We start from the raw sequence: 72089 nt of genomic DNA, 5'->3' as shown, positions 1-72089 counted from the left end.
TAGGTATCTTAATATTTTTGGTGCGATGGTAAATGGGATTGTTTTTTCAGTTTCTCTTTCTGTGAGTTCATCATTGGTGTACAAGAATGCCGTCGATTTCTTGACGTTAATTTTGTATCCTGCTACTTTGTCAAATTCATTTATTAAGTCTAGTAGATTTTTGATGGAGTCTTTAGGGTTTTCTATGTATAATATCATGTCATCTGCAAATAACGACAGTTTCACTTTCCAATTTGGATCCCTTTTATTTTTTCTTCATGTCTGACTGCTGTGGCTAAGACTTCCAGTACAATGTTAAATAAGAGTGGCGAAAGTAGACATCCCTGTCTTGTTTCTGTTCTTAATGGAAATGTTTTTAGTTTCTGTCCATTGAGTATGATGTTGGCTGTAGGTCTTTCATATATGGCCTTTATTATGTCGAGATATGATCCCTCTATTCCTACATTGCTGAGCGTTTTTATCAGAAATGGATGCTGGATTTTGTTGAATGCTTTTTCAGCATCTATTGATATAATCATGTGGTTTTTATTCTTCATTTTATTTATGTGGTGTATCATGTTTATTGATTTGCGAATATTGTACCAGCCTTGCATCCCTGGAATGAATTCCACTTGGTCATGGTGAATAATATTTTTGATGTATTTCTGGATCCGATTTGCTAATATTTTGTTCAGGATTTTGGCGTCTATGTTCATCAGGAATATTGGCCTGCAGTTTTCTTCCTTCATAGTGTCTTTTTCTGGTTTTGGAATTAGGATTATCCTGGCCTCATAGAATGTGTTTGGAAGTCTTCCTTCTTCTTGAATTTTTTGAAATAGTTTGAGGAAATGGGTGTTAGTTCTTTTTTGAACGTTCAGTAAAACTTCCCCGTGAAGCCATCTGGGCCTGGGCTTTTGTTTGCTGGGAGAGTCTTGATTACCTCTTCAATTTCCTTAGTTGTTATTGTTCTGTTCAAGTTTTCTATCTCTTCCGGGTCTAGTTTTGGGAGACTGTGTGTTTCTAGAAATTTGTCCATTTCGCTTAGATTGTCGAATTTGTTGCCATATAGTTGTTCATAGTAGTTGTTAATTATCTTTTGTATTTCCGTGGTGTTGGTTGTTACTTCTCCTCTTTCATTTCTGATTTTGTGTATTTGGGTTCTCTTTCTTTGTTTCTTGGTGAGTCTAGCTAAGGGTCTGTCAATCTTGTTTATCTTTTCAAAAAACCAGCTCTTTGTTTCATTGATCCTTTGAATTGTTTATTTGGTCTCTATGTCATTTATTTCTGCTCTGATCTTTACTGTTTCCTTCGTTCTACTTGCTCTGGGGTTTTCTTTTTGTTTGCTTTCTAATTCTTTAAGTTGTGAGGTTAGATAGTCAATTAGAAATTTTTTTTTGTTTTTTGAGGTAGGCCTGTAGTGCTATGAACTTTCCTCTCAGAACTGCTTTTGCTGCATCCCATAGATTTTGTGTTTTTGTGTGTTCATTTTCATTGGTTTCCAGGAAGTTTTTAATTTCTTCCTTGATCTCCTCGGTGACCCATTCATTGTTTAATAACATGCTATTTAGCCTCCATATGTTGAAATGTCTTTGCATGTTCTTGTTGCAATTGATTTCTAGTTTCATGCCATTGTGATCTGAGAAGATGCTTGATATGATTTCAATCTTCTTGAACTTGTAGTGATTTAGTTTGTGTCCTACCATGTGGTCTATCTTTGAGACTGTCCCATGTGCACTTGAGAAGAATGTGTATTCTGTAGTTTTGGGGTGTAATTCTCTGTAGATATCTATTAAATCCATTTGGTCTAGTGCTTCATTTAGAGTCTCTGTTTTCTTGCTAATTTTTTGCCTAGAGGATCTATCCAGTGCTGTCAATGGGGTGTTGAAGTCCCCTACTATGATTGTATTGTTGTCGATTTCTCCTTGGAAGTCCTCCAGAAGATTTTTAATATATTTTGGTGCTCCTATATTGGGTGCATATATGTTTATCAAGGTTATATCTTCCTGTTGGATAGATCCTTTCAATATTATATAGTGGCCTTCTTTGTCTCTAGTTATGGTCTTCATTTTGAAATCTATTTTATCAGATATGAGAATTGGTACCCCAGCTTTTTTTTGCTTTCCATTTGCTTGGAAAAATTTTTTCCATCCCTTCACTTTCAACCTATATGAGTCTTTTGTTGAGAGGTGGGTCTCTTGTAAACAACATATAGATGAGTCATGCTTTCTTATCCAATCAGCTACTCTGTGTCTTTTTATGGGAGCATTCAATCCATTTACGTTTAAGGTGATTATTGATATGTACTTATTTATTGCCATTTTTGTTTAGTGTGGTTCTATTTTTCTTCCCATTTCTCCTGCTAATTACAGCAGTCCTTTTAACATTTCTTGCAGTGCTGGTTTGGTGCTAATGTATTCCCTTAGCCTTTTTTTGTCTGGAAGCTATTTATTTGATCTTCTATTTTGAATGATAGCCTTGCTGGGTAGAGTAGTCTTGGATTCAGATTCTTGTTTTTCATGACTTTGATTACTTCATGCCATTCTCTTCTGGCCTGTAGTGTTTCTTGTGAGAAGTCAGCTGAGAGCCTTATGGGGTTCCCTTTGTAGGTAACCTGTTGCTTATCTCTTGCTGCTTTTAGGATTCTCTCTTTGTCTTTAATTTGCGGCATTTTAATTACTATGTGTCTTGGTGTGGGCCTGTTTGGGTTCTTGTTACTTGGGGCTCTCTGTGCTTCTTGAACTTGAATGCCTTCTTCCTTCACCAAATTAGGGACGTTTTCTGTCACTATTTTTTTGAATATATTCTCTATCCCTTGCTCATTTTCTTCTTCTTCGGGGACTCCTATGATGCAAATATTATTACGTTTCCAATTGTCCCATAGTTCTCTTAAGCTGTCTTCCTGTTTTTTAATAGTTTTTTACTTTTGTTTTTCTGATTGGTTGATTTTTTCTACCCTGTCTTCTAATTCACTGATCTGGTCCTCAGCTTCCTCTACTCTACTTTTTAAACCTTCCAATGTGTTTTTCATTTCTGATATGTCATTTTTTATCTCTTCTTGATGGTTTTTAATTTCCAATTGGCTTATTTTCAGTGTCTCTATGTCCTTACTCATGCTGTTCAGCTTCCTCCAGATCATGGCTCTGAACTCTAGCTCTGTTAACATGCCTAATTGCTCCACATTGATCTCATCTTTGGTGGAGGTCTCTCGCTCTTTCATTTGGCTTCTGTTTCTGTGTTTCACCATTTTGGCTATCACTGTGGGCTTTGGAGCCTGTCAAGTTTTCCCTGTGGGTTTTGGTGTTCTGCTGTTTGTGGCTCCCTCTCCTGTGTTTAGATGAGCGAGGGAGGACCCACGTTAAACACCACTGTCAAGTCTTACTTTCCTGGTTAAAGTTGCCAGCCCAGGAAAGGTACTGTTATCCTCTAGCTTTTTGCCTGGAGCTAGTAGTCGAGGTTACTTGTTGAGATTTGGGTTGTCAGTTGATTGAAAAGCTCCCTCAGGTGCTCATCACAAGGGGATTTCCCGATGGTGGGGCAGATGCTCGTTGTTAATGAGCTTCAATTAGCACTTCAATGGCCCACAGGGTGGGGTTGGATCTCCGAGGGAGGGTCTGCTGCCTCTCCTCAGAGCCCTGGGAAGGAGCAATATGCCCACCCCTGAGTGGCTGCACTCAGCAAAAGCTCTGAGTGCCCTCCAAATCCCGAGTGTCCCGACACAGTTCCAGTCCAGTCTGCCCTCCCTCTGCCGGAGCCCAAGGTGAGTGGCTGTGGCTGTTTCAGCCTCTGTCCAGGCTCTGCGCTGTGGAGCCACTTGGGAGTGTAACCCGAGGGCGCTGCTCCCAGCTAAGGCCGCTGCTCCCAGCTAAGGCCGCTACCAGCTGCTGACCATGGGCTCCCAGCCCCCGTCTCGCGCCTTTGCAAGCCTACCAGGATGGAGTCAGTGTCCCTCGTTGTATGGTCCTTGCAAGCTGCTTTTCTGTTGCTTTTTCCCATCAATTTGTCTGTGTTATAGTTGTAATTCCAGTTTGGTTCTGGGAGATGGTCTGTGTAGCTTCCGTTTACTCCGCCACCATTTTTCAACACTCCTCCAGAGGCTTCTACCAGGTCTCCTTCAATCTTTTTGGGGACGTCTTGGTGTTTCCCAGTTGCTCATTGGAAACCCAAGTGGGATCTTCAGGGCCCTGGAACTCAGGGGGCACTTCCACTCAGATCTATAGGGGTCTAATGGCCGGATCTGGAGAGGCTGCCCATCCCAGGCATCTAGTCCTTAGTGTAGCAAAACACCAGGGATCTCACTGGGGCCTCCAAATGTATAATGTGTCAGTGAGATAACCAGGAGCCAAATTGTAAAGAAGCGCTTTATTCTTGCTGGCCAGCTGCAGAGGGCATAGTCTCCCCTCAGATCAGCAGCCCTAGTTCTGATAGTTTGTCGTTGTTGTTGTTAGTCTTCACCCTGGGACATTTTCCCATTTACTTTTAGATAAAATGGAAGGGATGGATGGAGGGAGGGAGGGAGAGAGAGAGAGAGAAACATCAATGTGAGTGAGAAACATGGATCATACTGGGGCAAGGGATCAAACCTGCAACCCACAGTGCCCTTGACCGGGAATCAAACCTGTGACCCTTTGGCCTGTATCCATGTTTAGAAATATACGCATATAAGTTCTTTGGTTAATCTCTTCCAATCCTTCCCACCCTCTTCCCCTCTGAGATCTGTCAGTCTGTTCCACACATAGTTCTGAGTATTTTTCCATGAATTTTTATTATACAAGATAATGTCATTTGCAAATAGATAAAGTTTCACTTCTTTCTTTCTGATTTAGATGCATTTTATTTAATTTTCTTGCCTAATTGCCTTAGCTAGAACCTCCAGTACAATGGTGAATGGAAGTGCCAAAAATTGGGCATCCTTGTCTTGTTTGTTATCCCTCCTAGAAGAAGCCTTTTTCTCTAGCTGGCTCTGCCTCTCTCTCTATTCATTCACCATTGAGTATAATGTTAGATGGGGGGATTTTGTAGATGCCATTTATCAGGTTGAGGAAGTTCCCTTAAATTTCTAGTTTGTTAAATATTAGCTTGTTGATATGTTAGATTACACTGATTACTTTTTGAATATAGAACCAACCTTGCATCCTTGCAATAAATCCTACTTGGTTATAGTATATTATTATATTTTTATATCGCTGAATTATATTTTCTAACTGTATTAGTTTCCTATGGCTGCATTAATGAATTACCACAAAATGAGTGGCTTAAAAGAACATAAATATATTCCCTCACAGTTCTGGAGGCCAGAAGTCTAAAGTCAATACTGTGGGGCAAAAATCAAAGTATCATCTGGGCCCCAATCTCTCCAGAAGCTGTAGAAAAATCCATTTCTTTCTTCTAGCTTCTAGTGCCTGGTGGCATTCTGTGACTTGTGGCTGCATCACTCTAATCTTCCAGTCTAACATTTTCAGATTTCTTTGTTTCATCTTCACATTGCCTTCCCTGCTTTTGTATGTGTGTGTCAAATCTCCCTCTTCCTCTGTCTTGTAAGGGTATGTGTGATTTCATTTCGAGCCCACTTGGATAATCCAGAATGATATCTCCATCTCAAGATCTTTAATTTAATCACATCTGGTTCCTGGGAAAGTGGGAGGAATGGCCCAGCCCCAAAGCCAGTCACTGACACCAGCTGAGTCTCCCCAGGCTTTTCCCCTCCCAGCCTATGCCTCAGGGTGGAGTAATAGGTTTCCCTAGACTGCTGCCACTTGGAGGGTGTTGCTACACCCAGAAGAGTTGACTACTGTAGTATCAGAGGGTGACCCAGCACAGGTATTTTAGCTGCTGCTCCTTTAAATCTCTCCACAAGCCACAAACCAAAGACTACTCAGGTGACTCCAGTCTGCACCACTGCCCTCTCTGCCAGAGCTCAGTGTGAGTGGCTGTGACTGAAATTTTGCTTGCTGGCCCTCCTAGAGGAAGCGTTTATCTCTAGTTGGCTCTGCCTCTTCTTGGCGGACAGAAAGCCCACTGCTTTTCACAGTCAAATGCTAAGTGGGCACCTCCCCTGGGCTCTGGTGTTCTAGTCTGGGAAGCCCAGCCTGGGGTCCAGGCTTCATGCTTCTCCGGGGGAACCTCCCACAGCCTTGCTATCTCTCCCCAACCTCAGCTACCACCCATGGGAGTGAGGCAAGCCCCCTTAATGTCTTCACCTCCCTACCAGTCTCATGCTCTATGTATTTTCCATTACTGTTTACATTCAATATTATTCTGTATTAGTTTCAGGTATACACCACAGTGGTTAGAAAATCATATAGTTTACAAAGTGATCTCCTAATATTTCTAGTACCCATCTGACACCATACATAGTTATAATATTATTGGCTATATTCTCTATGCTGTACTTTACATCCCCATGACTATTAAATTCTTATTTGATCTATATGAGCAGAAGTGATTTAGGTCTGTGGAACAAAGTCACCAAACAGAGAGTCACAATATCTTGATAAATGTGCAGATTGAAACCAGTGTGCAGACCCAGATCCCCTTGTAAGAAGGATGGGGACATGTTTCCTTGAGGAAGGACTCTGCTACACTGTGAACAATTTGTACTGTTAATCTTTCTCCCCACATTCCCCAAAGGAATATACAGTCATTAATCAGAGTGCCCTTGCAGTGAGAAGAGAAAAATACTTAGACATTTAGGGATTAGTGAACACTAATTATGAACTGACATTAATTCCTGGATACTCAAAACTTTACTGGGAGTCTACAACAGATAGAGTAGTGACTTATGGAGGTCAAGTGATCACCGGAAATTTAGCACAGATTGATGTTTCTGTAGTTTAGTGGGTCCGCAAACCCTATGGTTATTCCCCCCTGATCCAAAAATGATAGTGGGAACAGTCATACTCAGCTATTGGCAGCATCGCTACATTGGTTCCCTGACTTGTATAGTGAGGGATATTATGGTAGAAAAGGCTAAGTGGAAACCATTTTATTGTCTCTACTTACAAAAGTAGTAAACTAAAAGGAATACAACATTCCTGGATAGATTGCCAACCTTGGTGCAGCATCAAACATTTAAAAAATGTAAAAGTAGTTCCTACAACATTTTCATTCAGTTTGTGTTTGGCTAGTACAAAAGTCAGATGAATCTTGGATAATGACAGTAGTTTTTTTGTAAGTTTAATCAGGTGTTAATTTCAGCTGCTATTAGAGCTGTGGTTTTATTGTTTGAGCAAATTAATACATCCCCTAGACCTGGTATGCAGCTAGTGATCTGGAAAATGCTTTTTTTCTCTATAGTTGTAAGTAAGAACCACCAGTAGCAGTTTATTTTTAGCCGGTAAGTCTAGCAATACACCTTCACTATCCTAACTGAGGAATTTTATCAACTCATGAGGCCTATATCATAATTTAGTCACAGGGACCTCCATTGTCTTTCTCCTCCCCTGGATATCATGCTGGTCCATTAAATTGACCATAATGTCCTGATTGGGCCTATTTAACAAGAAGTAACACCTACACTAGATACTTTAGTAAAAATGTGCTAAAATGTGAACAAGAAATCCTACAAAAATTCAGCCACCTCGCACTTCAGTGAAACTTCTAGTGGCCAGTGGTCTAGGGCACGTCAAGATATCCCTTCCATAATAAAGAATATATTCTTACATCTAGTTCTTCTTACCACTAAAAAAGAGATACAAACCCTTGTGGGCCTCTTTGGATTTTGGAGGCAGTATGCACCTTATTGGGTATGCTACTCTTACCCATGCATGAGTGACTAGTTTTGAGAGAGGCCTAGAAAACATGAAGGTCTTGAAACAGGTTCAGGCTACCATGAACACTGTTCTATAATTTGTGTTATTTTATCCAACATATATGATATTGTTTAAATAGTCAGTGGTACATAGAGATGCTGTTTGGAGCTTTGGAGACCCCTACAGGTGATTCGCACACTCTTAGGATTTGGGGGCAAAATCATGTCATCTGTGGAGAATTACTCTCCTTTTGAGAAACAAAATTTGGGGTTGCTACTGGGCCTTAGTAGAGACTGAACACTCAACAATGAGACAGTAATTAACCATATGACATAAATTGCCCATCATGAACTGAGTGTTGTGTAACTCAAGCCATAAGTACATAAAATTGGCTGTGTACAACAGCACTTTATTATTAAGTGGAAGTGTTATATGTGAGATAAAGCTCAAGCAGGTTCTTAAGGTACAAGTAAATTGCATGAAGAAGTGGTGCAAATGCCCATAACTCATATTGTTGTTACTTTACCTTAACTGTCTCAATCTGCACCTGTTATCCCATGGGGAGTTCCCTATGACAAGCTGGCTGAGGAAGCAAAAATTCTATTCTACTTTACATATGGTTTGAGACAAAAGTGGACAGCTGTAGCACTACCTGCCTATATGGGGGCAGCCCTAATGGAGGAGTACAATGAGAGGAAATCATCCCAATGCACAGAACTGTCAGCAGTGCATTTTGCCTAGATTGGAGGGATAGCCACAGGTCAAAGTCTATAGAAATTTATGAGCTGTGACCAATGGTGTGACTAGGTGGTCTAGAACTTGGAAGGGACACATTAGAAAATCAGAGATGAGGCCTGGGGAAGAGATATGTGGATAGAAATCTCCAAATCACATAATGTGAAGGTATTGGTGTCCTGTGTGAATATTCACCAAAGGGTGACTTTAACAGAGGGGGATTTCATTACTCAGGTGGATAGGATGGCTTACTCTGTAGATATCAGACTCCATCACCAGCCATGCCTCTCATTTCCCAATGGGCTTATGAGCAAGTGGCCATGATGGTAGGGAGGGAGGTTATTGATGAGTTTTTCAATGCATCAATTTTGCAAGGCTGAACTACATTTCCAAGAATTCCACATGTTGTATGTTTACAGTTAGGGTGGGCAACAAGAGAGATTCTCCAAAGATTTTAGAAGGTGTAAGGGAGGCAGTAGGCATGTTATAACATAAACACATGATTGCGTATCTATTCACTTAAGATGAAGCAACAGCTGAGCCAATTATGTGCATTACAGCTCCAGGACAAAGGGCCCTGACTTCAGCAAGATACTATCATCACCAAACTCAGAGACACTGAGAATGGACATGGGCATCAGTCCACCCTTTTGGCTTATAGATTACATTCATGGTATTCCAGCCTTCTCATGATACTTCCTTTCTTCCTGCCCTGTGACCTTTGACCACTTGCATCAGATGTAGAGATAGCATTGCAGAGACTGCTAGCCCCCATAATTGTGTAAGTCAAATCTCTATGATAAATATCTATTCATTTATCTATTGCCTATCTATTAATTGTCTATATTTCATCTAGTACTACTTCCCATGTTAAACTCAGAATGATACAGAAGTTGTTCGGAGGCTAGGTCCTTTCCTCTGTGCAGTGTCCTTCTGGACTGTTTCTGAGCCTGCCTGTACCTCTTATCCCCAGTGACCACATACACTGGGTATATTATTCATGTTTTTTTTTTTAATTCTGTATTTTATGATGCTTTAACATCTTGGTGCCTTGCTGGCCACAGGTGGGGAGATTGCCCCTCCCAAAGCAAGGTAATTTCTCTCAACGGCATCTGACTCCCTTGTGAGAATTTTATTCACATGCACACCAACCAGTCCAGAGCCCATCCTACTAAACTCTTTTATGGAGCTCTCACAGGTTAAGCCACTATCTATCTTCCCCAATACTACTTCAGAACAGGTACAAGGCAACTAGCAAAAGACCTCGCAACCAGGAGCACCTTGACCTTATTCAAATTAGCCAATTCTAATCTGTTTACCCTTCTCTGTTCTGCCTTCTCCACAGAAATCTCAATAAAAACTTGCACTAATGCATTCCCCTTACTCCTTTTGCCTCTGGATCAACTCTTGTACATCTCCATGTGGCCCTGTATAACATGCTATGTACCCTTCTCTTGAGAACTATAAGTCATACACTTTTCTATCAAAAGCAGTCGTCTCTGTGTCTGTCAAGTTACCATCATACCAGATGCTTTATAAAAAAGTTGGACAAAATTGTGGTAAAAATGGAAGGAAATATACCCAGAAAGGAAGTCTTTCTGACACTACAAATGGTGCTATCTACTAAGCATATTTTATTCACCAACTTTCCAGTCACATGTGAAGATAGTGACATACCTGGTAAGTTCTCTAACTAGCTCATGACAAATGTCTCTCCATTAGAAATGTCAATGTTTGGGGGAAAAGTTGACTTTATCAAAAATTCTTAGAAATACATTTTCAACATAAACATTTTATTTATATGAAAATCACCAGTGATTGCAATTAAGTTGTCAAAATCATACTGAAAATACTGTCTTCAGATGAACACTCAATCTTTACATATTTCAGTCTCCATGGTTACTGTGGCAGAACTTGCATCTGATTGTTGCATTGATGATGTCATCCATGACAAAGTAATTAGCATGAGAAGAGATGTCCCTTTGAGTTCAGTATCTACTCAACACAGTGTGTAGGAAAGATGTTTTTAAGGAGACTATGCTTTCTTCCTTTGTTTTCACCATTGGAAGTTAAAACCAAGTTTTATAATTCAGGGATGAATGATTTATTTCTTGAAGTCCAGATTAAGAATATTTCACCTTCAGATGTTTTCATACAAAAGGTTTCCTTAGAGCCATGTGAAATGTACACTGCAGCAGAATTAAATAATGTCAATCAGGCTGGAGAAGATGAGTGTACCTTTGGAACAAGAACATTTTTGCAGTCAAGGGAACAACGCCAGTATTTGTATCACTTTCAAATCAAGCAGGAATTTTCAGAGAAATCTGGTGCCATGGTAGAAATGGGAAAACTGGATATAACATGGAAAAAAGATCTTGGTGAAATGGCAATGCTACAAACAATCCAACTTGAAAGAGAGGCTCCAGATTATGGAAACATGGACATATCTTTGGAGACAATTCCAGATACTGTAACTCTAGAAGAGCCTTTTAATATTACCTGTAAGCTAACAAACCACAGTGATAGGAAGATGATACTGGTTTTGAAGACGCGTGATACAGATTCAGTTCGTTGGTGTGGAAGTTCAAGAAGGCATCTTGGAGAGCTGCCTCCAAGTTCATCTCTCTGCTTTACCCTGACACTACTGACCTTAAAAACGGGCCTACAATGCATCTCTAGATTAAAAATAACAGACAAATTATTAAGGAAAACATATGTCTGTAATGAGGTTGCAAAAGTCTATGTAATACCTTCCACTGATAAAATGAAAAGATGAATAAAAATTCCAGTGTTGTGCTTTCCAGGGAGTTTAACAGAAAAGTTATTCATACTTTTGCCAGCAGCAATATTATAAAATAATAGCAAATGTACAGGCAGATTAGTTTCATTTACTTGCCTTTGAGAATAAAACATTTGTTGATTTCAAAAACCAACAATCTGTTGATTTTTATTTTATATGGACTACTTTCTAACTCTACACTTGTATACTTTTTATATTTACAACTTCATTAAGATCATTACAGGTGGCCATTTGATTCTTTTTCTTTTTTAGAATCAGACCACCATTTAAAAATGATTATACCTGCTTTCCAGAAATCCCTAATAGCATTTGACACTTCTTGTTTCAGTAAAGCTGATATTAAAGGAATATAATATCTTATAAGTACAATGATAATTTAATTAAAATAATTATTATGGTTTACTTGGTAAGATTTCAATTTACCCAGTTTTATTCATTTTTACTCTCTTTTATTAAGTCAACAGAAAAGTATCAAAGACAGTGCTTAATATAATTCAGGAAAGTCCTCATTGTTTAAACTTGTTCACATTTACTAGTTATTTTGTTTTCTAATAATAAATAATATTCTAAATTATTGGGTTTATAGCCTTGCATTTATGCAACATACTGAACTGGCTTTTTTCAATTTATCTTGGAAAAGTTCTGTGAACTGTGCAGTGGTTTATTTTCATCAGTTCTTATTCTTGCATGGATACTTGCAAATACTACTTGTATTACACAGGTGGTTATTTATTTTTTTAAATTTTATTTTATTGAATTTATTGGATGATATTGGTTAATAAAATTATATATAAGTTTCAGGTATATCATCTGTATATTGCATTGTGTGTTCAACACCCCAAGTCAAGTCTCCTTCCAGCTCCATTTATCCCTGCTTTACCCTCTTTTACCTCCCCCTACCCCACTTTCCTCTAGTAATTACCATACTGTTATCTGTGTAGCCCTTCACCTTTTTCACCCAGCCCCCAACACCCTTCCCCTCTGACAGTTATCAGTCTGTTCTCTGTATCTATGAGTCTCTTTCTATTTTATTTGTTTATTTTGTTCATTAAATTCAGCATATAAGTAAAATCATATGGCACTTGTCTTTCTCTGACTGACTTATTTTATTTAACATAATATTCTCCAGGTCCATCCATGCTTTCATAAAAAGTAAAATTTCCTTTTTTATGGCAAAGTAGTATTTCATTGTATAAATTTTTTTTTTATTTACTTATCTACTAATGGTTACTTTGTTTGCTTCCAAATCTTGGCTAATATATATAATGCTACAGTGAACATAGGGGTGCATATATTCTTTCAAATTAGTGTTTCGGGTTTTTTTGGATATATTCCCAGAAGTGAAATTGCTGGTTCATAAGGCAGTTCCATTTTTAATATTTTGAGAAAACTCCATACTGTTTTTCACAGTGGCCACACCAATCTGCATTCACACCAACAGTGCATATGGGTTCCCTTTTCTCCACATCCTTGCCAACACTTTTTGTTTGTTGATTTATTGATGGTAGTCATTCTGACAGGTGTGAGGTGATATCTCATTGTGGTTTTAATTTGAATTTCTCTGATGATTAGTGATTGTTGAGCATTTATTCATATTGGATCCAGCAATAAACAGTCACACAACATGATCAAGTGGGATTTATTCCATGGATGCAAGGTTGGTACAATATCCACAAATCAATAAACATGATACACTGCATAAACAAAATGAAGGATAAAAACCATGTGATAATATCAATAGATGCAGAAAAATAATTTGATAAATCCAGAACCCATTTGTGATAAAAAAAAACTCTCAGCAAAGTGGGAATACAGGGAACAGACTTCAATATAATAAAGGCCATATTTGACAACTCACAGCCAACATCATACTCAATGGGCAAAAACTGCAAGTGTTTCCCTTAAGATTAGGAATAAGACAAGGATGTCTGTTTCCACCACTCTTATTCTACATAGTACTGTAAGTCTTAACCACAGCAATCAGACAAGAAGAAATAAAAGGCATTCAAATTTAAATGGTAGAAGTAAAACTGTCATTATCTGCAGATGACATGATGCTGTATATAGAGAACCCTAAAGATTCCACCAAAAATCTACTAGAACTGATAAATGAATTCAGTAAAGTAGCAGGATACAAAATAAATATTCAGAAATTAGTTGCATTTTTATACACCAAAAATAAACTATCAGAAAGGGAAACTAAGAGAACAATCCCATTTACAATTGCTTCAAAAAAATATCTAGGAGTAAATTTAACCAAGGATGTAAAAAACAACAACCCTATACAGTACTCAAAGGATTAAACAGGTGGTTCTTAACAATTAGCCTAACATGTTATTTCCCTTTTATTCCAAACCAAAATCAGCCTTCTTTTTTATAAACTTATATTTTGACACTTGTTTTCTCAGATAGATTTAGTAGGGTTATAAATTTTGAAATGGGGTCTGGAACTGTAAGACAAAATTTTCATCTAACCAGTGAGTGGAAGAACAAAGATTTGCTCCCACCTCTGTCTTTCACAAAAAACTGATCTCCTAATCACAGTTGAGGCTAGTATGATTATGAGGTGTGTAAGAGAACATTTTTAGTGCTGTATTTAAAAAATTTTTATTCTCCAATCTTTTATTCACATATTGATTTTTCCTTGGAAAAATATATCCATCTCAGACATTAGCTAATCAATGACTTTTGAGAATATAAGATCCATATTTCAAAGATTATATTTTCCTTAAGTCTCCACATTGTTTTTCTTTTAATGTGTAAGCACTAGTTTCTTAGTGTAGAAACAAGTCATGAATGTATTGTCCATAGAAATAACTGAAATTATAAGCTCACTCCATTTGCTTCTTTAGGCCCAGAAGTGGTGCCAGATCCTCTGCTATTATTAGCTCTGGGTTACTGTTTTATCTTCCTCCAACTTTCTTGACTCTGACCACATCTGTGTAAATAATTATTTTACTAACTTTGATCCCATTATCTCTTTTCTGTTGGAGATATGACTTATCAACATAAGCAGACATACTTATACATGTACATACTCATACTACATATATGCCACACACAAGTACTTACCCCATAAACTCCTTAGACATACTTTGACATTGAATTTAATGACATATAATCATGAAAGAACATTTTTTTACCCATGGGGTATAAACATTTTTGGAATCCTTGAGGAAAAAGTGTTAAATCAAAAGCAAGTAATGAAGTGAAAATCAGGGTGAAAAGTAGGAGCTAGGTAACATATCATGGATTTCAGTTTATGCCATGTTTGTATGTAGACTTAACTTAGTGAATGGTCATATTTAGGAGAAATAATCTCATAGTTAAATACACATTCCTATTTCTCCTCTCACCCATGTTTGGTTGCAGATATGTGAGAGAAATTACAATTGAATCAGTTTTGATACTTCTGCCTCATTCAGGCAATAAACAAAAGAGGTTTCACTAGGCCAGTGGTGGCATGAATGTAGAAGTAGTAACAGAGAGAATACTATTTATGGAATTAAATCAGGAGGACTTCAAGAACACACTTTCTTTTTTTTATTAATTTATTTTTGTTGCAGATTTTCTCCTTTTCCCCCCGTTGACACCTTCCTCCTGATCCCCTCCCCCCGCCAAATCCCCAGCATTGTTGTCTGTGTCCACTGGTTACACATACATGCATATAAGTTCTGTGGTTTACCTCATCTCTCCCCCTCACCTCCTCTTCTGTGGTTTGTCGGTCTGTACCCTACTTCTATTTCTCTGGGACTATTTTCTTCAAGAACACACTTTCATGAACAAGTGTAATACCTGGGGCTTGTCACTTATGTGTCTTTTCTTCTTGTTCACAGACTGTATTATTCTTGAGAATGGTTGTGGGTAACTTTTTAAAATTACACTAGGTAAGTGCTGACATTCCCCTTTCTTTTATTTTATTTTGTTTAAGATTCTTGTGTGGGTGACTGAATGGATAACAGAACACTTGTCTGACCTAAAGAACAAGGGAAAATGAGTACATAGCTGAAGGTGGGTGTCAGGAAAAACAATATCACAGAATGGTTAAGAAAATATATCAGAGTGGTGCATACATGGATTCTAAAAGATTTCTCTTTTAGTACAGTCTCTAACACATAAATGCTGTTTGATCTGGACATGCTTACTTAACTCTTTTAGCTTTTATTTCTTACTGCTAAAATAGTGATAGAATTAGCTCTAATATTTATTGTGACTTCATTGCATACATGGCCCTTTATGTGATTACAATTTAATTTTTACAACAATCTTATGAGATAGGGTAGACAATATGATGAGTGATATAGTTTTGGTGCTTCTAACATGGTATTTAATTTCAATTGATTGGAAAGTCCTTTGTCTAAAATTTTACATAGAATATTTTAAGAGTCTTCCAATCATTTCTCTAGAACTTTGTGGTTATATATATATATATATATATATATATATATATATATATTCCTAGGAGAGCAAATGAGAATATATGGTAGAAGGTGTTATCTCTCTGTCTGAGACATAGTTCATCTAAAAGGTTTGCTGAGTTTTTAAGCAGCCATAGAAGAGGCAGGAAGCAATCTGGTGGGATGCCTATCTTATTGATCTAGTGCTTAATTTGTCAGTATTTGACTTACTCAAAGATAATACATGACTCTGAACCTCTGTGTCACTAATATTTTTCTATGGCATTTGAAATGTTAAAGGAGTGGTCCTTGTAACTCAAAGGAATGATTTTCACTGACCGCCAGGTTCACTGGAATCAACTATCATGAGAGGGAGCTATTGGGCCATGGAAAGTGAGTGTGAGAGTCATGATTCTTATTTTCTGTTGAAGGGAGTAGGAGTTCTCACTAACCTCAATTCTAGATGATGGCTTGGTAAATGGTATATAAATTCACCATAGTTTAAGACTAAATCTATTATTATGTTCATTATCACAGTGATCCTCAAGGTTTCCTTATTATACTTGACTCAGCTACAAGTTGCTACCTGGGCAAAGGTTCAGAGAAATCATCTTGTGTCTAGGCTACTATATTGACTGGGGAGGAACAGCATGAAGGTCCATTAAAAATTTTAAATTAGATAAACATATGATCCAGTATTCTAATTTTGTATATTTATTTAAAGATAATATGCCCTGGCCGGTTTGGCTAAGGGGTTAGAGCATCAGCCTGCGGTCCACAGAGACCCGGGTTCGGTTCCCGCTAAGGGCATGTACCTTGGCTGCAGTTTGTCCCCGGCCCTGGTTGGGTCGTGTGGGTGGCGGCCACTCGATGTGTCCCTTTCACATCGATGTTTCTCTCTCTTCCTCTCTCTCCTTCCCACTCTATCTGAGTAAAAAATGGAAAAATGTCCTCGGGTGAGGATAAAAAAAAAAAAAAAAAAGATAATAAATACACTAAGGCATAACTTCACACTCAAAATGCCAACAGCATTCAAGACTCAACTATAACTAATCATCAGAGAGATGCAAATTAAAACAACAATGAGGTATCACCTCACACCCGTCACAATGGCCGCCATCAACAAATCATCAAACAACAAGTGTTGGCGAGGGTGTGGAGAAAAGGGGACTCTAGTGCACTGCTGGTGGGAATGCAGACTGGTGCAGCCACTATGGAAAACAATATGGTGTTACCTCAAAAAATTAAAAATTGAACTTCCATTTGACCCAGTGATCCCACTTCTAGGAATATATCCTAAGAAGCCTGAAACACCAACCAGAAAGAATGCATGTACCCCCATGTTTGTAGCAGCACTATTTACAATAGCTAAGATCTGGAAACAGCCCAAGTGTCCATCAGTAGACGAATGGATAAAAAAGCAGTGGTACATATACACAATGGAGTACTACACAGCTGTAAGAAAGAAATACCTCTTATCCTTTGAGACGACATGGAGGGACCTGGAAAGTATCATCCTAAGTGAAACAAGCCAAACAGAGAAAGATAAGTATCATATGATCTCACTTATTTGTGGAATATAATGAACATAACAGTCTGAGGAAGGGGGTAGTCCCAGAGACGCGGAAATGGAATACAGACTGACAATCCTCTAAATAGGGGGGTGATGGGGAAGAGATAAACCACATAACTTATATGCATGTATGCATGAACAGTGGACATGGACAACAAACTGGGGAAAGGGCAGGGAGGGAGGGGGAGGGGGGAATCAGTGGGGGGAAAAGGAGAAACATCTGTAACAAAAATTAATTAATAAAAAAAAAGAAAAAGAAAAAATAAAACTAAAACCAAAGAAGATCAAAATTACATGTAATTTCAACAATGAAACTTAACATTTTTTTATATATTCTTTTGATATTTTTTTCTGTCAGTATGTGTCAATAGTCTTTGATTTTTTGGTTATTTAATGTTTACAAAATTAAGAAGAGGCTGTGTATGAAGATTTATAACCACTTTTTTCACTAATAGTACAGTGAGAACAGGTCTCCTTACTGTTAAATATTATTTCAAAACTAATTTTTTGTGGGTACATATTTTCACACTCTATATATTTAATCTTTTATCATTCATAATTAAATAGTTGTATTATCTCAAAGAACTCAAGTTATGTAAATAAAATTTCAGGAAATATCACTGTCATTTTTTTAGTTAGTGTGTATTTGATACTTATTAACAAATTACTCTCAACTCATTGCAAAAATGCCTATCCTACCCCCCCTCATAAGTTGTTATTTTTAAATACTATTTAGTTGTAACTTTTAACTTAACACTTTTTGATTAGTAGAAAGTTTAACATAGTTTGGAGTTTGATATTCATTAGTATTTCTCATTTTTTGAATTATGTTGATGAGGTGTGCCCATTTTCTCTTTTAATGTTGGAGTTCTGTGTATGCAGTGGAGGATTAAGTATTTGTCATATATGTTGCAAATGTTTTTCTCAAGTTATCATTTTGCTCTTTTATTGTGTTATATTGCTTGTGATACTGACGTTTTTCATTCTTTCATATAGGCATATCAAAGTCCTTTTAAAGCATATTTATTCATTTATTTGTATACTTAGAAAAGTTTTTCTCCACAGAGACCAGATATTTAGTTTCCTTTTTATTTATCATTATTTTATCTTTTACACATATGTATGTATGAGTGTGTGTGTGTGTGTGTGTAGGATATATATCCTATTAGTTCTGTTTCTCTGGAGAATCCTGACAAATACATGTACTAAAAATCATGTACTAAAAATCTCCTCTGCTTTATTTTTTAAAGTTTATTGTATATTCATTTACACTTAAATATATAATCTGTCTAGAATTAATATACCATTTTGTCTTTTTAAACTGCATATTAAAGCTGGCCCATGTGGCTCAGTGGACTGAGTATTGTCCCATGGACTGAGAGGTCCTGGTTCAATTCCCAGTCAGGGCACATGCCCAGGCTGCAGGTTCAATCCCTGGTAGAGAGCGATGTATTTCTCTCACATCGATGCTTCTTTCTCACTCTCTATCTAAAAAATCAATTAAAAATATTTAAAAAAATATCTTGAATAACAACATTTAAAAATAAATTAATTAAATAAGTAAATAAACTGCATATTAATTTGGCAAATATTCAGATGATATGGCTGATGGTATCTTTGCTATGATTTGTAACCTTTATAAATATCGAAAATGCTTCACTATTAAAACCTGGGTTTTGTCTATTTGTTTGAAAGAATAATTTTTTAAAATTCTATCAAAGGAATATTATTGGATTGTAAAATTACTGAATCACTGTTGGGTATTCATTTTTTTTAAATTTTTATTTATTTATTTTTTATTGATTAATTTTTGTTACAGATGTTTCTCCTTTTTCCCCCACTGATTCCCCCCTCCCCCTCCCTCCCTGCCCCTTCCCCAGATTGTTGTCCATGTCCACTGTTCATGCATACATGCATATAAGTTCTGTGGTTCATCCCTCCCCACCTCCCCCCTCTTTAGGGGATTGTCAATCTGTACCCCACTTCCGTGTCTCTGGGACTACCCCATTCCTCAAACTGTTATGTTCATTAGAATCCACAAATAAGTGAGATCATATGAAACTTGTCTTTCTCTGTTTGGCTTGTTTCACTTAGGATGATACTTTCAAGGTCCCTCCATGTCATCTCAAAGGATAAGAGATCTTTCTTTCTTACTGCTGCATAGTACTCCATTGTGTATATGTACCACAGCTTTTTGATCCATTCGTCTACTGATGGACAGTTGGGCTGTTTCCAGATCTTAGCTATTGTAAATAATGCTGCTATGAACATGGGAGTACATATACTTTCTGATTGGTGTTTTATGCTTCTTAGGGTATATTCCTAGAAGTGGGATCACTGGGTCAAATGGAAGTTCAATTTTTAATTTTTTGAGGTAACACCATATTGTTTTCCATAGTGGCTGCACCAGTCTGCATTCCCACCAGCAGTGTACTAGAGTCCCCTTTTCTCCACACCCTCGCCAACACTTGTTGTTTGATGATTTGTTGATGGTGGCCATTCTGACAGGTGTGAGGTGATACCTCATTGTTGTTTTGATTTGCATCTCTCTGATGATTAGTGATGATGAGTATTTCTTCATCTGCCTCTTAGCCATTTGTATGTCCTGTTTGGAGAGGTGTCTATTTAGTTCCTCTGCCGATTTTTAAATTAGATTCTTTGTCTTCCTTTTGTGGAGTTGTATGAGCACTCTATATGTATTGGAAATTAACCCCTTATCTGATATATCATTGGCAATTATGCTCTCCCATACAGTGGGTAGCCTTTTCGTTTTGATGATTTTATCTTTCGCTGTGCAGAAGCTTTTGAGTTTGATGTAGTCCCATGTGTTCATATTCTCTTTTGTTTCTATTGCCTTAGGTGATGTGTCAGTAAATTTATGCTGCGTATGATGTCTGAAATTCTGTTGCTCACAGTCTCTTCTAGGATTTTTATAGATTCATGAGTTACATTTAAGTCTTTTATCCATTTTGAGTTTATTCTGGTGTAGGGTGTAAGTTGGTGGTCTAGTTTCATTTTTCTGCAAGTAGCTGTCCAATTTTCTCAGCACCATTTATTAAAGAGGCTGTCCTTACTCCACTGTATGCTTTTGCCACCTTTGTCAAATATTAATTGAGCATATTGCCTTGGGTCCATTTCTGGGTTCTCTATTCTGTTCCACTTATCTATATACCTGTTCTTGTGCCAGTACCAGGCTGTTTTGTTTTTTTTTTATCCTCACTCGAGGACATTTTTCCATTTTTTGTTCGGGTAGAGTGGGAGGGAGAGAGAGGAACAGAGAGAGAGAGAAACATCGATGTGAAAGGAACACATCGAGTGGCTGCCATCTGCACAACCGACCAGGGCTGGGGACAAACTGCAACAGAGGTACGTGCCCTTAGCGGGAACTGAACCCGGGTCTCTCAGGACCGCAGGCCGACGCTCCAACCGCTGAGCCAAACCGGCCAGGGCAGGCTGTTTTGATTATAGTGGCATTATAGTATAACCTGAAATCTGGTATTGTGATCCCTCCAACTTTGTTCTTCCTTTTCAAGATTGCTATGGCTATTCGAGGCCTTTTTTGGTTCCATATGAACTTTTGAAGTAATTGTTCTAATTCTGTGAATTATGCCATTGGTATTTTGATGGGGATTGTGTTGAATCTATATATTGCTTTGGGTAATATGGACATTTTAATGATGTTAATTCTCCCAATCCATGAACAGGGTATGTGCTTCCACTTTTTTATATCTTGCTCTATTTCTTTTTCAATGACCTGTAGTTTTCTGCGAATAGGTCCTTTATTTCTTTGGTTAAGTTTATTCCTAGGTATCTTAATTTTTTTGCCGCAATGGTAAATGGGATTTTTTGCTTAGTTTCTCTTTCTGTGAGTTCATCGTCGGTGTATAAGAATGTCATCGATTTCTTGACGTTAATATTGTATCCTGCTCCTTTTCCAAATTCATTTATCAAGTCTAGTAAACTTTTGGTGGAGTCTTTGGGGTTTTCTATGTACAGTATCATGTCATCTGCAAATAATGACAGTTTCACTTCCTCCTTTCCAATTTGGATCCCTTTTATTTTTTCTTCCTGTCTGATTTCTGTGGCTAAGATTTCCAGTACTATGTTAAATAGGAGTGGCGAAAGTGGGCATCCTTGCCTTGTTCCTGTTCTTAAGGGAAATGCTTTTAGTTTTTGCCCATTGAGTATGATGTTGGCTGTAGGTCTTTCATATATGGCCTTTATTATGTCTAGATATGATCCCTCTATTCCCACACTGCTGAGCATTTTTATCAGAAATGGATGCTGGATTTTGTTGAAGGCTTTTTCGGCATCTATTGATATTATCATGTGGTTTTTATTCTTCATTTTATTGATGCGGTGTATCACATTTATGGATTCACGAATATTGTACCAGCCTTGCATCCCTGGGATGAATCCCACTTGGTCATGGTGGATAATTTTTTTGGTGTATTGCTGGATTCGATTTGCTAGTATTTTGTTCCGGATTTTGGCATCTATGTTCATCAGGGATATTGGCCTGTAGTTTTCTTTCTTTGTTGTGTCTTTTTCTGGTTTTGGAATTAGAATTATGCTGGCTTCATAAAACGAATTTGGAAGTCTTCCTTCTTCTTGAATTTTTTGAAATAGTTTGAGGAGAATGGGTGTTAGTTGTTCTTTGAATGTTCGGTAAAACTCCCTCGTGAAGCCATCCGGGCCTGGGCTTTTGTTTGCTGGGAGAGTCTTGATTACATCTTCAATTTATTCTGTTGATATTGGTCTGTTCAAGTTTTCTGTCTCTTCCTGATCCAGTTTTGGGAGACTGTGTGTTTCTAGAAATTTGTCCATTTCGCTTAGATTTTCGAATTTGTTGCCATATAATTGTTCATAGTAGTTGTTAACAATCTTTTGTATTTCTGTGGTGTCAGTTATTATCTCTCCTCTTTCATTTCTGATTTTATGTATTTGGGCTCTCTCTCTTTGTTTCTTGGTGAGTCTAGCTAAGGGTCCATCAATCTTGTTTATCTTTTCGAAAAACCAGCTCTTTGTTTTATTGATCCTCTGAATTGTTTTTTTGGTCTCTATGTCATTTATTTCTGCTCTGATCTTTACTATTTCCTTCCTTCCTTCTTGCTCTGGGGTTTTCTTTTTGTTTGCTCTCTAGTTCTTTAAGTTGTGAGATTAGATAGTCCATTAGAGATTTTTCTTGTTTTTTGAGGTTAGCCTGTAGTGCTATGAACTTCCCTCTCAGAACTGCTTTTGCTGCATCCCATACATTTTGTGTTGTTGTGTCTTCATTTTCATTGGTTTCCAGGAAGTTTTTAATTTCTTCCTTGATCTCCTCAGTGACCCATTCATTGTTTAATAACATGCTATTTAGCTTCCATGTGTTCAAATGTTTTTGTATGTTCTTCTTGCAATTGATTTCTAGTTTCATGCCATTGTGGTCTGAGAAGATGCTTGATATAATTTCAATCTTCTTGAACTTGTAAAGACTTAGTTTGTGCCCTAACATGTGGTCTATCTTTGAGAATGTCCCATGTGCACTTGAGAAGAATGTGAATTCTGCAGTTTTGGGGTGTAATTCTTTGTAGATATCTATTAAATCCATTTGGTCTAGTGCTTCATTTAGAATCTCTGTTTTCTTGCTAATTTTTTGTCTAGAGGATCTATCCAGTGATGTCAGCGGGGTGTTGAAGTCCCCTGCTATGATTGTATTGCTATCGATTTCTCCTTTGACGTCCTCCAAAAGTTTTTTAATATATTTGGTGCTCCTATATTGGGTGTATATATGTTTATCAAGGTTATATCTTCCTGTTGGATAGATCCTTTCAATATTACGTAGTGGCCTTCTTTGTCTCTAGTTATGGCCTTCATTCTGAAGTCTAATTTATCAGATATAATTATTGCTACCCCAGCTTTTTTTTCTTTTCCGTTTGCTTGAAAGATTTTTGTCCATCCCTTCACTTTCAATCTATGTGAGTCTTTTGTTGTGAGGTGCGTCTCTTGTAATCAACATATAGATGAGTCATGCTTTCTTATCCAATCAGCTACTCTGTGTCTTTTTATGGGAGCATTCAATCCATTTATATTCAAGGTGATTATTGATATGTACTTATTTATTGCCATTTTTGTTTAGTGTGGTTCTATTTTCCTTCCCATTTCTCCTGGTAATTACGGCAGTCCTTTTAACATTTCTTGCAGTGCTGGTTTGGTGCTAATGTATTCCCTTAGCCTTTTTTGTCTGAGAAGCTCTTTATTTGACCTTCTATTTTGAATGATAGCCTTGCTGGGTAGAGTAGTCTTGGATTCAGATTCTTGTTTTTCATGACCTTGATTACTTCGTGCCATTCCCTTCTAGCCTGTAGTGTTTCTTGTGAAAAGTCAGCTGAGAGCCTTATGGGGTTTCCTTTGTAGGTAACCTGTTGCTTATCTCTTGCTGCTTTTAGGATTCTCTCTTTGTCTTTAATTTTTGGCAGTTTGATTAGTATGTGTCTTGGTGTGGGCCTCTTTGGGTTCTTATTACTTGGGGCTCTCTGAGCTTCTTGAGCTTGAATGCCTTCTTCCTTCACCAAATTAGGGAAGTTTTCTGTCACTATTTCTTTGAATATATTCTCTAGCCCTCGCTTACTTTCTTCTTCTTCAGGGACTCCTATGATGTGAATATTATTCCGTTTCCAGTTCTCCCACAGTTCTCTTAAGCTGTCTTCCTGTTTTTTAATCGTTTTTTTCCTTTTTGTTTTCTGATTGGTTGATTTCTTCTAGCCTGTCTTCTAATTCACTGATCCGGTCCTCAGCTTCCCCTACTCTGCTTTTTAGACCTTCCAATGTGTTTTTCATTTCTTATACATCATTCTTTATTTATTCCTGTTGGTTTTTCATTTACAACTGGTTTATTTTCAACATTTCTATGTCTTTACTCATGGTGCTCATGTCCTTACAGATGCTGTTGAGCTTCCGCAACATCATGGCTCTAAATTCTAGTTCTGTTAACTTGCTTATCTGCACCTCATTTATTTCATCTTCCGTAGAGGTCTTTTGTTCTTTTATTTGGCTTTTGTTTCTGTTTCTCACCATTTTGGCTATCACAGTGGGCTTTGGAGTCTGCCAAATTTTCCCAGTGGGTATTGGTGTTCTGCTGTTTGTGGCTCCCTCTCCTGGGTTTGGATGCCCAAGGGAGGACCCACTTTAAACACCACCGTCAAGTCTTAGCTTTTCTGGTTAGTGTTGCATGCCCAGGGAATGGTGGTTATCCTCTAGCTTTTTTTTGCCTGGCGGCTATTAGTAGAGGTCACCTGCAGACCCTTGGTTTCTGAGTTGCCTGAAAAACTCCCTCGGGTACTCAGTGTAAGAGGATTTCCTGAGAGTGAGGCAGGTGTTCCTTGTTAATGGGCCTCAATTAGCATTTCAATGGCCACCAGGTGGGGTTGAATCTCTGAGGGAGGGGCCGCTGCCTCTCCCCAGGGCCCTGAGAAGAAGTAAAATGACCACAGTCCTGCGTGGCTGCACTCAGCAAAAGCTCTTAGCACCCTCCAAAACCCGAGTGTCCCCACACAGTTCCAGTCCAGTCTGCCTTCCCTCTGCCAGAGCCCAAGGTGAGTGGCTGCTGCCAATTTAGCCTCTGTCCAGACTCTGCGTCCTGGAGCCGCCTGAGACTTTTAACCCGAGGGCACTGCTTCCAGCCAAGGGCGTCTGCGGCTGTGGCCCCAGCTGAGGGAGGTTGTATTCAGCAGAAGCCCCAGGACTGAGCCGAGGTAGTGGGACACTGCAGAGGTGGCAGTAGCATCCAGCACAGTCCCCTGGTCCCCGCGAGTCCACGTGGCGCCTGCCGAGGGCTTAGCACGCAGAGTTCGCGGGACTCAGCCTTGGTAGCAGCGTCCTGCCGAGTCCCCTGGTGCCCGCGAGTTTATGCGGCTCCAGCCGAGAGCTTAGCAGGCTACAGAGTTCCTAGGGCCCATGCAGGGTGGCAAGGGAGGCGGTAGCAGTAACTTCCCGCCGAGTTCCCTGGTCCCGCCGAGTCCCCTGGTGCCCGGGTATTCAATTTTTTAAAATAACATTGTTGTCTCTATTGAAAGTATAGCAATGGTCTCATGATTTCCATTTACCTACCTGTAGTAAATTACATTAATACATTTCTCAAAGTTAAATGGCAAAAAAAAAAAAAAGACTCAACTATCATAGGATGGTGCACATTACCCATAAGAAACATACCTGGAGCATGGAGTTCAGGTGATCTAGAAGATTATTTCACTGAGCCCCAAAAAACACCTTCAACATAAAGCCATGATAATAAGTTTGGGAGTCATAGGAAATCTACCAAATACACAGAGACAAAATGGAGAGGAAAAGAAATAGGCCCTAAAAAAAAGAACAAAAAAAATTCCCAGAAAATTTTTAAATGAAATGGGAGCAATCAGAATATCAGATGCAGAGTTTTAAAAATTGTTATAAGAATGCTCAAGGAACTTAGAGGAAGAATGGATATTCATCAATGAGAAGATAAATAAAGAGATAGTAAGCATTGAAGAGGATATGGAATCCATAAAAATGAACCAGTCAGAAATGAAGATTACAATATCAGAAATGAAAAATACACTAGAAGGAATCAACAGAAGGCTAGATAAAGCAGAGGATCAAATCAGCAATTTAGAAGACAAGATAACAGTAAGCACCCAAGCACAGTATCAAAAAGAAAAGATAATTTTAAAAACTGAGGAAAGTCTAAGGGATCTCTGGTTCAACATCAAATGTAACAACATTTATATCATAGGGTTACCAGAAGGAGAAGAGAGTGAGCAAGGGATAGAGCACCTGTTTGAAGAAATAATGGCTGACAATTTCCCTAATCTGGTGAAGGAAAAAGTCAAACAAGTTCAGGAAGCACAGAGAGTCCCAATCAAGATGGACCCAAAGAGACCAACACTGAGAAACATGATAATTAAAATGGCAAAGATTAAAGACAAAGAGAGAATCTTAAAGGCAGCAAGAGAGAGACAGTTAGTTACCTAAAAGAGAGTTCCCATAGGCTGTCAGCTGATTTCTCAACAGAAACACTTCAGGCCAGAAAAGATTGGCATAAAATACTCAAAGTGATGAAAAGCAAGGACCTGCAACCAAGACTAATTTATCGACCAAGGCTATAATTTAAAATTGAAGGTGAGCCTGGCCAGTGTGGCTCAGTGGTTGAGTGACAACCCATGCACCAAGAGGTTGCTGGTTCGATTCCCAGTCAGGGCACATGCCCAGGTTGTGGACCCAATCCCCAGAGGAGGGCATGCAGGAGGCGGCCAATTGATGTTCTCTCTTATCGATGTTTCTCTCTCTCTCCTTCTCCTTTCCTTTCTTTCTAAAAACAATAAAGAAAAAAATTATTTTTTTAAAATATTGAAGGTGAAATGAAGAGATTCCCAGACAAAACAAACAAACAAACAAACAAACAAACAAACAAACAAAACCCAAAAGGCTGAAAGAGTTCATTACCACCAAACTAGTGTTACAAGAAATGTTAAAGGAACTGCTTTAAGAAGAAGAAGAAAACAAATGAAAATGAACACATAACAATCCCAAATCTATGGAATACAGCAAAAGCAGTCTTAAAAAGAAGTTCATAGCATTACAGGCCTATCTCAAGAAACAAGAAATATCTCAAATAAACAATTTAACCTAATACTTCAAGGAACTAGAAAAATAACAACAAAAAAGCCCACAGTAAGTAGAAGGAAGGAAATGATGAAGATCACAGCAGAAATAAACAAAAATAGTCTGAAAAACAATATAAATGGGCAATAAAACCAAGAGCTGTCTTTTAAATAAAGATAAATAAGACTAATCAATCTTTAACCAGACACATTAAGAAAAAAAGAGAGAGGTCCAAAATAAATAGAATTAGAAGTGAAAGGGAAGCAACACCTGACACAAGGGAAATAGAAAGGATTATAAAAAATATTATTAACAAGTATATGCCAACAAATTGGACAATCTAGAAGAAATGGTTAAATTCCTAGAAATATTCAATCTCCTAAAATTGAATCAAGAAGAAATGGAATATCTGAATAGATTAATTATAATAGATTGATTAATGCCCTGTACGGTTTTGCTCAATGGTTAGAGCATTGGCCTGCAGTCTGGAGAGACCGAGGTTGTACCCGCTAAGGGCATGTACCTCTGTTGCAGTTTGTCCCTGGCCCTGGTTGGGTCGTGTGGGTGGCGACCACTCGATGTGTCCCTTTCACGTCCATGTTTCTCTCTCTCTCCCCCTTCCACTCTATCTGAACAAAATATCGAAAAATGTCCTCGGGTGAGGATAAAAAAATAGATTGATTAATGAAATTGAAGCAGTAATTAAGAAAACCTCAACAAACAAAAGTACTGGACAAGATGGCTTCACAGGTAAATTTTAGCAAATATTCAAAGAAGAATGAATACCTATCCTTCTCAAAGTATTCCAAAAAATTGAGAGGAGTGAAGACTACCAAGCTCACTTTATAAGGCTAACATTATCCTAATCTTAAAACAAGGCAAAAATACTACAAAGAAAGAAAATTGTAGGCCAATTTCTCCAATAACAATAGATGCAAAAATCCTCAACAAAATTTTAGCCAACTGAATCCAGCAATTCATTAAAAAGATCATAAACCATGATCAAGTGGAATTTATTCTTGGGACACAAAGTTGGAACATTATCTACAAATCAATTAACATGATACACCACATAAACAAAAAGAAAGATAAAAGTCATATGATCATATCAATAGATGCAGCAAAAGCTTTTAACAAAATCCAGCATCAATTCAGGATAAAAACTCTCAGCAAAGTAGGAATAGAGGAAACCTAACTCAATGTAATAAAGGCCATATATGATCAACACACAGGTAACCTCACACTCAGTGGGGAATAACTAAAAGCATTTCCCTTAAGATCAGGAACAAGACAGGGATGTCCACTTTTACCACTCTTGTTCAACATAGTATTGGAAGTCCTAGTCACAGCAATCAGACAAGAAGAAGTAAAAGATATCTGAATTAGAAAGAAAGAAGTCAAACTGTCATTATTTGAGGATGATATAGTAGTGTATTTAGGGAACCCTAAGGATTCCACCAAAAAGCTAGTAGAACTGGTAAATTAATTCAGTAAAGTAGCAGAATAAAAAATAAATATCTAGAAATCAGTTACAGTTTTATACACCAATAATGAACTATCAGGAAAAGAAACTAAGAAAGCAATGCCATTTACAATTGCATCAGAAAATAAAATACCTAGGAATAAATTTAACACAGGAGGTAAAAGATCTGCACTGTGAAAATTATTAGACACTGAAGAAATAAGTTGAAGAAGATATAAATAAATGGAAGCATATACCATGATCATGAATAGGAAGAATTAATATTGTTAAAATCTCCATAGTACTCAAAGCAATCTATAAATTAAATGCAATTCTTATCAAACTACCAATTACATGTTTCACAGAACTAGAACAGATAATAAAAAAAATTATATGAAGCAACAGAAGACACTGAATGGCTACAGCAATTTTAAAAAAGAAGAACAAAGTCAGAGGAGTCATGCTACCTGATATTACAAGGCCATAGTAATTAAAACAGCATCAGACTGGCATGAAAACAGACATATAGACCAATGGAACAGAATAGAGAGCCCAGACATAAATTTACACCTATATGGTCAACTAATATTTTACAAAAATGGGAAAAGCATACAATGCAGTAAAAGTCTGTTCAACAATGGTTCTGGGAAAATTGGACAGATAAATTAAAAAAACAATTAAACGACCCACTTCTAACACTATACACAAAAATAAAATGAATTAAACACTTAAATTTAAGACCCCCAAATCATAAAACTCCTAGAAGAAAATATAGGCAGTAAAATCTGGACCTTTTTTTAGTAATATTTTTTCTGATATATATCCTCAAACAAGGGAAACAAAATAAAAAATAAACAAATGCAACTACATCAAACTGAAAAGTGTTTGAATAGCAAAAAAAAACTGTAGAAAATGAAAAGACAACTACTGGATGGGAACACATAATGGCCAATGATAAGGGGATACTATTCAAAATTTATAAAAAATCATTCAACTTGTCTTCTAACTCACTGATTCAGTCCTCAGCTTTTTCTAATCTACTATTGAATCCTTCAAGGATAATTTTTATTTCAGCTATGTCATTCTTTATTTCCACTTTATTTTTATTCATAGCTTTTACCTCTTTTTTCATGGTGATGTAATTCCCACTGAGTTCTTTATAATTCTCACCAAGTAGCTTGTAATTCTCACTAAGTTTTTTGAGCACCTTTAAAACCATTACTTTGAACAATGTACACTACATAAATACAAAGGATTGTAAGAAAATACTATGAACAATTATATGCCAACAAATTGGACAACCTATGAGAGATGGACAAATTCTTAGAATCATACAAACTTACAAAACTCAATCAGGAAAAGTCAGAAAATCTGAATAGACCAATGACAACTAAGGAAATTGAAGCAGTAATCAATAAACTCACAGCAAACAAAAGCCCTGGTCTGGATGGCTTCACAGGGAGTATTACCAAACATTTAAAGGAGAACTAACACCTGTTCTCAAACTATTTCAAAAAAAATTTCAAGAGAGCCCTGGCAAGTTTGGCTCAGCGGTTAGAGCATCGGCCTGCAGTCTGGAGAGACCCGGGTTCGGTTCCCGCTAAGGGCACGTACTTCGGTTGCAGTTTGTCCCCGGCCCTGGTTGGTCGTGCGGGTGGCAGCCACTCGATGTGTCCCTTCACGTCGATGTTTCTCTCTCTCTCTCCCTTCCTCTCTCTCCCTCCCACTCTATCTGTACAAAAAAATGGAAAAATATCCTTGGGTGAGGATAAAAAAAAAAAAATTCAAGAGAAAGGAAGACTTCCAAGCTCTTTTTATGAGGTCAGCATAATCCTAAATCCAAAACCAGATAAAGACACTACAAAGAAAAAAACTACAGGCCAATATCCATGATGAATATAGATGCCAAAATTCTCAACAAATTATTAGCAAATTGAATCCAGGAATCTAGTAAAAAAAATTATTCCCCATGACCAATTGGAATTTATACCAGGGATATAAGGCTGGCACATTATTTGCAAATTTATAAATGTACTACACCAGATAAAGAAAATGAATAATAAAAATCATATGATCATATCAGTACATGCTGAAAAACATTAAACAAGATCCAGCACCCACTTTTGATAAAAATCTCAGCAAAGTGGGAACGTAATAAAGGCCATATATGAGAAACCCACAACCAACATGATACTCAGTGGGATAAACTAAAAGCATTCCCCTTAAGAACAGGAAGAAGACAGGGATGTCTGCTTTTCCACTCTTCTTCAACATTGTACTGGAAGTCATAACCACAGCAATCAGAGAAGAAGAAACAATAAAAGGCACCCAAATTCAAAAGCAGAAAGTAAAACTGTCATTATTTGTAGCTGACATGATATTGTACATAGAAAACCCTAAAGACTCTACCAAAAAACTACTAGACTTAATAAATTAATTTGGCAAAGTAGCAGGATACAAAATTAACATCCAGATATTGATAGCATTTTTATACACCAATAATGAACATGCAGAAAGAGAAACTTAAAAAAAATCCCATTTACCATTGCAAGAAAAAATTAAGATACCTAGGAATAAACTTAACCAAGAAAGTAAAAGACTTGTTGTTCTCAGAAAACTATAGGACATGGAAAAGAGAAATAGAGGAAGATATAGAAAAGTGGAAGCATATACTATGTGAATGGATTGGAAGAAATGTCCATGCTACCCAAAGTGGCCTATAGATTCAATGCAATCCCTATTAAAATATTAATGTCATATTTCACAGGTCTAGAACAAAAACTCCAAAAGTTTATATGGAATCAAAAAAGATCCTGAATAGCCACAGCAATCTTGAAGAAGAAGAACAAAGTTGGAGAGATCGCAATTCCAGATATCAGGTTATACTACAAAGACACTGGGATCAAAACAGCCTGGTACTGGCACAAGAACAGGCATATAGATCAATGGAACAGAACAGAGAACCCAGAAATTGACCCAAGCGATTATGCTCAATTGATTTTTGACAAAGGAGGCATGAACATACAATGAAGTAAAGACAGTCTCTTCAATAAATGATGTTGGGAAAATTGGACAGGTACATGCAAAAAAAAAAAAAAGAAACTAGACCACCAACTTACACCATACACAAGAATAAATTTTAAAAAATGGATAAAATATTTAAACCATGAAAGCATTAAAATTCTAGAAGAAAATGTAGGCAGCAAAATTGCAGACATTACATGTAGCAGAATTTTCATCAATACATCTCCTAGGGCAAGAGAAACAAAGGAAATTTTTAATAAATAGGACTACATCAAATTAAAAAGCTTCTGCACAGCAAAAGAAACCAGCATAAAAATGAAAAGGGAACTCACTGTATGGGAGAACATATTTGCCAATGATACATCAGATAAGGGGTTAATTTCCAAGATATATAAAGTACTCATACAGCTCAACAAGAGGAAGACAAACAATTTAATTTAAAAATGGGCAGGGGACCTGACTAGACACTTTTTCCAACTGGACATACAAATGGCCAAAGGACATATGAAAAAATGCTCAATGTCACTAATCATCAGAAAGATGCAAATTAAAACCATTAAGATGTATCACCTCACACCTGCCAGAATGGCTACCATCAGCAAATCATCAAACAAGTGCTGGCGAGGATGTGGAGAAAAGTGTACTCTAGTACACTGCTGAGGGGAATGCAGACTGGTGCAGCCACTCTGGAAAACATTATGGTGTTTCCTCAAAAAATTAAAAGTGGAGCTGCCATTTGACCCAGTGATCTCACTTCTAGAAATATATCTTAAGAAGCCTTAAACAGCAATCCGGAAGATATGTGCACCCCTATGTTCACAGCAGTTCTATTCACAATAACTAAGATCTGTAAACAACTCAATTGTATGAGTGTATGAGTGGTTAGTGTATGAGTGGTTAAGAAAGCTGTAAAAGCCACCCACCCAACCTGTCTTGAAACACGGACTAAGGAGTCTAACATGTGAGCGAGTCAGGGGCTTACATGAAGAAAGCTTTGGTACATTTACACAATGGAATACTATGCAGCTGTAAAAAAGAAAAATATATTACACTTTGAGATGGCATGGAGAGACCTGGAGAGCATTATGTTAAGCCAAATAAGCATGTCAAAGAAAGACAAGTATCATATGATCTCACTTATTTGTGAAATATAATGAACAAAATAAGCTGATGAACAAAATAGATCCAGAGACATGTAAGCAGGGAACAGACTGACAAACCTCAGAGGAAAGGCGGGTGAGAGGGTAGGAAGAGATAAACCAAAGAACTTATATGCATATATGTATAACCAATGGACACAGACAACAGTGTGGTGAAAGTGGGTGGGGGTGGGGCAAGAGTAGGGAGGATGGTGTCAGTGGGGAATAAAAGGAGGGACATCTGAAATACTTTCAACAACAACAACAAAAGTTGACTGCCTATATTTTCTTTTAAGAGTTTAGGGTTTTTAGTCTTACATTTATGTCTTTAATCCATTTTGAATTTATTCTTGCATATGGTGTAAGAAAGTAATACAGTTTTCATTGTTTGAATGTAACTGTCCAGTTTTCCAATGCATTTATTGAGAAGACTGTCTTTACCCTATTGCATATACTTGCCTCCTTTGTTATAGATTAATTGACTATGTAGGGATGAGTTTATTTCTGGATTCCCTATTCTGTTCCATTGATCTATATGTCTATTTTTATGCCAATACCATGCTGTTTTGATTACTATAGCCTTGTGGTATAATTTGATATCAGGTTGCATGATACCTCCAACTTTGTTCTTTCTCATGATTGCTTGGGATATTCAGTCTTTTGTGGTCTTATATGAACTTTTGGATTATTTGTTCTCGTTCTGTGAAAACGCCATTGGCAATTTAATAGGGATTGCATTGAATAGATTGATTTGGGGAATATAGACATTTTAATGATGTTAATTCTTTTTATTTATAAACATGGTATGTCCTTTTTATTTTTAAAAAAATTACAGTTGATATTCAATATTATATTAGATTCAGGCATACAGCATAGTGGTTAGATATTTATATAACTTACAAAATGATCCCTGTGGTAAAACTAGTACCCACCTGGCACTATAGATAGTTATTAAAATATTACTGACTATATTCCTTATGTTTTACTATGCATGCCCACAATTATTTTGCAACTACCAATATATGCTTCTTAATCCCTTCACTTTTTTCACCCATCTCCAAAATCCCAACCACTGGCAAACATATTTGTTCTCTGTATCAGAGTTTGTTTTGTTCGTGTGGTTTGTTTTTTGTTTGTTTTTTTGATTCCACCTATAAGTAAAATCATAGGTATTTGTCTTTCTCTGTCCTATTTATTTCACATAGCAAAATATCCTCTAGGTTCATCCATATTTTTGCATATTTTTTATGGCCAAGTAATATTGCATTGCATATATGTACCACATCTTCTTCTTCTTTATTTAAAATTAATTTATTTTTGTTACAGATGTTTCTCCTTTTTTCCCCACTGATTCCTCCCTCTCCCCATCCTGTCCCCAGCTTTGTTGTCCATGTCCATTGTTCATGCATACATACATATAAGTTCTGTGGTTTATCTCTCCCCCACCACCCCCTCTTCTGGGGATTGTCAGTCTGTACCCCACTTCCACGTCTCTGGGACTACGCCATTCCTCAGACTGTTATGTTCATTATATTCCACAAATAAGTGAGATCATATGATACTTGTCTTTCTCTGTTTGGCTTGTTTCGCTTAGGATAATGCTTTTCAGGTCCCTCCATGTCATCTCAAAGGATAAGAGATCTTTCTTTCTTACAGCTGCATAGTATTCCATTGGGTGTATGTACCACTGCTTTTTTATCCATTCGTCTACTGAACCACATCTTCTTTATCCAATGATCTATTGATGAAACTTAGGTTGCTTCCATATTTTGGCTATTATAAATAACGCTTCAATGAAAATAGGGAGGACTATACAGTGCACAGAGGTTTCTTGTCACTGATCATCAGAGAAATGCAAATTAAAATCACCAACAAATATCACCTCACACTTGTCATAATGATTATCATCAATAAATCAGCAACAACAAGTGTTGGAGAGAATGTGAATAAAAAGAAACCTTTGTACACTGTTGTTGGATTGCAAATTGGTGAAACCACTATTGAAAACAGTATGAAAATTCTTCAAAATGTAAGAATAGAACTACCATATGACCCAGCAATCCTTTTATGGGTATTTATCCAAAGAAATCCAAATAACTTATTTGAAAAGATATGTGCATTTCTATGTTTATTACAGGGTTATTTATTTATCATTCATTCATTCATTCATTCATTCATTTATTTTACAGTTTACTTTCTATTTTAATTTGTATTGTTAGAAGTGTATAGTTTAGTGGTTAGAGAATCATATACTTTACATAGTGTTCCCCTTGATATTTCCAGTTGCTAGTTGACATCATACATAGTTATCACAATATTATTGATTGTATTCACTATGCTTTACATCATTGTGACTATTTTCTACCTACCAATTTGAACTTTTTAATTACTTCTCCCCTTTCACCCAGTCTCCCAAACCCCACTCCTTAGCAACTACCAGTCCCCTCTCTGTGTCTATGAGTCTATTTCAGTTTTGTTTTTTCATTTATTTTGTTCTTTAGATTCCACATATAAATGAAATCACATGGTATTTGTCTTTCTTTGACTGTCTAATTTCACTGAGCATTATAACCTCTAGATCCATCCATGCTGTTGCAAATGGTAAGATTTTATTCTTTTTTTTATAGCTAATATTCTATTGTATATATGTACAACTATTTTAACCACTCATTTACTGATGGTTACTTGGGTTGCTTCCATATCTTCTCTATTGGAAACAACACTGCAGTGGACATAGGGATGCATATATTCTTTCGAATTAGTGTTTTGGGTTTCTTGAGATAAATCCTAGAAGTAGAATCACTGGGTCATTATGTATTTTATTTTTAATTTTTTGAGGAACCTTCATACTGTTTTCCATAGCGTCTGCACCAATCTGCATTCCAACCAATGGTGCACAAAGGTTCCATTTTCTCCACATCCTCATCAGCATATGTCATTTGTGGATTTATTGATGATAGCCATTCTGACAGGTATGAGGTGACATTTCATTGTGGTTTTAATTTGCATTTCTCTGACAGTTATGTTGAGCATCTTTTCCTGTGTGTATTGGCCATCTGTATATACTCTTTGGAGACATGTCTATTCAGGTTCCCTGCCCATTTTAAAAAATTGAATTGTTTGTTTGTTTGGTGTTGAATAGTATGAGTTCTTTGTGAATTTGAATATTAACCCCTTATGAGATGTATCATTGATATATATGTTCTCTGAATTAGTAGGTTATCTTTTCATTCTGTTGATGGTTTACTTTGCTGTGCAAAACCTTTTTAGTTTGATGGAGTCCTATTTTTTTTTCTTTTGTTTCCTTTGCTTGAAGAAACATATCTAAATATATACAAATATGTATAAATATATACAAATATATGTATATATATGTATGTGTGTGTGTGTGTGTGTGTGTGTGTGTGTGTATATATATATATATATATATATATATATATATATATATGAAATGACAAAGAATTCACTCCCTGTATTTTTTTTTCTAGAAATTTTATGGTTTCACGTCTTACATTTAAGTTTGTCATTCATTTGGAATTTATTCTTGTGTATTGTGTAAGAAACTCATCCAGTTTTATTTTTTTGCTGGTATCTGTCTAGTTTTCCCAATGCTATTTATTGAGGAGACTATCTTTACCCCATTGTATATGCTTGCCTTCTTCGTCATAGATTACTTTACCGTACAAGCTTGGGTTTATTTCTGGGTTCTCTATTATGTTTCATTGATCTGTGTGTTTGTATTTATGCTAGTACATTGCTGTTTTAATTACTACAGCTTTGTAGTACAGTTTAATATAAGGCAATATGATCCTCCTACTTTGTTTTTCTTTCTTAAAATTGCTTTTCCTATTCAGGTTCTTTTGTGGTTCCATATATATTTTTGGATTATTTAATCTAATTCTTGAAAAATACCATTGGTATTTTGATAGGAATTTTAGTAAATGTATAGATTGCTTTGGGTAGTATGGACATTTGTTAATTCTTGCTATCCATGAGAACAATGTATGCTGTCATTGATTTGTATCTCCTTCAATTCCCTTCTTCAGTGACATAATTTCCTTAGTACAGGTCTTTTACATTTTTCTTTAATCTATTCCTATATATTTTAAATGTGTTTTTATTGATTTTTAGGCGAGAGAAAGAGAGAGAAAGAGAGATGTGAGGGAGAAACATCCATTGGCTGCCAATCCATGGGATAATGCTCAATCCACTGAGCTACAATCAGCTGGGCTATTTTTTTGTTTTTGTTTTTAACTCATCTTTATTGTCGTATGTATTAGCGATGTCCCCCCTTTTTTCCCCATTGACCCCCTCCTCCCCAAACCTGCCCCACTCCTGCCTTCCCCACACTATTGTTGGTGTCCATTGGTTATGTATATATACATAGAGTTCTTTGATATATCTCTTCTCACCTTCCCTTCGCCTTTCCCCCAGCCCCCACCCATCTGGCAAGCAATAAAAAGTTCTCTGTATCTAGGAGTCTGTTTCTATTCTGCTTGTTCCTTTTGTTTATAGGTTCAGTTGTTGATAGATATGTATTAATTACCATTTTATTGTTCATATTTTTGTTCTCCTTCAAGAAGACCCTTCAACATTTCATATAATACTGGTTTGGTGGTGATAAACTCCTTTAGCTTTTTCTTGTCTGGGAAACCCTTGATATGTCCATCGATTCTAAATGATAGCTTTGCAGGATAGAGTAATCTTGGTTGTAGGTCATTGCTTTTCATCACCTTGAATATCTCTTGCCACTCCTTTCTGGCCTGCAAAGTTTCATTTGAGAAATCATCTAACAGTCTTATTGGCGCTCCTTTGTAGGTAACAAACTGCTTTTCTCTTGCTGCTTTTAAGATTCTCTCTTTGTATTTAACCTTTGTCATTTTGATGATGGTGTGCCCTGGTATGGACCTTTTTGGGTTCATCTTGTTTGGGACTCTCTGTGCTTCCTGGACTTGTATGTCTGGTTCCTTCACCAAGTTAGGGAAGTTTTCTGTCATAATTGTTTCAAATAGGTTTTCAATTTCTTGCCCTGTCTCTTCTCCTTCTGGTCACCTCCATGATGCAAACATTAGTATGCTTGAAGTTGTCCCAGAGGCTCCTTACACTAGTCTCATTTCTTTAGATTCTTTTTTCTTTTTGCTGTTTTGATTGAGGGATTTTTGCTCCCTTATATTCCAAATTGATGGTTTGCTCTTTTGCTTACCTACTCTACTATTGATTCCCTGGAAATTATTCTTTATTTCAGTTAGTGCATCCTTCATTTCTTTTTTTTTTTTTTTTTTTTTATTGATTAATTTTTGTTACAAATGATTCTCCTTTTTTCTCCCAGTGGTTCCCCCCTCCCCCTTCCCTCCCCGCCCCTTCCCCCGATTGTTGTCCATGTCCACTGTTCATGCCTATATGCATATAAATTCTGTTGTTCATCCCTCTCTCAGCTCCCCACTCCTTAGGGGATTGTCCTCAAACTGTTATGTTCATTATATTCCAGAAATCAGTGAGATCATATGAAATTTGTCTGACTGGTCCTTTTTTATGTTGTTGATGTTCTCACTAAGTTCCTTGGAAGTCTCCTTAAGTTCCTTGAAGGTCTCATTAAGTTCCTTGAGCAACCTTATAACCAGTGTTTTGAACTTTGCATCTGATTGATTGCTTATCTCCATTTTGTTTAGTTATTTTCCTAGAGTTTTATTCTTTTCTTTCATTTGCGACATGTTTCTTCGTCTCCTCATTTTGGCTGCTTTCCTGTGTTTGTTTCTATGTATTAGGTAGCATTGCTATGTCTCCTAGGCTTCATAGGGTGGCCTATTGTTGTAGGTGTCCTGTAGGTCCAGTGGCACAGTCTCCCTGATCACCACAGCTAGGCCCTCAAGGTGCACCCCTAGTGTGGACTGTACACCCTTCTGTTGTAATTGAGTTTTGATTGCTGTTGGCATGTCAATGGGAGGTATTTAATCAGGCTTATCAGCTGCAAGGATTGGCTTTGCCCTCTGACCACAGGTCTCTGACTAGCTTGGAGGATCAGCTGTGTAGGGGCCCACCACACAGAGCAAGACTTACTTCAGAAGGGCTCTGGTACCCACTGAGTCCCCTCATTGAGTGTGTCACTTGTGGACGTGGCTGAGTGGTGGTGTTTTGATATGGTATGAAGCTGTCCACTGGGTGTGCTGGCTCTGGGGCAAGGTCAGCCACTGCCTGTGTTCTATCCGGAGCCACCAGGCATAAGCTACAAAGTGAACTGCTGATGGCTGCTTCTTGTGCTGGGCTTGGAGGTGCCCAGGAAAAGCCAAGTTGTGAACCAAGGCTGGCTGTTCCTCATGCCAGGCCTGGGGCCACTTAACAAGTGGTATGGGGCTCACTGAGATCAGATGCTGCTTGAGAGATTTTAGGAAACTCTGAAGCAGGATTTAAGACAGACCAATCCTATGGGAAACAGCTTGGGTGAGCTCAAATATTGGGTGGGGCAGGGCCTCAGGGAATCATCAGGGCAGGGCAAACAGTGTGAGCCAGGTTGCTGGAGTCCCAGATATGGCGCTCCTCTGCAGCCCTGGAGAAGGACTCACCAAAGGAACAAAGGCCTCCGCCAGCACATCTGTCTGAGAGAAAGCTGCCTCTCCAGCCCTCATCCTGAGGCCAAACAGCTCAGTTCTTCCCTGTATGTCTCTGGCTCATTTCAAGCTGCCTCCCCTCTGAGCTTAGATGGGACAAGTCTGAGTAAGTCTGTGCGTGGGCCCTTTAAGAGGAACTGCCTGAGGCTCCAGAAGCCTCAGCCTCCCTCAGCCTCAGTTCCCACTGGTTTTTCCAGCCAGAAGTTATGAGGATTCTCTTCCTGGCACTAAAACCATGAGCTGGGCGCCTGGTGTTGGACAAGCACCCCTTACTCCTTAGGGAGGACCTTCACAGCCGAGGTATCTCTCCTGATTTTTATTCACCACAAGTGGGTGTTGGACCAACCTGTCTGCCCCCTCTCCTCCTACCAGTCTCTTTATGGCTGCTACTTTAATTTTGCAGTTGGAGGACTTCCATTCAGCTCTATTTCAGGTGGCTGTGAATGATGGTTGTGCTGTAATTTTGATGTGGTTGTGGGAAGAGGCAATACCGCGTTTACCTACACCACCAACTTGACCAGAAGTAAAGAGTTGGGCTATTTTTGATGCAATTTTAAATGATATTACTTTCTTAATTTCTCTTTCTGATAGTTCATTGTTGGTATATAAAAATGCAACTGATTTTTAAATATTAATTTTATATCCTGCTACTTTACTAAATTTATTAGTTCTAATATTTTTAGATTAGATTTTAGGATTCTCTCTATACAGTATCATGTAATATGAAAATAATGTCAATTTTACTTTGTCCTTTCAAATTGTTGTGGCTAGGACTTTGGTTATTATGTTGAGTAAAAGTTGTGACAGTGGACTTTTTTGTCTTGAAACTGATCCTAAGGAAAATACTTTTAGCTTTTCACCATTTTAGTATGATAGCTGTGTATTTGTCATATATGGCCTTCATCATATTGAGGTATGTTCCCTCTCTTCCCACTTTGCTGAAATTTGTTATCATAAATGAATGCTGTATTTTTTCAAATACTTTTTATGCATCTATGAATATAATCATTTTATTTTTATCCTTTATTTTGTTTATTGGGTGTATCATGTTCTTTGATTGGCAAATATTGAATGCAACTTGCATCCCAGGAACAAATCCCACTTGATCATAGTGTACTATCTTTTTAATGTATTACTCATTTTACTTTGCTAATATTTTGCTGAGGATTTTTATATCAATGTTGATCAGGGATATTGCCCCATTCTTTTTTTCTTTTTCTTATTCGTAATGTCTTAGTTTGGCAGTTAGAGTAGTGCTAGCTTTGTAAAATAGGCTTGGGATCCTTCCCTGTCTTGATTTTTTAAAAATTATTTGATAAGAATAGGTAGTAATTCTCTGAATGTTCAGTAAAATTCCTCTTGAAGCAATCTGGTCCAAGACTTCTTTTGGGAAAAGTTTTTCTTTTTTTTTAAATTTATTATTATTTTTTTAATTACTGCTTCAATTTCATTAGTTTTTTGTCTGTTCAGATTTTATTTTCTTTTTTCTTGATTAAGCATTGGAAACTTGTATGTTTCTAGGAATTTATCCTTTCTTAGAGATTGTCCAATTTGTTGGCTTATAAATATTTAAATACTATAAATATTTCTGTGTTGAATTATAGTCATTTGAATTTCTGTGTTGTCAATGGTCACTTCTCTTTCATTTCTGATTTTATTTATTTGGGTTCTCTCTTATTCATGATGAGTCTGGTTAAAGGTTTATAAATTCTGTTTATCTTTTCAAACATCCAGCTCTGGGTTTCATTTATCTTTGATATTTTGTATTTTTTAGACTCTATTTCAGTTATTTTAACTCTGATCTTTATTATTTTCTTCTTTCTACTCATTTGGGCTTCTTTATTCTTTTTCTAACTGTTTTATATGTATGCTTTGATTGTTGATTTAATATTCTTCTTGTTTCTTGAATTATGTCTGTATTGCTATACGTTTTTCTCTTATAACTGCTTTTGCTCTGTCTCAGATTTTTGGTCAATGTGTGTTCATTGTCATTTGTCTCAAGATGATTTGGAAGCAGCCCAAGTGTCCATCAGTAGATGAGTGGATTAAAAAATCTGTAATACATTTACACAATGGACTACTACTCAGCCATAAAAAGAAGGAAATTATGCCCTTTGCAATAGCATGGATGGACCTAGAGAGCATTATGCTAAGTAAAATAAGCCAGTCAGAGAAAGACAAGTATCATATGATTGCACTCATATGTGGAATCTAATGAACAAAATGAACTAAAAAGCAAAATAGAGACAGACCCATAGATAAAAAGCAGGCTGACAGCTGTTGGGGGGGAGTTGGAGGGCTGGATTGTGGAGGAATTAAGCAAAATAGAAAAAAAAAAGAAAAAAACTCATGGACAACAGTGTGCTGACTGCCAGGAGGAAGGGGTTGTGGGGAGTTGGAGGAGAATAGAGGGGGGATAAATGATGATAGAAGAAGACTTGGGGTAGTAAACACACGTTACAGTGTACAAATATGTTGTAGAATTGTGCACCTGAACCTGTATAAGTTTGTTAACCAGTGTCACCGCAATACATTCAATAAAATAGAAAACAAAAATTATCTTTTGATTCTTCCTTGATCTTATTGTTAACCCATTCATTGTTTAGTAGCATTTTATTTAGCCTCTATGTTTTTGTGTTTTTAATTTTTTCTTCTGTATTTGATTCCTAATTTCATACCACTATTTGTATTTGATTCAAGCATTTCATCGGAGTAGATGCTTGATATGATATTGAAATGTCTTGAGACTTGCTTTGTGTCCTACCTACCATGTGACCTTTCCTGAAAAAATGTTTCATATGCATTTGATAAGAATATATATTATAATACATTTAGGAAAAATGTTTTAAGATATCAATTAAGTATATATGCTCTAATGTATCATTTAAGACTGCTTTTTCATTGTTGATTTTCAGTCTGGATGATCCAACCATTGATGTCAATGGGGTGTTAAAGTTCCCTACTATGACTGTGTTATTGTTGATCTTTTTCTTTTTGCCCATCAATATTTTATATATATACATACACACACATACACACACACACACACGTACACACACACACACATATTCCTATGTTGGGTGCATAAAATGTTTACAATGGGTATAGATTCCTGTTGAATTTATCATTTTATCATTATGAGATATCCTTCTTTTTTATAGTCTTTGTTTTAAAGTTTATTTTGTATGGTATAAGTAGTGCTATCATAGCTTATGTTTGGTTTCCATTTGCATGAAATATCTTCTTCTATCTCTTTACTTTCAGTGTGTGTCTTTCTATTTGAATTGGGTCTCTTGTTGGCAGCATATGTGTGGGTCTTGTTTTTATATCGATTCAGCCACCCTATGTATTTTGATTGTAGCATTTATTCCATTTACATGTAGAGTAATTATTGACAAGTATGTAGTACTTATTGCCATTTTATTATTCATATTTTTTTATCCTTTTTCTTTATAAAGAAGTCCCTTTAACATTTCTTGTAATAGTGGTTATATGGCAATTAACTCATTTAAGTTTTTTTTTGTCTGGGAAGTTCTTTGTCTTTTTTCAATTCTAAATGATAGCTTTGCTGGGTAGAGTAATCTTGGTGGTAAGTCCTTGCTTTTTATCAATTTCAATATTTGTGTCAATCTCTTCTGGCCTGCAAAGTTTCAGTTGAGGAATCATCTGACAGTCTTATGGGAGCTCCCTTGAATGTACCTGTTTTTCTCTTGCTGCTTTTCTTCTTTTTGTGTGTGTCTTTTATGCTTAGCATTTTAATTATGATATTTCTTGGTGTGGATCTTTTTGGGTTCTTCTTGTTTCAGACTATGCTGCCTGGATTTGTATGTCTATATCCTTTTCCAGGTTAGAAGAGTTTTTAGTCATTACTTCTTAATATTGGTTTTTAATTCCTTGCCCTCTCTCCTCTCCTTTATGTACCCCAATGATGCAAATGTTGTTATGCTGGTTTTTGTCCTAGAGGTCCCCTAAACTATCCTCATTTTTAAATTATTTTTTTCTTTTGGTTGTTTAGATTGGGTGTTTTCCATTATTTTGTCTTCTAGATTGCTGCTTCAATCCTTTACTTCATGTAATCTACCATTGATTCCCTAGTGTATTCTTCATTTCTTACTGGTACTTTTTATGTTTTTTTTAATATTCAGTTTTCTATCTCTTTGTTGATGTTCTCACTGTGTTCATCTGTTCTTCCCCTGTGTTCTTTGTGCATCCTTATAGCCACTGTTTTGAACTCTGAATCTGCTAGATTGCTTGTCTTCATTTTGCTTCTCTTCATTTTGCTTAGTTCTTTGGTGTTTTGTCCTGTTCTTTCATTTGGGACATATTTCTTTTTGTCTTCATTTTGGCTGCCTCTCTGTGTTTGTTTCTACATGTTGGATAGATCAGCTACATCTCCTGAGCTTGGCAGAGTGGCTCTATGCATTAGGTGCCCTTTGAGGCCTAGTGTTGCAGTCCCTCCCCCTTGTCACCTAAGCTGGGTTCTCTTGAGGTGCCCCTTGCGCATGTTGTGTGTGCCTTTCTGTCATGTTAGAGCCTTGATTGCTGTTGGCACATCCATGGATGGGATTGACCCTTATGCTGAATGTTTGTGAATAATTGCTGTGATTATCGTAGATGATCTATAGTGTCTGAGCTGACAACACAGAGAAGGATTCCCTTTAGCAGGACTCTGTTGCCTGCTGAGTCCTCCCCTTGGATATGCCATTCAAGGAGCTGGTTGGGTAGTCCTCAGGTGTGGTCTGAAGCCAGGAACTGGTGTTTTGATTCTGGATCCTTTTGGGAGAGGCTCTGGTATAGGCCAACCTAAGCTGCTGCCTGTTCACAGCCCAGAGCCATCTGGTATAAAAGGTGATCTGTGGTTAGTTGTTATATGTTGGGCTTAGAGGTGCCTGAAAGAGTCTACACCATCAACCAAGACTGGTTTCCACTAGTGTTGAGTTTGGGGCCACTTAGTAAGTGGCAAGGGGCACACTAATGCCAGCTGCTGCTTGTCTAGGGTTTGGATTTTGAGAGTTTTTGCAAAAGTCTACAGTGCAAGGATAGGAAAGATGCTTATGTGGAAAACCTGTTGGAAAATGTTTGGTCTTGGTTCATGAGTTGAGTGGGGCAGTTTCTCAGGGAATCCCCAGGGTTGGGCTCATGATGTTAGCCAAGTTAATCAAAAGTTCTGATTTGTTGCTCTCCTGCACTAGTCAGGAGAGGGCCCAAAATAGGAACAATGGCTTCTGCCAGCCCTTTGTCCCTGAAGAGACCTGCCCTGGTCACTGGCCCTCCAGTCCTTGCCCCAAAGCTAGTTAATTCTACTCATCTTCGTATGTCCTGGAGTTTTACGGTGTGTGTGTGTGTGTGTGTGTGTGTGTGTGTGTGTTGTTGTTGTTATGTCCTGGAGTTTTACGGTGTGTGTGTGTGTGTGTGTGTGTGTTGTTGTTGTTGCTGCTGCTGCCCCCAATCTCTGAGTAAGTTTGTGAGCAATTGAGTTTATGTGGTCCCTTTAAGATCTGTAGTGCTGAGGTCTCCCTCAGCCCTCCATCTCAGTCCATCATAATCCTTGCTGGTTTTTACAGCCATATGTTATGGGGACTTCTCTTCCCAGTACTGGTGCCCTTGGCTGGGGCGGGGGTTGGGGGGCCCAGTGTGGAGCTGTGAAATTTTGGTCCTTAGGGAGGACCTCTATAGCCAAAATATTCCTCCTGTTTCTTTTTTTATTTCTTTATCCTCATCTGAGGACATTTCTGCATTTTTCTTCAGACAGAGCAGGAGGAAGAGAGGGAGGAAGAGAGAAACATCGACGTGAGAGAGACACATTGAGTGATTGCCACCCACACGACCCTAACCGGGGCTGGGGACAAACTGCAACTGAGGTTTGTGCCCTTAGCGGGAACCAAACTCGGGACTCTCTGGTCTGCAGGCCGACACTCTAACCGCTGAGCCAGACTGGCCAGGACTCCTCCTGTTTCTTAACTGCCACACTGTGTGTGTGGTATTTGCTTTTTCTGCATCTCCTCTCTTCCTACTAGTCTCAATGTGACTTCTTATATATATATATATATACTTAATTATAGGAATTCAGTTTAGCTATTCATCAGGGGTTCTTAGTGATGGTTGTTCTGTAATATAGTTGTAATTTTGATGTTGTAAGGGGAGGGGGTGAGCACAGCATTTACCTATTCAACCACATTCTCTCCTACAATTCTGAATGATAACCTTGCTGGGTAAAGTCTTCTAGCTTGCAGGTTTTCTCTTACAGCATTTTGAATATGTCCTGCCACTCCCTCTGGTCTATAAAGTTGCTCCTGAGAAATCAGCTGATAGCCTTATGGGGTTTTCTTTGTATTTAACTAGTTATTTTATTCTAGCTGCCTTTAATATTATCTCTTTATCTTTAAATGTTCTCACTTTAATTACAATATGTCTTGGTGTTGTTCTCTTTAGGTTCATCTTGTTTGAAACTATTTATACTTCCTTAACCTGTATATCTGTTTCCTTTCCCAGGTTAAAAAAGTTTTCAGATATTATTTCTTCAAAGAAAGTTTCTTTTTTATTCTTTCTTTTTCTGGAAGCTATATAAAGCACATGTTTTTGTGCTTGATGTTGTTCCAGAGGTCCCTTCAACTATCCTCATTTTTTAATTTTTTCTTTTACATTTATTGGGATGACATTGGTTAATACGTTTTATATCCCACATATAAGTGAAATAATATGGTTCTTAATTTATGTCTGACTTATTTCACTTAGCATGATATTCTCAAGGTCCATCCATGTTATCACAAATAGCAGTATTTCATCTTTTCTTTTTTATTTATTTTTTAAAATTTAGTTATTTATTTTTAATTGTTTTCTTTATTGATTTTAGAGAGAGAGGAAGGGAGAGAGAGAGAGATAGAAACATTGATGAGAGAGAAGATTGGTTAGCCGCCTCCTGCATGCGCCCCACTGGTGATTGGCCCCACAACCTGGGCATGTGCCCTGACTGGGAATCGAATTGGCGACCTCTTGGTGCATGGGTCCATGCTCAACCACTGAGCCACACCAGCTGGGCCATCTTTTCTTTTAAATATGTTGTTATTTATTTTAGAGAGAGAAGGGAGAAGGAGAAACATTGATGAGAGATAAACATCCATTGGCTGTCTCCTGCACATCCCTATCAGGGATTGAGCCCATAACACTGGCATGTGCCATGACCTAGAATCAAACCGGTGACCTCTTGGTGTATGGGATGATGCTCAACCAACTGAGCCACACCAGCCAGGGCTCATCTTTTTTTATTGAATCATATTTCATTGTATATAAGTACCATATCTTCTTGATCCAATTCATGTATTAAAAGACACTTCATTTGTTTCCATGTCTTGGCCACTGTGAATGAATAATGCTGCAGTAAATATAAGGGTGCATATGTCTTTGTGAATAAATGTTTTCAAACTTTTGGGGTAGATAACAAGAAGATGGTTTGCTGGGTCATATGGTAGCTCTATTATTAATTTTTTTGAGGAGCCTCCATACCGTTTTCCATAGTGGCTCATTCCAACCATCAGTGAATGAGGGTTCTTTTTGCTCCACAACCTCTATCCTCATTTTTTATTTTTTTATCTTTTCACTCTTCTAATTGGTTGATTTGCACTAGTTTGTCTTTCAGTTTACTGATCTGCTCTGTATTAGCTAATCTGTTGTTAATCCCTTCTAGTTTATTTTTCATTTTAGTTATTGTATTCTTCAGTTCTCCTTGTTTCTTTATTATACTTTTTAACTCTTTGTTATATTTCTCTCTAAGGTCCCCTATTCCATGTTGAAGTTTGGTGATCATCCTTATGACCATTTCGTTATATTCTTTATCAGGGTAATTGCTTATCTAAATTTTATTCTGTTTTGTTTTAAGAAATTTTCTTATTTTTTTGAGTTATTTTCCCTTTTCATTTTGACTTTCTGTGTTTGTTTACATGAATTAGATGAAATAGGTATCTCTCCCATTCTTGATAAAGTGGCTTTTCATGGAAGTGACATATGTGTACACTGTGTGTGCTGGGTGGTTTTGGTAGGCCAGTTGAAGCCAACCAGGTGCACTGACCTACCAAGTTGGAGTGGCTCCACATGGGGAGGCCAGGGACTTGTGGTAATGCCCTGTAGATCCTGTTTGCTCTCTGTGTTCATAGCTGAAATAGGATCGAGCAGTGTGTCTTGGAACAAACTGTGGTGACTTTGGAGGTAGGCCAGAGCACCTGGATAGAGCTCCCACCCATGCAACTCAGGTGGGGGGGGGGGGCATATACAATAGTGCTCACCAGCACCTCCAACTCTGGAGAATTCCCAGTTTCCAAAGAGTTCCCACCACTCCCCAGCCTTCTCTATAGGTCTCTCTCTCATCTGTTGTACAGAAAGTGGTCTTGTGTAATAGCGATGTCTGTGTACACTGTGTGTGCCTGGTGGTTTTGTCAAGCCAGTTGAAGCCAGGTGTGCACTTATGGCAGCTGGAGCACAGGCTTGCTGGGCTGGTGTGGCTCCAGGCAGGGAGGCCAGGTGCTTGTTGTGATGCCCTGTTGGTCCTGCTTGCTCCCTTTGTTTTAAAGCCCAAATGGGCTCTGTGAAGTATGGCTGGAAATGTGCTGTGGGGATCTTGTAGGCAGGCCAGAGCACTTGGATAAAGCCTCTGCACAACCACTATTGAGATGGAGGGAGATGTGCAAGAAGACATAAACAATGGCATACACCAGCAGCTCCAATTCCAAGACAGTTCATGCAGATCCCAGAGAGATCCTGCAATTACCTAGCCTTCTGTATTTGGTCTTCTTCTCTGTTTGTTCAGAGCTGTTTTTAGCCCTCAGTTGTCTCTCAGAAGCAACTGTTTTATATATAGGTGTATATTTCTATGTGCTCGTGGGAGAGGGCAAGATCAGCATCTTCCTACATAGCCACCATCCTTGATCTCTCTGCTAGGTTAAAGCTTTTAATTTGGCTGCTTCACTGTACTCCAAAAGCCAGGGCCTAAAAATCCAGCCTCTCCCAACACCTGCCCCTGTTCTTGGTCCCTGCTAGCCTTACATGAGGCTACACCTACTGTGCACAGTACACACTCCATCAGCAAACCTCTGGCAGCTGGTGTCCTTCAGCTAGGGTATCTGAAGTGGTCCCCAGCCACCCACACAGACATCAAAGGTCATTGGAGCCTTCACCAACCCTGCTATACATTGTCATTATATGGAGGTGCTACTCTTTAAAGACCTGGGCTTCTCCAGCAGTCAAGAGGTCCAGGTGTTTTTTATTGAGGCAACCATTGCAGGCCAGCTGAATACCCTACCCTGGCAATGTTAAAAATTTAACTTTATTTAGTGCAGAATTTAGGGGGAATATGCACACTTGGATAGGTTAGGGCTTTTAATTAAGTATTTGCATTGTACTAGAAAAGCTAGGACTGAGCTCCCTCCATCTCTATACCTGCCTTTTGTTCTTGGTCCGGGTTACCCTGACTCAGGGAACTAGTTGCCTGTGCAGTATAAAATCCATCAACAAAACCCTGGCAGCTGCTGCCTTCCAGGTAGGGAAGCTAGGGACGATCCACAACTTGTTCTACAATTTCCAGAGGTCCTGGGAACTTTCCTTCAGCCAGTGATAGTCCATCTTTAGTTGAAACACAGCTCTGTAAGATCTCAAAATTTTCCAGCAATCAAGAGGTCCAGTTGTCTTTTACTAAGATAACCTTGGCAGGCCAGCCCACAGGCCCTGCCCTGGCAAGGCTAAATTTTTAACTATTTTGGCTCAGCCTTTAGGGGGACTATGTGCATTTGAAGAGGTTAGGGCTTTTAATTTGGCTTCTGTATTATACTCCAAATGCCAGGGCTTAGAAACCTCAGCCTCTCCCAATACTTGTGTCTAGTTATTGGTCCCTGTTAGCCTTACTGAAGGCTGTATTCACATGCACAGTACACCATCTGGGAAATTCTGGCAGCCCATGCTCTCCAGGCAGGGAAACTAAGGGCAGTCCCTGACCACCTGCACAGCCTACTGAGGTGCAAGAAGCCTCCCCCAATCCCATGTATACTCAGGCCTCATTTGGAAGTACTTCCCAGTAAGGTCTTGCTCTTTTTAGCAGTCCAGATGTCCAAGTTTACCTTATTCCAAGGCACCACACTGGGAATGCAGACATGTTTAGCTTTCTTTAGCTCAGACTTTAGGGAGAGTATACACATTTAAACAGGTTAGATCTTATATTGAGGCATCTGCCCTGTACTCCAAAAGCCAAGGCCTGGGACTCCTGGCCTCTCCCAAAATCTGCCTCTTTTCCCTGGTCTCAGTTACCATGATCCCAGGTGGTACATGTATGGGCAGCATGCGTTCTGTCAGTGATCCTCTGGAAACTGGTGCCCTCCATGCACGAAATTTAGGGGTGGTCCCCAACCACATGCACAGCCTAGGAAGGTGGTGGGTGCCTTCCCCAACCCAGGATTAGTCAGCCCCCATTTAAAAGGCTTTTTAGTTAAATCCTAGGCTTTGCCAGAAGTCAAACCATCCAGTTTCTCTTAACAGAACCATGCCTGGCCAGTAGAAAGGCCCTGCTCTGGCAAAGCAAGGATGTTACCTATTTTCAGCTTCAGTTTCAAAGGGAATGTGTGTATTTGAATAGATTAAGACTTTATTTTATTTTATTTTATTTTTAATTGAATTTACTGGGGTGACATTGGTTAATAAAATTATATAGGTTTCAGGTGTATAATTTAGAGTAAGACTTTCGAATACGCATTGTACTGAAAAATTCAGAGCTTAAAACCCTCAGCTTCTCAGGGCACCTGCCTCTTGTTTATGTTCCCCATTAGTCTGACTCAAGGTGGCACCCACATGCAAAGTATGCACTCACCCAGCCTACCTCTGGCACCTGGTACTCTCAAAGCAGGTAAGTTAGGGGTTGTCCTCAACCACTCACACAACATTTTGAGGTTCTTGGAGCCTCCCCTGTCCTGAGGATAGTCAGTCTCTATTTGAACGGCTGTTCTGCAAGTTTCCAGGTTTCACAAGCATTCAAGAAGTCCAGGTGTCTTTTATTGAGAGAACAATGGCAGTACAGCTGAAGGGCCCCATTCTGGCACAGGAAAAAGTTTAACTTTAGTTAGGTAAGCGTTAAGGAGGAATATGCACACTTGAATAGGTTAAGGCTTTTTATGTAGCGCCTGCATTGTACTAAAAAGCCTGCATTATGAATCCCAGGCCTCTCCCAACTGACCTGCTTCTTTTTCCTGATCCCAATTAGCCTTACACAAGGCTGCATATGTGTGTGCAGTATGCACTCTGTCAGTGAACCTCTGGTAGCTGGTGCCCCACAGACAGGGAACTAGAAATGTTCTCCAACCACCAGCACAACCTCCAAAGTTGGAGAGATCCTTCCCCCATTTAGAGGTAGTCAGTAGCATTTGTAAATTCTGCTTGTTCAGGTCCCAAACTTCTCCAGCATTCAAGATGTCCATGTGTCTCTTATGAGAGAACTATGCCTGGCCAGCAAAAAAAAAAAAAAAAAAAAAAAAAAAAGTCCTGCTCTTACAGGACTTGTGCTCTCCAAGCAGGGGACCTCTGGGAAGTGTTCAAAATCTCCCAGAGCTTTGAGAAATCATATGAGCTTTCTCCCACCCAGGGATAGTCAGTCCCCATTTGGAAATGCTATCTAGTAAGTTCCCTGGGCTTTTCCAGCAGTCAAAACGTCCAGGTGTCCCTTACTGAGGGAGCCATGGAAGGCCAGCCAAAAGGCTCCCCACTCTGGCAAGTCAAATATGTTTACCTTTTTTTAGGTCACACTTCAGGGTGAATATTCATATTTAAATATGTTAGGGTAATTAGGCAACTGCATTGGATGCCTAGAACTCCCAGCCTCTCCCAACACCTGCCAGTTGTCCCCGGTCCTGGTTACCATGATACCAGGTGGCATACACATCCATGATATACTTCCCATCAGTTATCTTCTGGCAGCTGTTGCCTCTAGGTTTGGAAGCTAGAGGCAGTCTCTAACCACCTGCACAGCCTAGAAAGCCGGACGAAGCCTTTGCCAACCCAGGGTTAGTAAGTTCACATTTAAAAGTGCTGTTGGTTCAGTTCAGGCTTTTCCAGCAGTCAAACTGTCCAGGTATCTCTTTTTAAAAATAATATTTATTTTTCAATTACAATCGACATACATTATTTTTAATATTATTTTCCTTATTGACTTGAGAGAGAGAGGAAGGGAGAGGGAGAGAGAGAGAAACATCAATGAAAGAGAATATAGATTGTCTGCCTCCTGCCTGCCCCCCACTGGGGATCGGGCCCACAACCTGGACATGTGCCCTGATCTGGAATTGAACCTGTGACCTCTTGGTGCATGGGTCGATGCTCAATCACTGAGCCACACCAGCGGAGCTTGACATATATTATTATATTAGCTTCAGGTGTACACCCCAGTGATTACACATTACATAACTTACTAAGTGATCATCCTGATAAATCTCACATCCATCTGACATCATACATACATAGTTATTAGAATATATTGACTATATTCCCTATGCTGCACTTTACATCCTCATGACTATTCTGTAACAACCAATCTTTATCTCTTAATCCCTGCACCATTTTCACCCATCTTGCCACCACCACCCCCAATCTTGCAACAGTCAAAATGTTCTCTGTATCTATGAGTCTGTTTCTGTTCTGCTTGTTTGTTTATTTTGTTTTTTAGACTCAATCATTGATAGATATGTATTTATTGCCATTTTATTGTTCAAATTTGTTATCCTTTTTTCTTCTTCTTAAAGAAAACCCTTTAACATTTCATATAATACTGGTTTGGTGATGATGGACTCCTTTAGTTTTTTTTCCTCTGGTAAGCTCTTTATATGCCCATTAATTCTAAATGATAGCTTTGCTGGGTAGATTAATCTTGGTTGTAGGTCCTTGCTTTACATCACTTTAAATATTTCTTGCTAATCCCTTTGGCCTGCAAAGTTTCTGCTGAGAAATAAGCTGATAGCCTTATGAGAGCTCCCTTATAGGTAACTACCTACTTTTCTCTTGCTGCTTTTAAGATTCTCTCTTTGTGTTTAACCTTTTGCATTATTAAGAGAACCATGCCCAACCAGCAAAAAGGCCCAGCCCTGGCAAGGCAAGGATATTAACTCTTTTTAGCTCAGACTTCAAAGGGATTATGCATATTTGAATAGACTGACTTTTAATTAAGAATCTGAATTGTATCAGAAAAGCCAGAGCCAGAAACCCTCTGCCTTTCCCAACATCTGCCTGTTGTTTATGTACCCAAGACAGCCCCATATTTGCAGTACGCAGTCAGTCAGCTTGTCTCTGGCAGCTGGTGCCCCCCAAGCACGTAACTTAGGAGTGGTCCTCAACCACTCACATAGCAAGCAAAGGTCCATGGAGCCTTCTCTCACCTGAGAATAGTCAGTCTTTATCTCATGGCTTTCCTGCAAGTTCTTGGGTTTCAACAGCATTCAAGAGGTCCAGGCATCTTTTATTGAGAGAACCATGACAGGCCAACTGAGAGGCCATGCTTTTTTTTTTTTTTTTTTGCATTTATCATCAGATAGAGTGGGAGAGAGAGAGGATGAGAGAAAAAGAAACATTGATGTGAGAGAGACACATCAAGTGGTCGCCACCCACACAACCCGAACCGGGGCCAGGGACAAACTGCAACTGAGGTACATGACCTTAGCGGGAACCGAACCCAGAACTCTGGTCCATGGGCTGACGATATAACCGCTGAGCCAAACCGGCCAGGGCTGAAAGGCCATGCTTTTGAACAGGAAAAACATTTAACTTTATTTAGCTTGTCCTTCAGGGGAACTATGCACATTTGAATAGGTTAAGGCTTTTTATGTGGCCCTTGCATTGTACTAAAAAAGCCAGTGACTTGAATCCCAGGCATCTCTCAACACCTGCTTCATGTTAATGATCCGAATTAGCTTTACCTTAGGCTAGTCACACATGTCCAGTAGGCACTATGTCACTGAATCTCTGATAGCTAGGAACTTCTAGGCAGGGAGCTTGAAATGGTTCCTTTTTTAAAAAAAATTTATTGGGATGACATTGGTTAGTAAAATTATATAGGTTTCAGGTGTACAATCTATAATACATCATCTGTATATTGTATTGTATGTTCACCACCCCAAGTCAAATCTCCTTTTATCACCACTTATCCCCACTTTACCCTCGTCTTCCTCCCCACCCCCCTTTCCCTCTGGTGGTCACCCTACTGTTGTCTTTGTCTATAAGTGTTTTTTTTTTTCTTGCTTAATCCCTTCACCTTTTTCACCCAGTGCCCCAATCCCCACTCCTCTATCAGCTGTCAGTCAGTTTTCTGTATCTATCAGTCTGTTTCTATTTTGTTTATTTATTTTGTTCATTATATTCCACATGTAAGTGAAATCATATGGTATTTATTTTTCTCTGACTGGCTTATTTCACTTAGCATAATAGTCTCCAGCATGGATGGATTTGGAATGATTCTTAACCACTAGCACAGCCTCCCATTTTTCAGAGATTCTTCCTCAACTTAGATATAGTTTCTATTTAAAAGTTCTTCCCAGTAAGGTCTTAAGGTTCTGCAGATTTAAGATGTTCGGGTATACCCCGGCCGGTTTGGCTCAGCAGTTAGAGCGTTGGCCCATGGACCAAAGAGTCCGGGGGTTCGATTTCGGCCAAGAGCACGTACCTCAGTTGCAGTTTGTCCCCAGCACCGGTCCAGGTCATGCAGGTGGCAGCCAATTGATGTGTCTCTCTCACACTGATGTTTCTCTCCTTCTCTCTTCCCTCTCACTCTATCTGAAGATAAATGTAAAAATATCCTTGGGTGAGGATTTAAATAAAACGATGTTCAGGTGTATTCTATTGAGAAAAACATGCCAGGCCATCCGAAAACCCTGCCCTTACAAGATGAGGATATTATCTTTATTTTTAGCTTATATTTCAGTGGGAATATGCTCATTTGAATCAATTTAACCTTTCATTTAGGGATCTATATTGTACTCAAACAGCCATGGCCTGGAACCTCAGCCGCTGCCAACATCTACCTCTTGATTTTGGTCCTTGGTTGCCAGACTCCAGGTAGCACAGGCATGCACAATTCATATTTCATCAATGATCCTCTGACAGCTGGTGTTTTCTAGGCAGGGGAGATATGGGTGGTTTTTTAAAACTGGCACAGCTCCTAGGGATCGTAGGAGTTTTTTCCCACCCAGAAATAGGCCCCATTTGGAAGTGCTGTGTGCTAAAGTCCCAGGCTTCTCTAGCAGTCACGATATTCAGGTGTCTCTTATTGAGGGCACCATGGAGGCCAGCTGAAAGAACTTGCCCTGGCAAGTCTAATACGTTTACCTTTTTAAAAGCTCAGACTTCAGAGGGAACATATGAATTTGAATACGTTACGGCATATAATTAGGCATCTGCATTGAACTCCAAAAGCCAGGGCCTGGGACTCCTTACCTTTTCTAGCACCTGCCTATTGTCCCTGATCCTGGTTACCATGATCCCAGGCAACACACACATGTGCATAAAACATTTGGTTGGTGATTCTATGTCAGCTGGTGTCCTCCAGACAGGCAGTCCCCAACCACCTGCATAGCCTATAAAGGTGGAGGAAGACTTTGCCAACCCAGGGGTAATCAGTCCCCATTTAAAAGTGCTCTGTGTTTAGGTCCTGGGCTTCTCCAGCAGTCAAACCTTTCAGGTGTCTGTGATTAACAGAAACATGTCCTCCAACCCAAAAGACCCTGCCATGGCAAGGTGAGGATATTACCGTATTTTAGCTCAAACTTCAAAGGGAACATGTGCATTTTAATAGATTAAAACTAAGTTGGGACTCTGAACTGTACTGGAAAAGCAAGGACTTAAAACATTCAGCCTCTTCTAACACCTGACTAGTGTCTGTGTTCCTGAGTACCTTGACTTAAAGAGGCACCCACATGCACAATAATCAGCCAGCCTACCTCTTTCAGCCAGTGTGCTGCTACAAGCAGGGAAGTTAGGAGCAGTCCCCAACCACTCACACTGCATCCAGAGGTCCTTGGAGCCTTCCCCAACCCCAGGATAGTCAGTCTTTATTTGGATGGATGTTCAGCAAGTTTCCAAGTTTGTTAGGGATAGATAAGTACAAAGGAAAAGAGGTGGGGCATGTGCTGTGTCTAACAAAGCTCTATTAGATGGGGAAAGGCTCAGAACTTAAGGCTTCTCTGCAGAAAAAGAGGGAGATGAATAGAATGTTTCTCGAATATCCTGATCCCTGGTATTGCACTGAGACAATAGAGAGAAAAAACTATTATGGGCTCCTAAAAAAAAGAAAGAAATAAGTAAATTCCTCTAATTAGAAATACATACACACAAGTCCAGAATTAGAAACATTTATAGAAAAGTTGAAGAGGGTCTCAGAATGTCAAGCTGAACTGATGGATGAAGGTCTTTCCATAGCAAAGCAAGTCCTTAAGACTGAGAGGGAGCTCTTTCTTCAAATGTTCAGACATAAATATTAAGCTACAACAAATAAATAAATAAATAAATAAATAAATAAATAAATAAATTTAAATGACAGGGAAACATGACACAATGAAAAGAATAAAATAAACCTTCATTAACAAACCTTAAAGAAATATAGATCTATGAGTTACCTGATAGATTTTTAAAATATTTTTGTTTTAATGAAGTTCAGTATGTTACAAGAGAACACTAATAGACAATTAAATAAAATTACACAAACAAAATGGGAACATTGACTAAGACATACAAATTACTAGAAAGACAAAACAAATTCTTGAGTTGAAGAATACAAAAAATGAATTGAAAAATTCATGAGAAACTTCAAAAAAAAAAAGGCTTAATGTTCAGAAGAAAAAAATCATCAAACTTAAAGACATCATTGGAAAGTATCCAGTCAGAGGCAAAAAAGAAAAAAAAAAATCAAAAAGAGAAACCAAAATATATGGGACATATAGGATACCATACAAAGAACCAAAAAAGCGGAAATAGTAAGTCCTTACATATCAACAATTACTTTAAACTTAAATTATTAAACTCCTTAATCAAAACAGATAAAGTTGCCCAGCCTGTGTGGCTCACTGGTCTAGCATTGATCCATGCACCAAGAAGTTGATGGTTTGATTCCCAGTCAGTGCACATGCCCAGGCTGTGAGCCCAGTCCCCGGTGGGAGGCATGTAGGAGGTAGCCAATCAATGTTCTTTCTCATTGATGTTTTTCTCTCTCTCTCCTTCTTCCTTCCTCTCTCTTTAAAGTCAATAAAGAAAAAGTATTCAAAACAAAAAACAAAGTCACAGAATGGATATAAGACAACAAAACAAACAAAATACCCCAAGATCTAACCATATACTGTCTAAAAGATACTCATTTTATATTTAACAAAACACAGAGGCTGTAAGTGTAGGGATGCAGAAAGATATTCCATGCAACTGGTAAACAGAAGAGACCAGGGATGTCTATACTTATATCAGACAAATGAGTCTTTAAGTCAGAAATGATCACAAAAGACAAAGAATATTATTATTTAATAGAAGAAAGAATTCATCAGGAAGATATAACAATTAAAATATACATGCACCCACATATATTACATTAGAGTACTTAAATACATAAAGCAAACATTGACAAATCTGAAAGAAGAAACTGACATCAATATAATAATAGTAGAAGACCTCAATTCCCCATCTTCAACAACTGATAGAATATTCAAGGAGAAAATCAATCTAGAAATAACAAAGGGACCTAATAGAAATATGAAAAAATTCCACAAAACAACAACAAAATATAAATTCTTCTCAAACACACATGGAACATCTACAGAATAGATCATGTTTTAGGTCACATAACAAGACTTAACAAATTTAAAATTTAAAAGCACTCCAATAATGTTTGTGACCACAAATAAATGAAACTAGAGATCAATAATAGGAGGAATAGTGGAAAATTCATAAATGCATATAAATTAACACCCTCCTATGCAACAAATGGGACCCAGAAACATCAAAAGTAAAAGCAGAGAATATATTGAGACAAATAAAAATGAAAATACAACATACAAAAACTTACAAGATACTGCAAAAGAAGTTCTAAGAAGAAAGTTTCCAGTAATAAACATCGGCATTCAAAAATAAGAGAGCTATCAATTAAACAACTTGACTTTATACCTCAAGAAAATAGAAAAAAAGAACTTAGCCTAAAGTTATAAGAGGAAATGAAAATAATAAACATTAGAGCATAAATAAATAAACCAGAAAATAGAAAGGCAAAATAAAATAATCAATGAAACTAAGTTTGTTTTATGAAGAAGTGAAAAAAACTGACACACCCTTAGCTAGACTAAGGTAAACATGTAGATTGAGAAACAAAATAGGGGACATTAAAACTAATCCCACAGAATTATAAAGGATCAAAAAAGACTACTATAAACAATAAAAGACCAAAAATGTGGATAAACTAGAAGAAATGAATAAATTCCTAAAACCATACAAACTACTAAGACTGAATTATGAAGAAGTAAAATATCTGAACAGAACTGTAACAAGTAAGGAAATTCAATCCGTAATAAAAAACTTGCCACCCCAGTGATATCAGCTAGATGGTGCAATAGGAAGTCTCCTGTTCATATTTCCCACCAGCAACAATAATTTGGCAGCCATTCAGAGAAAAAAGTGCATTTGTGAGAATGTTGTGATCAGAGTAGGAGATTGTAAAACTCAAGTGGAGCCAAAGAACAGAGATCCATTTTGACAATTTAAGTCTGTCCCCAGGTGGTTGACACACTAACTGTGATAATGGCTACAGATCTGGAAACTATTCTATATCCGTGTAGACTCAGATACAGCCCTGTTTGGTGTTGGTCCTCCTACCAGTACCATAAGCCAAGGATTCTGAGAGGAGTTATGTGCACCAGTGTCTAGGGTAAGAAGCTGGAAGACTTTGGTCCTGGTAATGTACCCTGAAGTGGCCAGTGAACCAGCTCTAGCCTCTCATGATTGTCTAAGAGCCCCTGGAGGTAAGTCTACTAAACTCTATCTGACTGCAGATTTTGAAAGGGTCTTGTAACTTGTCTCAGCCCCTACCAGCTGTAGTCAGGGAATAGTTTGCCTTACCAGAAACCTGATGGTAGCCATACATGTCTGCTCACCTGGCCAAAGGCCTGAAGTCAGAGGACCCAACCACAGTTCCTGAAGTGAATACTTGTCCCAGCATCACCCTAGTGAACAAAGTCCTATAGTCTACCCAGGGACCAGACAGGATCTACACCTGCCCAAGTCCTGATAAGAGTATTGCAAAGTATAAAACTCTGAAGATGCAGCAACTAGTCTCATGATCAAATAGCAACCCAGCACAACTACAATTTCAGAGGTAATTCCATCAGCCCAGGGAACTGATGGGATAGACTCTTTACCTGCCAAAATCAGTGTGTAAAGACTGGAATAAGTATTTCCTCCTTCAAATATGCAGACCCCAACAAAAGGAAACAGGGATCATAAAAATTCGGGCAGATATGACACCAAAAGAAAATAATAAAACCCCGATAACTAGCACTAAAGAAATGAAAATCTATAAATTGCCTGAAAAAGAATTCAAAACAATCATCTTAAAAACTCAATGGGAAAAAAAAGAATAGAGATATAAAACTAAACAAAATCAATAAAATAATGCATAAACAAACTGAGGTTTTAATGGAAAAAAACAAAAGAAACCATAAAAAGAACAAAGCAGAAATCTTAGAGCTGAAAAAATGCATGGATAGAACCAAAAAATTCAATGGAGAGCTTCAACAGCCAACAACAGCATGCAAAAGGAAAACAGAAAGCTCAAAGACCGGAGATGTGAAATTAGGAAGTTGGAGCAATAAAATAAAGCATAAAGAAGAGTGAAGAAAGCCTAAATGAATTATGTGATACCACAAAGTGGATGACTACAAGGTGTGGCAAAAGTAGGTTTACAATTGTTTGTATGGAAAATAAGACTTTTTTTTTTTTTTTTTTGGTTAATCCTCACCCAAGGATATTTTTTCATTGATTTTTTTTTTTTTTTTAGATTGGAACGGAGGGAGGGAGGGAGGGAGGGGGAGAGAGAGAGAGAAAGAGAGAGAAAGAGAGAGAGAAAAATATTAATGTGAGAGAGAGACATAGATTGGTTACCTCCCGCACGACCCCAACCAGGGCCAGGGCTCGAACCTGCAACCCTTGACTGGGAATTGAACACAGGACCCTTTGGTCCACCGGCCGATGCACTAACCACTGAGCCAAACAGGCCAGGGCATAGTACAATAATAAAATACTAATACAAGAATAAACTGTGCTTTGCATACTAACAACTATAAATTTACTTTTACCACACTCTGTATTTGCATCATGGGAAGTGTAAAGGAGATGAGAGAGAGAAAAGGACAGAAAGCTTATTTTTAAAAATAATAGTTTTAACTTTCCAAATATTGGAAGAAATATGGACATTTAGGTACATGAAGCTCAAAAGACCCCAAGTACAATCAACCCAAATAAAATTACTTAAGATATATTAGAGCCAAAATGTTAAAAGTCAAAGACAAAAAAAGCAATTTGGAAAGAGCAAAAGGAAAACAACTCACCACATGCAAGGGAAGCCATATAAGGCAATCAGCGGATTTCTTAGCAGAAAGTTTGCAGGAGGGAATGAGATTATGGATGAAAAGAGGGCTCTATAATAAATCTGACAAGTTCAGTGACCAAAATTAACCTCACAGGGTGATCTGATAATAAATTCCTAACTGGAAAGATCATAGTGGGTAGTCACACCTCAGGTATATAACTTCTTTAGTAAAATCATTATCTTTGCCTTAAGCAAGCCCTGTCCATTGTTTTGTGCATCTAGGTTAATACACCTTTGAAATAAATCTTTTTAAGACCCTGGGAAGCATAACCACCCCCAAGAGAGGACATAATTTCAAATGCATAAAAGAAACTGCAAACTGTCATTCTGAGAATCATTTGAATGTGTCTTCTGTTTGGCACAAATAAACTGAAATAAACTCATAAAAATTATCTACAGGCTTGTATGGTATTTTATATTGACATGATGATATAGGCAAAAAATTATGATATATTTATTTTAAAATCAACCAAGAATATCATACCCAGAAAAACTGTCCTTCAAAAATGGAGATAGAGGCTTCCCCAGACAAACAAAAGCTGAGCAATTTCATCACCAATATATCTGCCTTACAAGAAATGGTAAAGTGAGTTCTTCAGGTTGAAATGGAAAGATATTAATTAATAATATGAAAACTTACAAAATTTATAAAAAGTATATAATTCTAAAAAACATAAAAATATAAAACTCACTGGTAAAGGTAAATGTATAGTCAAATTCAAAACACTCTAATACTGTAATGATGGTTCATAAATAATTTTTTCTCTAGTATAAAAAATAAAAGAATTGCCCAGCCGATGTGGCTCAGTGGTTGAGGGTCGACCCATGCACCACAAGGTTGCTGGTGTGATTCCCAGTCAGGACATGTGCCCAGGTTGTGGGCCCAATCCCAAGTGGGGGACATGCAGGAGGTGGCTAACTGATGTTCTCTCTCATCAATGTTTCTCTCTCTCTCCCTTCCTTTCTCTCTAAAATCAATAAAGAAAAAATATTTTTAAAAAATTAAAAGACAATTGAATTAAAACTTCCTCATTTATAATAATTTGTTATACATCGGAAGTACAATATAAAATATATAAAGTATGATATCAATAGTATGAGATGTAGGAAGAGGATAAATCATAAAGTTTTTGTATATTAAGGTGATTATCAGCTTAAAACAGACTGTTTTATCTATATGATGTTTTATGTAGGCTGCATTCTAACCTCAAAGGAAAAAAATCTAGTAAATATACAAAAAATAAAGAGAAAATAATGAAGTGTACCACTACAAAGGAAAACAGCAAGAGAGGAAGAAAGAAACATCAAAACAGAAAACAATGAACAGAATTGCAATATCAAGTCCTTATCAATAATTACTATAAAGGTAAATTAATTAAATTCTTCAATCAAGAGACATAGTGTAGATTAAGAGATATAAAAAATGTCAACAATATGTTCCATACAGGAGACTTGTTTTAGCTTTTCTGGACACAAATAGTATAAGTGAAAGGATAAAAAAATTCCATAAAAATTATAAACAAAAGATAGCAGGAGTGACTCTACTTATATAATGTACACTTTCAGTCAAACTCTGTTACAAGAGACAAAGAAGAATGAATAAAGCTTTGAATTCCTCAATATGATATAACAACTATTACGTGGAGGACATTATACTAAGTAAAATTAGCTAGACAGAGAAAGACAAATACTTCATGATCTCACTTATATGTACAATAATAAAAGTGATACTCATAGAACCAGAGAGTTACTGGGTACTTGGGACAGGGTGGGGAAAATAAGTAGAAGTTGGTGAAAATGTACAAAATTTCAGTTATATGATGAAGTTCTAGGGATATATTGTGCAGCATAGTGACCAGAGTTAATTAACGGTGTATTGTTTCCTTAAAATTTGCTGAGTGTAAACTTAAGTGTTCTTAACATACTGAATAAAGATAATCATGTGAGGTAATAGATGTGTTATTAGCTTGATTGTACTAATCACTTTACAATGTCACACTGTGCACCTTAAATATATATAATTTTTATTTGTTAATTTTACGCCAATGAATGTGTGAGTAAAAAAAAAATTCCCAGCAAAGAAAGCCAAAACAAGATGGTTTCACTGGTGAATTCCACCAAACATTTTTAAAAAATTTATACGCATTCTTCTTCAACTTTTTAAAAGATGGAGATTAGGAATCACTTCAAAATTCACTTTTTGAGGTCAATATTCTTTCGATACCAAAGAAAAAGAGATCTCTCCCCTTAAAGTTATAAGTTGGACAGCTATAATTCAACAAAGGATTCTTTGCTTAACACACAAACATCTGAAGGTAGGTTTATCACAGTAAGCAGGGGAGGGGAAATGGGGGAAAGGACAGAGGCAGGAACTGCAGACACAGTCTGGCACTGTCTATGGGCTCAGCCTACATTATAGCAATGGAGGGCTGGGGTGCAACACCCTCTGAGAAGACCAGAGGGCAGAGGCAGAAATTAGGCCTGAGTGGCCAGTATGCATCAAGGCTGAGCCTAGGGTCAGGGACAGAGAAGTGGTGCGAAAGGTGGCAGCAGTCTATAAGCTGCCATCACCAGACAAAGAAAGCTGCAGTCACAGAAATCCAAGCCCCACCGTCCTGTAGCCCACCCAGTATTACAACCGTATTCAACATATTATGGAGGGGCAGAAGCATTCTTCCAGCCTAAGTGGACTATACTCATTGTGACTGAACCTACTGGAAATAATAGGGAACACAAGGCATTTTCCTATGGCCAAGGTGACACTACAGAAGTCCTAGTAGTTCAGGTAGAGAAAACAAAAACTTGTGTTATAGCACCACCTATTGAAAACAAAAGAAAGACCTCTATCAACCTGCTAAACAGTTAGAGAAAATACTTTTTAAAAAGATTTTATTCCCTCAAATGCCCAGAGTGAAATATAATCCATCATATACTATAAATAACCAAGGTAACAAGATAGTTCAGAAAGAAAATTTTAAAATCTCCAGAAAATAAACATAAAGACATAGAATACTGTATCTCATGCTGGGTGGCCATGGATAAAACACAGGCAGTGGCTGATCTTGGCCTGCACCTCCTGGGAGGCCCCAAAGCCAGTGTACACAGTAAACAGCTTCAGACAACGTCAAAGCACAACCTAACCACCTTCACAAGCGACACACTCAAGGGGCAAACTCAGTGGGCATCAGAGCCCTGTTAAAGTAAGTCCTGCTCTGTAGGGTGGGCCCCTGAACAATTGGTCCTCCATGGTGGTCATAGCCAGTCCTTGCAGCTGATTGGTCTGGGGGTAAATCACTCCCATTGGCATCCCATCAGCAATCAAGGCTCACCTACAATAGAAGGGTGTACACAGCCCACACAGATTGGGGATGCACCCGAAGTGCCCAGCTCAGGGGAGGCTGTGCCACTGGAACCTACAAAACACCTACTAACTTAGGCTACTCTACCAAGCCTGGGAGACATATCAGCTCTATCTAATACATTAAACACACACACACACACACACACACACACACACACACACACACACGGAAGCAGCCAAAATGAGAAAACAAAGAAACATGTCCCAAAAGAAAGAACAGAACAACACTCCAAAAAAAAGAAGTAAACAAAGTGGAGACAAGCAATCTATTACAACCAGAGTTCAAAACACTGGTTATAAGGATGCTCAATTAACTTAGGGGAAGACTAGATGAACTTAGGTAGAACTTCAAGAGCATAAACAAGAACAGGGAATCATAAAAAAAAAAAAAAAAGAACCAGTCAGAAATGAAGGATACACTAACTTAAATAAAGAATAAAGAATCAAAAGTAGAGTAGATGAAGCTGAGAAACAAAACAGTAATTTGGAATATAAGGAAGCAGAAAATACCCAATCAGATGGGTACGAGATTCATTGGGATGATCACTTAGTATGTTATATAATGTCTAATCACTGGGGTGTACACCTGAAACTACTATAATATGGTATGTCAATTGTAATTGAACAATAACAATTATTTAAAACAAAATAAAAATAATTTTAATGTTTTTTCAATAATATTTTGCCATTGTCATTGTACAGGTCTTGCACCACCTTAATTAAATTTATTTCTAGGTATTTTAGTTTTTTTTTTATCCTCACCCGAGGACATTTTTCCATTTTTTGTTCAGATAGAGTAGGAGGGAGAAAGAGAGAGAGAAACATCAATGTGAAAGGGACACATTGAGTGGCTGCCACCCACACAACCCAACCAGGACCAGGGACAAACTGCAACCGAGGTACGTGCCCTTAGCGGGAACCGAGCCCAGGTCTCTCTGGACCACAGGCTGATGCTCTAACCACTGAGAAACAGGCCAGGACATAGCTTTTTGATTTTATTTTAAATGGCAATAGTTTTTCAGTTTCCTTTTTGGATTATTGATTATTAGTTCAATCACAACTGATTTTTGAGTGTTGGTCTTGTATTCTGCAACTTTGCTAAATTTATTTCCTCTAGTGACATGCTTGTGTGTACATCTCTGTGTGTGTGTGTGTGTGTGTGTGTGCATGCATCTGTGTTGGAATTTTTAATATATAAGCCCTATCATCTGTGAAGAAAGATTTTATTTTTTTATTTCTAGTTTGAATATTTTATTTCTTTTTCTTGCTGAACAGTTCTTGTTACAACTGATAATACAATATTGATTAGTAGTGATAAAAGTATGCATCCTTTTCTTATTTCTTATATTAGCAGGGAAGCCTTTCGTATTTACTACTGGGTATCATGCTACCTATAGATTTTTTAAATGCCCTTTATCATATTGACAAAGTTTCTTTTCATTTTTAGAGAGCATTTTATCAGAAAAGGCTGTTGAATTTTATCCTGTTGTTTCTGCATATTATAATTATCATGTAATTTTTTTCTTTATTCTATTAATGCTGTGTATTACAATGACTGATTTTATGCTGAATTACCTTTCCATTCCTAGGATAAATTCCACATGGGGTCTTCCGGTGAAGATGGCGGGTAGGTAAACGCGGTATCGTGTCCTCCCACAACCACATCAAAGTTACAACTAAACTACAGAACAACCATCATTCAAAACCGCCTGAAATCAAGCTGAATGGAAGTCCTACAACTACGGAATTAAAGCAGCAGCCACATCCAGACTGGTAGGAGGGATGCAGGCATGAGGGGCGGTGGTGGCAGTGGCCGTGGCGGCGCGATGGGGTGGTCCCACACCCACGTGTGGCGGATAAAAATCAGGAGGATCCCGCGGCTGGGAAGGTCCTTCCTGAGGACTGAGGGGTCCCCGTCCCACACCAAGTGCCCCGCTCAGGGTTCCAGTGCCAGGAAGAGAATCCCCATAACTTCTGGCTGGAAAAACCAGCAGAAACTGAGGCTCAGGGAGGCTGAAGCGGCTGGAGCCCCAGGCAGCTCCCTAAAGGGCCCGTGCACGGACTTCTCGGACTCTCTCCCTCTAAGCTTGGAGGGGAGGCAGCTCAAGGGGCACCAGAGACACACAGGGAAGAACTGAGCTGTTTGGCACTGGAGCGAGGGCTGGAGAGGGGGCTTTCTCGGACAAACGTGCTGTCAGAGGCCTTTGCTCCTTTGGTGAGCCCTTCCCTGGGGCAGCAGACAGCCGCCATATCTGGGACTCCAGCAACCTGACTCACACTGGTAGCCCCGCCCTGCCCCACCCAACTTTCAAGCCCACCCAACTTTCAAGCCCACCCAACTTTCAAGCCCACCCAAGCTGTTGCCACTTGCTTAACCATAGGATTGGCCTGTCTTGGATCCTGCTTCAGGTTTTTCCTAAATTCTTTCAAATGAGCAGCATCTGGTCTCAGCTAGCCCCATACCTCTCGTTAAGTAATACACAGAAACAAACACAGGGAGGCAGCCAAAATGAGGAGACAAAGAAACAGGTCCCAAATGAAAGAACAGAACAAAACCCCAATAAAAGAACTAAGCGAAATGAAGATAAGCAACCTAACAGATGCTGAGTTCAAAATACTGCTTATAAGGATGCTCAATGAACTTAGTGAGAACCTCAGTGAACTTATGGAGGGCCTCAAGAGCATAAAAAAGGACCAGTCAGAAATCATGGATACACAGTTAGAATTGAAGGAGGCATTAACTGAAATAGAGAATAATTTACACAGCTTCAATAATAGAGTACATAAATCCAAGGAGCAAACCATCGATTTGGAATATAAGGAAGCAAAAAATGCCCAACCAGAACAGCAAAAAGAAAAAAGAATCCAAAAAAAATGAGGATAGTGTAAAGAGCCTCTCGGACAACTTCAAGCGTGCCAACATTCGCATCTTGGGGGTGCCAGAAGGAGAAGAGCGAGAACAAGAAATTGAAAACCTGTTTGAAACAATAATGGCAGAAAACTTTCCTAACTTGGTGAAGGAAACAGACATACAAGTCCAGGAAGCACAGAGAGTCCCAAACAAGATGAACCCCAAGAGGCCCACACCAAGACACATCATCATCAAAATGCAAAAGGTTCAAGACAAAGAGAGAATCTTAAAAGCAGCAAGAGAAAGGCAGCTAGTTACCTACAAGGGAGTTCCCATCAGGCTGTCAGCTGATTTCTCAAAAGAAACTTTGCAGGCCAGAAGGGAGTGGCAAGAAATATTCAGAGTCATGAAAAGCAAGAACCTACAACCAAAAAAAGCTGTCATTTAGAATCAATGGACATATAAAAACTTTCCCAGACAAGAAAAAGTTAGAGGAGTTCATCACCACCAAACCGTTATTATATGAAATGATGAAGGGTCTTTTTGAAGAAAAAGATAAAATATATGAACAAACAAAATGGCAATGAATACATATCTATCAACAATGGAATCTACAAACAAAATGAACAGGTAGAACAGAAACATTCTCATAGATACAGAGAACATTTTGTTGGTTGCCAGTTGGGAGGGGGGTTGGGGGAATGGGTGAAAAAGGTGAAGGGATTAAGAAGTACAAATTCATTGCTAGACTGACAAACCTCAAAGGGAAAGGGATTGAGGGGGGGTGGGAAGAAATAAACCAAAGAACTTATATGCATAACCAATGGACACAGACAATAGTGTGGGAAAAGGTGGGAGGGGGGCGGGAGTGGGGAGGAGGGGGTCAATGGGGGAAAAATGTGGAACATCTGTAATACATTTTACATCCAACAATAAAGATTAAAAAAAAAAATTCCACATGGTTCTTGTGTGTAATCATGTAATATACTCTTTAATTCAGTGTGCTGGTATTTCTTTAAGAATTATTGCATCTGTATTTCAAGGGATATTGGCCTGTCATTTTTTTTTTTTTCTTGTGATGCCTTTATCTGGCTTTGGTATCAGAGTAATAGTGGGATTACATAAGATGTTTGAAAGTGCTCCTTTTTTCTTAAACTTTTTTAGAAAAGTCTGCTAAGAATTTGTGTTAATTCTTCTATAAATGTTTGGTAGAATTCACCAGTAAAGCCTTGATGGCATGGACATTATTTTTTGGTGGCATATTTCTGATTATTGGTTCAAACTCTGTACCTATTACAAAGGTCTATATAGATGCTATATATTTTTTTAGATTAATTTAGATAATTTCTGCATTTCTAGGAATTGGCCATGTTATCTAAGTTATATTGGTCAAAATGCAATTGTTCTGATATTATTTTATAATTGCAATTTTTAAATTTTCTGAAATCAGTAATGTTCTGACTTTCATTCTGATTTTAGTTATTTGAATTTTCTCCCATATTTTTCTGTCTATTTAGCTAAAATTTGCAAATTTTGTTGATTTTCTCAAAAACTGTATTTTTGTTAATATTGATTCTCTGTATATACTTTTTATTTTCTGTCATTTATATCCACTTCATTGTTATTTTGTTCCTCTTGCTAGCCTTTTGTTTAGTTTTTTATAAAAGTTGTAAACTTAGCCCTGGCAGGTTTGGCTCGGCAGTTAGAGCATTGGCTTGCAGATCAGAGAGACCCAGGTTCATTCAGTTCCTGCTAAGGGCATGTACCTCAGTTGCGGTTTGTCCCTGGCCCCTGTTGGGGTTGTGTGGGTGGCAGCTAGTCAATGTGTTTCTCTCACATTGATGTTTCTCTCTCTCTCTTCTTCCCTCTCTTCCTCCGCTCTGTCTGAAGCTAAATGCAAAAATGTCCTCGGGTGAGGATAAAAAAGAAGTTGTAAACTTAGATTCATAATTTAACGATTTGAGACCTTTATTATTTATTAATGTGAGGATTTACCATTATAAATTTCCATCTAAACACTACATTTACCAAATCCCATAAATGTAGGTATATTGTGTTGGTTTTTACTTGTCTCAAAGTATTTTGTAATTTCCCTTGTGATTTCTTATTTTTACCCATTGGTTGCTGAGATGTTTGTTATTAATTACTATACATTTAGAATTTTCCAGTTTTTTTAATCTATTACTGATCTCTGGTCACAATCTATTGTGTTTGGAGAATATAAGTTATAATATCATTTATTATAAATTTAGAAGACATGTTTGGTGGCCTGACATATTTTTTTTTCCCCACAGAATGTTCCATATATACTTGAGAAGAATATATATTGGACTGTGGTTTAATGGATTATTTTATATATGTCTATTATGAATACTTGATACATAGCATTGTTCAAGTTCTCTACTTACTTGTTGATCTACTACAAATACATTTATTTATTATCGAAAGTGGGATAGTATAGTCTTCTCCTATTATTGCAGAACTGTAAATTTCCCCCTTCATGTCTGTCAGTGTTTGCTCCACATATTATTTGCCTCTGTTAATTGGTGCATAAGTATTTATAATTGTAATATCTTCTTGATTAATAGACACATCAATATTTAATAAACTCTTTTGTCTCATAACAATTTTTATCCTAAGTCTATTTTGTCTGTTGTTAGTATAACCACTCTAGCTCTCTTTTGGATACTATTTCCACAGTATATCTTATTCTAACTTGTTACTTCCTAACTATTTTTACATTTGGATTGAAAATAAAAATTTGGGGAATTTTTAAATAACACAATTAGACACAAAATTTTAAGAAATATAAAAGCCAGTGCAATCTATAGGATTCCAAAAAAAGACAAAATATAATAACTAGGATTCCAGAAGAAATTGGGAGAAGGATTATATAAATAAATAATAACTGAGAACTTTTGGAACCTGTGGAAAGACATATTCTCCAAGACACATTATAATTAAACTGTTATATATAAAAGATAAAGGTAGAATGCTAAAGGCAGCAGGGGAAAATGTGTAACCTTCAAAGGAACTCCCAATATGTCACCGCTTTCAGCAGGAACCATACGGGCGAGGAAACAATGGAATGACACAACAAAAATATTGAAAGATATAAATTGGAAGGCAAAATTATTCTATCTGGTATAGTTATCTTTCAGCTATAAAGGCGAAATGAAGACCTCAAAGACAAACATAAGCTGAAGGTGTTCATCACCACTCGAACTGCCTTGTAAGAAATACTGAAAGCAGCTCCTAAGATTGAAATAAAAAGATGCTAATCAGTGACTTGAAAACATATGAAAGTATACAACACACTAGTAAATATGAATATATATATACATATAATTTAGAAAACTCTAATTTTATAATAAAATGGTATGTTAACATCAACTTAGAGAAAGCAGTTGCATTTCTTTATACTAATAATAAAACATCTGAAAAGTAAATTTTAAAATTGACAAATTTTTAAAAATCTTTGTATACTAGCTCTTAATTTTGTTCACATTTTCTATTCTTTTTCTTGACTCTGTGCCATTAATTTCTACTCTGATCTTTATTCTTTTTTTTTCCTTCTGCAAACTTTGAGATTAATTTGCTAGTTTTTTATAGTTTTTTGAGGTACAAGGGTAGGTTGTTTGAGATCTTTGTCATTTCTTGATGTATCCATTTATCACTATGGACTTCCCTCTCAGAACTGTTCTTTCAGTGTTCCATATATCTTGGTATGTTGTTGAGGAGATAGAGGCAGGTTAGGCAATGAAGGATGGGACCATGGGAAGGGAAGGATGAGACATGGGGAAGTTTGAGATGACTTGGAGCTCAGCACACAGGCAGGCAACTCAGTACACAGCATATCTGGAAGTTTATTCGGACTCTATATCTCAAAATAAAACTAAAATCACCATTAGAGATTGTGCCTTCAAGGCCAGAAACTCCAAGCCCCTATTTATAGAAATGAAAATTAGAAGCTCCTGGAAGGAGCACAGGTCAATCACATAACAAAAAATGCAGAAAGTCTGGTTTCAAGCAAGGCAACAGGATTCCTGAATGAATTCTGTGAAACTATAGTGTGTTCCTATTGCAGAAAACCAAGTCACCTTAAAAAGGATTAAAGACAACCAAAATTGGACTTAGAAACCAAAAGCAAGCATAGGGTTGCTCCAAGGGAGTTTCCCCTCCTTCTCACCAATAGTCTGGGAGAAGTTGAAATGATCAAAAAAGGTAAGTCACTAGGCCCCTATAGATGACCTAAGGCTGAACCCAGCCAGGCTGGAAACACAAGCTTTAAAATGTATAGATGTTGCTCAGGAAGAATTCCTTGAAAGGACCAATCAGAAGCTAGCAAGATATAGATCTACCCCTAGATAACAGTGCCCCACCAGCAACCCAGTTGGGTCCCCTCCCTGCTACGGGGAGTCTGCCTATTTTTCAAATGAACTTTCCTATCACTTACTCTTGGTCCATGAACTCATTCTTCAGTTTTGTGAGAAAACGAACCCGATCACCACCGCTTGGTTTCATTGTGTTGAACATTTTTATTTATTAGGAGATAGTCGGTGATTTTTCTTTTGATTTCTTCTTTGCCCCATTGGTTGTTCAGGAGTATGCTGTTTTGTTTCCACGCATCTGCATGTTCTTTAGCGTTCTTCATGTTGTTGATTTCCAGTTTCAAACCATTATTTTTGTGTGTGTGTTACATTTTTTTATTTCATTTTTTTCTTAATTTATTTTTGTTACAGATGTTTCTCCTTTTCCCCCCAGACACCCTTTTCCCCATTCCCCCCGCCCCCCCAGCATTGTTGTCTATGTCCATTGCTTATGCATACATGCATATAAGTTCTTTGGTTTATCTCGTCCATCCCCCCGCCCCTGTTCTCTGAGGTCTGTCAGTCTGAACCATACTCCTTTCTATGTCTCTTGGTCTATTTTGTTCATCAGCTTATTTTGTTCATTATATTCCACAAATAAGTAAGATCATGTGGTATTTGTCTTTCTCTGATTGGCTTATTTTGCTTACCATAACGCTCTCCAGGTGCAGCCACTATGGAAAGCAATACAGTATTTCCTCAAAAAATTAAAAATTGATCTGCCATTTGATCCAGTGATCCCACTTCTAGGAATATATCCTAAGAAGCCTGAAACACCAATCAGAAAGAATATATGCACCCCTATGTACATAGCAGCTTACAATTGCTAAGATCTGGAAACAGCCCAAGTGTCCATCAGATGAGTGGGTAAAAAAATCTGTGGTGTCATGGCTGGTTTGGCTCAGCGGTTAGAGCATCAGCCTACGGTCCAGAGAGACCCGGGTTCGGTTCCTGCTAAGGGTGCGTACCTCGGTTGCAGTTTGTCCCCGGCCCTGGATGGGTCATGCGGGTGGCAACCACTCGATGTGTCCCTTTCATGTCGATGTTTCTCTCTCTCCTTCCACTATATCTGAACAAAAAGTGGAAAAATGTCCTCGGGTGAGGATAAAAAATAAAAAAAATCTGTGGTACATATACATAATGGAATACTATGCAGCTGTAAGAAAGAAATATCTCTTATCCTTTCAAACCATTATTTTTTAAAAAGATATTTGATATAATTTCAATTTTCCTAAATTTGTTAAGATTTTTTTGGTTCGGTCATATGCTCTATCCTGGAAAATGTTCTGTGTGCACTTGAGAAGCATGCATATTCTGCTGCTGTTAGATGGAATGTTGTATATATATATCAATTAGGGCCATTATATGGTTCTAATGTATGGTCCAAGTCCATTCTTTCCTTCTGATTTACTGTCTAGATGATCTATCCATTGTTGAAAGTGAGGTATTGAAGTCTCCTACTGTTAATGTAATTTTTCTTTTTCTCCCTTCATATCTATTAGTATTTGCTTAATATATTTAGGTGCCATGATGTTGGGTGCTTACATGTGTATAATAAATCATTTTATCTTGTTGATGAACATATCCCTTTATCATTACATAATATCTTTCCTTTTCTCTAGTTGTCGTTTTTGGCTTAAAGTCACTTTTATGTGATACCAGTATAGCTACTTCCACTTTCTTTTGATTTCCACATGCATGCAATACCAGTTTTCATCCTTTTGCTTTGAGTATATGTGCTTACTTAAATGTGAACTGGGTCTCTTACAGGCAGCATTCACTCTGGTCATGTTTCATTGTC

The sequence above is a fragment of the Molossus molossus genome, unplaced genomic scaffold (assembly GCF_014108415.1).
Source record: "Molossus molossus isolate mMolMol1 unplaced genomic scaffold, mMolMol1.p scaffold_m16_p_2, whole genome shotgun sequence".
Lineage (NCBI taxonomy): Eukaryota > Metazoa > Chordata > Mammalia > Chiroptera > Molossidae > Molossus > Molossus molossus.
The sequence above is the reverse complement of the archived record's forward strand: the minus strand, read 5'-3'. Positions refer to the sequence as shown.